The sequence below is a fragment of the Chelonoidis abingdonii genome, chromosome 1 (assembly GCF_003597395.2).
Source record: "Chelonoidis abingdonii isolate Lonesome George chromosome 1, CheloAbing_2.0, whole genome shotgun sequence".
NCBI lineage: Eukaryota > Metazoa > Chordata > Testudines > Testudinidae > Chelonoidis > Chelonoidis abingdonii.
Window position 1 is genome coordinate 71,356,354 of NC_133769.1, and position 72,089 is coordinate 71,428,442.

The window sequence follows — 72,089 nt, forward strand, 5'->3', positions numbered from 1 at the left end:
TGACCGAAGTAACAAGATGGTCTGGTATCCCGCCGCCCTGGAGGGGGATGAGCCCCAGCAAACCTCCCTACACCCACACAGCAGGCAGCAATAACAATTGGGATATTTCTTTCACTGAGGTCTAACGTAGTAAGCAAACAATGCCAGTGACCTTTAAAATGTCCAAAGGCACATTCCACCATGATTCTGCACTTGCTCAGCCTATAGTTGTACTGGTCCTTACTGCTGTCCAGGCTGCCTGTGTACAGCTTTATGAGCCATGGTAGCAAGGGGTAGAGTGGGTCTCCCAGGATCACGATTGGCATTTCAACGTCACCAATGGTTATTTTGCAGTCTGGAAAGAAAGTCCCTGCTTGCAGCTTTCTGAACAGACCTGTGTTCCTAAAGATGTGTGTGTCATGCACCTTTCCCAACCAGACCACGTTGATGTCAGTGAAACGGCCCTGTGATCCACCAGCACTTGCAACACCATTGAGAAATACCCCTTTCAGTTTATGTACTCTTTGGCAAGGTGGTCTGGTGCCAAGATAGGAACATGCGTTCTGTCTATTGCCCCACTGCAATGGGAGCTGCAGAGCTGGCACTTGGGGCAGGGGCAGTGTGCACAGCCCTCTGGCTGCCCCTACACATAGGGGACATGCTGCTGCTTCCGGGAGCCGTGCGGAGCTATGCCAGGCAGGGAACCTGCCTTAGCCCTGCTGTGTCACCGACCAGACTTTTAACAGCCTGGTCAGCAGTGCTGACCGGAGCCGCCAGGGTCCCTTTTCAACTGGATGTTCCAGTCAAAAAATGGACACCTGGCAACCCTAACTCCACTCCCGGGAAGAGATGTCCGCTCTGCACATGGCCCAGCCCCAACTGAGCTCCAGGGCTCTCCTTTTGTACTTCCCGTCCTGCCCTCATACTTCCGGCAAGAGGGGCAGGATGGATTTGGCTGTGCCCAACAGGCAGAGTGTAATGGTCCCTTGCTCTCCAGTCCTGAGGGAGGCCACTCCGCCTTGCTACACATTCTGTAAGTTAAAATAAGATAAATCAAGTTTAGGCCACAAAAGAAAGATAGTGACTCCACATTGCCAGCAGAGTTATGGCAGCAGAGTCATGAAAGGGAACACTTGAAAGTTAAGATGCACATGATGGTGCTGTAAAAGGGGAAATGAAAACTTGCACTCACTCACTGATCTTTAATACTGCAAGGAAGATACATAGAAACTAACAGCAATAATAGCACTTGCCACTTAGATCTCAATTTTAATGTTCAAAGTGCTAGAATGTGATTTTACTTCTTTGCTTAAAAAAAGTGTTGAAACGGCGGGTGAGGGACACAAGGAAATAAAGAGGTTCCACAAAAGAGTGCTGTGCTAAATTAATTTAAAAATATTTAAGGACAGAGCATATCTGTATAAAGAGCCCTTCCATAATTTATCAAGTCATGGGTCAAAATGACTCATCTCTGTAATTACTTTTACCTGAAGTTAAACTATGCAAAATTTAGGACTCTTATCTCATTACAGTGATTGCCTATGCTTCCCCTTTATAAAAGGGTCACCAACAACTTGATTTTTAATCTGTCAGGTATTACACCTGGCCCGACTGTTCCTACAAAAGTTTGTGCTTTTATAACTAGAGTTTTCTGTTTAAAAAAAAAAAAACAAAAAACTTTTCCCCTTCTGTTATGCTATGAGAAAAACGTATCCCATACAGAGAAACTGACTGACTACGCAGGAGAAGAATGGAACTGACTATTCAGAAAGTGCTGGCCCTATGCACAAAGTAAACAAACTGAAAAAAACAGAGACAGTATTATTCTCTACTGCCCTCTAGTTCTAGTAATGGTAGGTATTCCTTCTAAAAACAGTAGGCAAAGTATTTTTAGACAGCAATGTGATTTTTTTTTTTTTAATTGATGCTGTCCCTTTGACAGGAAGGTGTAATTGTTCTTAATGGGCCATTCTTAGTCACATCCATGCAGCTCCATTGAAAATGGGTTACTAAGAGCAGAATTTTGCTCAAAATATGACTCATGAAAGAAAAGAAAAAGGCTAACTGGTTCACAAGATTGGTTGATTCCATTTTAGTGGCCCTTCCAGCAGAAGATAAAGTCCTTTTTGAAAAGAGTAGATGATAACCTTAGTGTCCAACCTTCCCTCTCTCAGCATAATATTTTAGAGCCCAAGACTATATGTGAGCTATCAGTGTGCACATAATGGTTGCTTTCATTTGTCCACACACATTGCAGCACCAGTATCTGGTGCATCTCATTGCTTTGTAAAGCACTTTAGAAAATGTGGATTGGAAAAGAGAACACACAAAACTGAATTCAATTATGTTCCAAAACATTGTGAATACTTAATCAATATCTCTACCCACATACTTCAGAACTATGATTGAAAATGGATTTCTAATCTGCCCATTTCCTCCTGGTTTTTAAACCTGCTTTAGGATAGGTCAATTATTGGTTGGGCAGTGTCTTCTAGTAAGCAGATGTAACTATCCATGTTGCCTGTTAATAATGTGGAACACCATACCAATGGTCTATAAAAATTGGTGTATATGTATAGTTAAATATAATATGTCTTCGGGGCGACTACATTGCAAATTGAGTTATGCAAATCCCAACCAAGTACCTTCTTACATAAGGCAATAATTATCTAATTTAAGAGTCACCTTTTAAATACTTTATTTCATGTAATAAATAAGACAGGCCAGAGTGCTGTCCTGAGTAACACCACTGTGGGGCACAACTGGTAATAATTATTAATAATAATACAATAAGAATTGGAGATCATACGAGACATGACAGATGTGTAATCCTGTTCCTTAGTGCACTGCTGGAAAGAGCTCAGATATCACAGTGCTAAGCATGATAGAACTACCTAGATAGACTAGATCTTTGGGTGAGAGGCTATAGAAGGGCAAAGTGCTTTTACAAGCACTGGCCAAGGGAACTTTTTCTAAGAATGTGAGCACATTTTCAAAGTGAAAAACTGAGATGGTTGTCAGGGGAACAGTTTAGGGAGGTTGGGAGTGTTGGAGGAGAAGGGAAAGGCCTTGGTAGCTGAGGAAAAAGTGGTACCTAGCCTGCCCCTTCCTATTCTTAGCTGAGAGCACCCTATACTCACTTGCTTCCCTCTTCCCTCCCCTCACAATAAAACTGGGACACGTTACAATAAATGAATTGCAGAAAACAGTGCTTACCCAGATACTTCCTGTCAGTCGTTTCTGCTAATCCCCTTTACTGTATTTTCTATCCTTCTCCCTCTGTTTCCCTCCATCACACACATGGCTTTCAAATTTCTCTTTCCCCCAGTAGGCCTCTTTTCAGACCCCTGAAGTACAGGATTTGAGATGTCTTTACCATCCTGGGGGTAGCTTGAGAGAAGGAAACCCTGAGCAATGTCTTCAACCCTTGCAGGGGCTTGACCTGTAAATGCTGATGGTTGGGGGTGAGAAACTGTGCTGTGGTAAAAGTTCCTTCTTTTATCAGTTGCTCAGGAAACCCCCTGTCAAATATGGTGGCTGCTAGGAAACCGAGGGAAAGGGCTTCGAGAATCTTAAGCTGGAAAACTTGAAATGCAGCCTTGTGTGTGTCACTGGATGTAGGAGCGATGATACAGAGTGGCAAAGGAGTCAGAACTGCTTATCGTAGAGGGTATAATAAGCCTATAAGAAGTCTGCTCTTCAGCTTGGAGATAAAGAGTTTTCCAATTGTTTTTCCTTCTATAAGGAAAAGCATTTTAAAAATTCTTTACCTGCCAATATTATTTCCTCACTAAAAGCAGTTTCCATCTTCAATTTGTAAATTGTGAACCATTTCTCCCATAAAACGTATTACAAAACCTGAAGAATAAGTCCCAAAGTGTTCCTTGTGGCTCTTAGTTTTGCACGAGTGGTACAAATTGTTCAGAGAAGTCCCTTGGAGATGAATGTCCTGTCTGAACAACTGGTTCTTTTCTGTTCAGGAGCTTATGCAATGCTCATCCCTGTAGTATCTGAGCACCTTTTCTTCTTTTGGGAACAGACTGTATCTTTTAAATCAATCCATATTTGTTGCAAAGAAAATTTCATGTTTTGCTGAATTATAACTTCTTTAAACAATCCAAAGTAGTGATCTCTTGATAAAGTGCCTACTACTTTAATGATCCAAGTCTATTTATCAAAAAAGTAAAACAATGGTATTACCTGTGACTGCCAGAAGTTGGAGAAGTGTTTGTTTACTGTCCCCTCTCCTAAGCTTGACTTTCACCTTGACCAGTACAGATAGATATACTACTTCTGGGGGAATTCTGTGCCAAAACATTAAAAATTCTGCGCACAAGATTTTAAAATTCTGCACATTTTTTGTCAAAATAACACTATATAATCACACCAGTTTCAATTATCTTGAAATGTAACTATGAAAAATGCTGTCAGAGAAATGGAAGATGCTGGGGTATTCCAGAGATCCCATGCAAGTTTACGTATAAAAATAATTATTTGTAAGGCATAGATTCTCTGCATGGTACTGATAAGCATGTATGTGATGATCATCCAGTGAACCTGAAACAGATGCAAAATATTTCCCAGAAAGAAAAGGAAACACTCCCTCCAATCTCTCTCTCTCTCTCTCACACACACACACACATCTTCAAAGATGAAATTGTCAAATGTTCAGCATCTCCAAAATGGCAGCCACTCATATTTTATAAGCACATAATCATGTCAGATGTAACAGTTTCATGTGGTCATCACATGTCATGAAAGATGATGATGCTGTTATGGCTTTGTTCAATCAAAATACACCTTTGAGCCAGCTCCTATCATATGATGCAATATTTAACCTGGCAAAAATCGGCACGTCCCAGCCTATAATAAGAACCTTTACTCTGATTGCAACTCTATCTTCAAGGGTTTTTCAACTTCATAAAAAGAAATGTACCTCTGCCCATCAAGATTTGTGTGAAACTATAAATGAGTTAGAAGATCACACATATTCCACAGATCATCAACAGCAAGGCACTATCTTTCTGAGTTGCCAGGGAGTACTAGGCTCCACTCTGCCCCAGACTCTGCTCCAACTCCACCCCTTTCCCCAAGTCCCACCCCTACCCTGCCTCTTCCTCCAAGCGCACCCCACCCTCGCTCCTCTCCCTCCTGCACGCTGCTGAATAGCTGATCCACAGTGGACAAGAGGTGCTAAAAGGAGGACCAGCTAATTGGGGGGGCTGCCAGCACCATTTTTTTTCTTTGGTGCTCCAGCCCCAGAGCACGCATGGAGTCAGTGCTTATGATCAACAGTACAAGAGCATTCTGGCACCTCTAAAACACATTTCCCAAATCCCCTAAAAGTTACTACACAAGTAATGCTATGACAGCTATAGCCACTAGGATAAGGTACGGAAAAGATGACCTGAAAAGTTTGGAAAGACCACTTGAAGAAATTAAGAAATACAGGATTACTGAAAGAGTTTCACAACCATGATGAGAAGTCCTGTTTAAGATGGAACTAAGACGTCAAACACTTTTTGATAAGGAGCTCAAAGAATGCATGCCAAAAAAAAAAATTGCAAAACTCCAGAGTTGAACAATTTGCAGCCTTCAAAATGGCACCATGTATCAATACCAAACTGTCAGTGCAGAGCAGAGTCCTAAAAAATAGACAATGGAAAAAGAAATGGCAGTGGATTGCAATGTGCTTGCAAGTGTACTAGCTGCAGAAATAACGACCAATCTCATCAATTTTAAAAGGCATGTTATGAAGTAGGAAACTGATTTTAAAAGCCATTTCATGTATGATGAAATCCAGTAACACAAGAACATTCCATTTTCAATCTATTGTACTCCTGGGGAATGTCTAACGCACGTGCATATGCAGAATTGTGGGATAGGAAAAGTCGCAGATGAATAATGTTGAAGTGCTCATAATGAACACTTTTTGGTGTGGTACCAATTAAGGGGGAGGGAGATGACTAGAGGCATTTATGACTGAAACTTTTCTACAAGAGCTTGAAACAATGTCCTTATCTGTTGAAAACATAGCCAAGGCTATGATGATTGGGAGTAATAATGAAAGGTAAAGACCATAAGTGGTGCAAAGAGAATGATGGAATCAATCTATGGCCTTTTTCTTCCTGCAGTGCGCATTCTCTGAATTTGGTTGTCAATGATCTGGCAAGATGCTGTTTTGAGACAAGCAGTTTCTTTGACCTGGTGCAATGTGTTTGTGTGTTTTTTTCTCAGGCTCAGCACACCGTTGGGAAGATTCTGACTTGCCATTGAATCCTCCAACTGGGAAACCACTTAGACAAGAGGGGAAGGTCGCAGCTGGATGCTTTTAAAGCTCTTTGGCTATGAAAATTGGAAACATTTATGAATGCCCTAATTGAAAATTTCTGATGATAGCACGCTTTACTGGATCAATCTGGCAATATGGCATGTTCAGATGCAGGAAGCTCTTGCAAATGGCCTTTCACAAGTTCAAATTTGTTGACTTCACGCCTCATTTGTGGTATAAATATCCTTCAGAATTAACCTCACTATAAAAACAGCTTTAGGAAAAACTTGAACATAAATTCTGCTATTCACAAAATTGCAGCAAACTAAAAATTTTTGGAGGAATGCAGAAGTGATGAGGGTGTCGAAAGAACACTGGTAAGTCTCTCGAGCTTGCGAAGAAATAGACTTTCCAACAGAATTTGAACCGAGCAGTTCACATTCAGCAAGAAAAACAGGAGGTTTTCATATGAAGGACAAGACATAACCATTCAGACCAAAACAAAAGTTCAAAGGTGGAATTTCATACTTGGCATGTCGCTTGATACTGCGTGTTCACCTTGGTCGACAAAAGATTTCAACAGATGCAGCAGAGCAGAGTCAGTAGTTTGGCTTCTATGTGATATCCAACATAGAAAACAGCAAAACGAAAAAGAAGAAGTTTGTATAAACCTGGAGTTGGCATTTGGAAATCATGAAAAGTCAAAAGACATTGATGCTTACAGATTTGTGTAGTGAGTTCAATCTTTTCAAACATTAAGAAGACAGCCAACTCCCGAAGTACTGAAGTGTTGTTTGTGAAATAAACTCTGACAGTATTCAAAAATTTATAGGCTAACACATTTTTAACTTTGGCCAAGTTACCGATAGCTAGTGGGGAAGTAGCTTTCAAGTTATAAATGATACAAAAACATATCCTGTGTTCATACAATGGTGCAAGAGAGACTTGTTAGACTTGCCACAATGTAATGAATAGAGGCAGAAATAGCTGGGGAAACTGGAGCAAAAGAACTAGTGACAAATTTTCAAAACTTGAAAAGCAAGAAAAGTCCATGTTTTAAGAAGCAACATGAGTGTTTTTCTCCGGAGTGTTTTGTAATAACAGGTTAAAATTTCATAAAGAGTTTTGTTATTCTTACTGATTGGATGTGGTGGTAAAGGCAAGTTTAAAGCGAATAGCATAATGGATGATTTGGATTTGTAATAATAAAATTAAATTAACATTTTTAATGCATTTTTATTTGAAATTGGACTTGAAATATCGATCTAGCTGTTGTGTACAAAGCTATTCTGAAAATTTCATGTCTCCTATTTTATCTGATTTCAAGAAACATTGGGATGGACAGACCAGACAAATCGAATAATTAAGCCTCTGTTTTTAAAAAAAAAAAAAAAAAAAGAAAAAAAAGAAGGAAAAAGCTTAAAGGTATTTAAAAGGAAAAGGAGGGCAAAATGTTTCCCAGTTTTAACACAAAAACCTCAGCCTAGATGTGCCTTGGGTTTGGGGAGTGGGGGACGTGATTGCATGGTCGCCCGAGGGCAGACCAGTTGCTGGCAGCTAGTCTAGGCCACCCTAGTTTGTTTTTATGGCAGGGGGTGGGACTTGGGAAGACCTGGCTCCGACCCTGTGCCAGTTCACTGCTAGTCAAGACGGGGCTGGGGAGGATGGGACTCCTTCCCCTGCCGGCATCAAGATTTCGCCCCAGCTCCAGGAAGCTCTGCAAAGCTACCCTCACCCTGCTTCCTGCACCCATTGCTCCTCGCTGCAGGGGAGCAGCTTCCGTAACAGGGATCCTGCTCCACCCCCCAATCCCCATGCTCCAGATCTCTCATATCCAGACCCCGCGCCAATCCTCCCCCTCGAGCACACCCTCTCCGCAGCTGAACTACCTCACGAGTCATTGCACCCAGATTCCCACCCTACTGAGCCCTACTCCCACATCTGGACCTGTCATAGCTTTACTACTCGATCTGAAGAACCTTAAGAGTTCAGAAAGTGAGATGGCTAAGCATGAAACCTCCAGTTAAGTTACCAGCCTTAGATCGTGATAGCGCTGCCACCAGCCAGATTCAGGCCTGGTGTCACTCTGGTCTCACAAAACCTTCCCTGGGGGGTGGGGAGGGGCGCCCTAAGACTCAGCGATAGCCTGAGGTCTCACAACAATGGGAGGAATAACCCCCGTCCCCTTGTGGCCTCGGTTTACTGTTCCCTCCCGGTTCCCCTCCGGTGACCCCAAGACACGCATCACCCATGTTTCAAATTCTTGAACGTCACGAACCAGAGAGATCAGGTTTTCTCTCACCTCATCAGCATAGTCCCTGCAAATGCACAGCTTTGATCTACACAAAGAGATTTTCTTTCCCCCTGTCTCTGCTTCCTCCCACCAATTCCCTGGTGAAGCTGCGACTCAATCCCTGAGCCCCAACTAGGAATAAAATCCAAACGGTCTTAAAGACCATTTTTATATAAAAAGAAGAAAAAGACATAAAAAATGGTCTCTGTTCAAGGTGACAATACATAGGGTATTGGCTTAAAAGAAAAAATGAAATAAACAGCCTTATCCAAAAAGAAAACAATTTAAAACATTCCAGCAAACTACACACATGTAAATACAAAAAACAATATAAGCCTATTGTCTTTCTACCTTTGTACTCACAACTTGGAAATAGAAGATTAGAAGCCTGGAGATAGAGTGATCCCCTCAGAGACTAGAGAGCAACAGAACGAGACAAAGAACACGCACCCAAAACTTTCCTCCTTGAATGTGAAAAATCTTGTTTCCTGATTGGTCCTCTGGTCAGGTGTTTGGTTCCCTTTGTTAACCCTTTACAGGTAAAAGAAACATTAACCCTTAGCTATCTGTTTATGACAGGACCCCACCTTGTGCTCCTCACATCCAGACCCACCCCCTGCTGAGCTCTATCCTCCCCACATCCAGACCTCCCTACCTGAGCCCCAACCACCTTCACCTGGACCCTCCTGCAGAATCCCATTACCGTTGCATCCAGAACCACCCAACAAGCCACTGTGCATCCAGATCCACCCCCCACCCAGATCCCCTACTGAGCCACCTGCAACCAGATTGCCCCAGACAGCACCCTCTCAACCCACACCTGGATCCCCCACACTAAGCCCCCCACACTTGGATCCTGCCTTGCTGAGCCTGCCTGCCCACACCTGATGCACCTGGCACGGGGAGTTGGGGGTTACTCCTGGAGCATGCCCAGTTCTTGCACTGTGTCAGGGTTGGGTGCAGCCTCACCACTGAATCCATGTCTGGGGTCGGGGGAGCTGCACAGTGATCTCCCACCTCTGTGCAGCCAGTGTGGCCTGTGCTCCCAAATGCCATGCTGCAGTCACTACATTTGACTGATAAATAAAATTTGCAGAATTTTAAAATCCTATGCACATAATTTTTTTGGCACATAATTTTTTAAAAATTTTGGCGCAGAATGCCCTCAGGAGTAGACATTAAAGACTCCGGTGTTTGTGCCCAGTTGTCTACGTTTACTGTGCAAGATGTTTATGGTTCCATTTATGTTGCAAAAATGGTACTTGTGACTCCTCTTTGATCCTTTCTGTCAAGATTACGTTACTGCAACATGCTGTCTCAATGGTGGTTAGTTACAAGGAGTGCAGTATTCTTAATAAACCTATTTGGTGCCAGCACTCTGCAACAGAAAACGTGGTGATTCTGAAAGCCCAAGATGAGAGAGAGGCTTAGGGACTATAATTACAAAAACGGATCCTGTAATAGGCTTGTTTGGAAAATACAGGGCTAGATTGTCTTGACTGGTTGTTTTCGTCCATTTGTTTGTTTGTTTGAAACTATGAATACAAAGTGTTGTGTATGACCCAGCTTTATGGGTGGGGGGCTAAAGTTAAAAAATAATAAAACAATAGTTGTGGAATATCACTTTAACGAGTAGTTTTGTACCATAACTAAATCTGTCCACTTTTAATAATGATCTTCTGTTCCAAGTTCAGAGTTTTCTTTCTTTATCACTACAATCCCTATATTTTTGAAGAAGTTGCAGGGGGGCGGGCAGGGGCCTAAAGCCTGGCCAGACCCAGAGTTGTCTCTGCCATGTAAAGTGATCAAGTGCTCAAGAATTCAAAAATGAAGAGAAAAGCAATATTAGTTATCTCTAAAGATATTTGTTAATCATTCAACATCAAAACTCGAAGCACACCAAATTAAACAGACCATTAGTGAAAGACGAATTCTGTCTTTGGAATAAGCTGGCAACAAAATGAGCCAAAAACTTGCCAGATGAGATCAGTGATATTAATAAAATGACTGGAACCTGGAAAATGGCTTTTTGATGAAGTGATTGGTCATTCTACACTTTGCTTCATTTATCACAGATAGTTATATAGAGTTTGGCATGTTGTAGTTACCCATACAAGAATACTGCAGAAGAGAGATATTTTTATAGCTGTTTCAGACAGAAAATTGCTCTCAACAAAACCATTCTTCTGGTTTATTTAACATTGATATTTAGGGATTTGGACAGTACTGTGGTATATTAGATTTCCCATGCAAGATATGTAATTATTACTGACTCCATAAAACAGCAAGAAACAGCAAAAGGAAATGGTAAAATACTGTTGTCTTTTGTAGCAACATAGACTATCAGGCTTGGAAGAGAACTCAGAAAATCATCTAGTCCTACTGCCTGCTCAAAGCAGGACCAATCCCCAGACAGATTTTTGCCCCAGATCCCTAAATGGCCCCCTCAAAGATTGAATTCACAATCCTGAGTTCAGCAGGCCAATCCCTCCCCCTAATTTGATCTGTAATGGGGCACTTGGATTTGAACCAAGACCCACTTGATCTGCAGGTAAACACTCTACCATTGAGCTATATCCCCATGTATCTTCCAACACTGATGCAGGGCAAAGTTTCTTATGAGAATATACAGTTTGCTAAAATAATCCACACAACTATGATATAAACAGTTTTAAATGTAGGTCCACTCAGAACATATGACCCTCTCACAGACGTTATATTACTTCTCTCTCTCCTGTAACTAATAGCTCTATTCCTCAGCACTTGTGCATGGGAAGGGGCATGTGAAACTGGGAGACAATCTCCCTGTTTATAAATATTGTTGCTCCTTGGCCTGAATGATTTAGCCAATAATCAGGGCCTTGCTAGGTTGTTTCTGTTAGGAAGAGACATTGATAATATGAGTCAGGTATGTCTTTGATGAAATCATGTTTATTTACAAAGTCTGTTCCGCTAAACACAGTCGAAACAAACAACAGCAGGCAATTTTCTTGCTGATAATTTCCAAGCCTGCCTTTCCAGCAGCTCAGTCTCTGCTCCCTCTCAGGGACACAGGTGTATCTACTTCTCTGGCTGTCTGCTTGCTTTCCCTGACTTTTCCCCTGACTTTCTGATTGCTTTGGGTGGGATCCACAAAGGGAAGTAGGTGTTGCAACCAGAGGAACCACTTGGGGTCTCATGCTAGGGGTGTGTATGTTTGTGTGTGAAGTCGAAATAATTTATTGAATGTTTCATGAAATTTAACCAATAGCATCAGCTATGTGAGCTAACTGAAACAGCAATTCTGAAGTCTATGAAGAAGCGACAAAACAAGCAAGTAATAACTCTCTGGGACTGAGCCAGCGCTGCCCAACCCTGCATTATTAGGAGATGGTGAGGACCAGTAGTGTGCTGGGGTCATCTTGCTGGTTGTAACCAAAGCTTGTGGAAATCGAAGTGGGGCTGTGAAGCTGTAGACAGGCTGCTGGAGTAAGAGCTGCTGAACCAGGCCAGTCTAAGCACACAGACGCTCAGGGTCTGACCTGCATGCTTCTTGCTGACTGCGAACATTGCAGGATGGGACCTACAGTAGCAAGGTACCCAGGGTTACAGGGTATGTAGTGACACCCCTCATTGGTCCAGACTGCATCCCCAACCCTTCCCAGACTGTCACAGCAGGCCTAGAACATCCCGTCCCTCCCCGTCCAGCTGTTCATCTCTAGGTATTACAATAAATGCATCTGAGAGCTTTGAGCTGGCTACACACTTAGGACCCAATCTTGTAATGTGCTTGCACAAACAGAGCCATGCCCCCAAGGGGGCTCTGTGTGGGCACAGTGGATCTGTCCACAAAAAGCTCATTGCAACAACAGGAAGCCTTATTAGAAGAATAAGGCCCCCTATAGAAAACACCTTTTCATCAATAAAACCACAAATAAAATTATTTGACAAAGATTGCAACCTATCCTAATATATTGGAGCAATGTCTGGGGCCTAATTTTAACAGCTAAGTACCCCATGTCTGGAACAAAACATCAGTGGAAACAGATATACATGTACATTTTATGTATGCTTCAGAACTTGCCTAACAATGGCATTATGACAAAACTGCATACATGGGCAGTGGGTGAACATGGCCTTAGGGGAGGCTAGCCCCCGGACTCTCCCCCTCTACCTGAGGCCCTGCCCCTTCTATCCCTGCTCTCCTGCCGGAGCCCAGAGCATCCCCCCCACAGCCACAGCCCCCCCGCGTATCCCCAACCCCAATGTGCTGGGCAGGCAGTGCAGACGGAGCACCACCAGCCCCAGAGCACCAGGCGGGCAGTGCAGCCAGCAGCATAGTTCCAGTGCCGGGAGGACGGGTGGCACGGTGTAGCTCCAGCCCGGGGGTCTTGGGTGCACCACAGCCCCCAGCCTGCCTGCCCCAGCCTCTCAGCCACAGAAGGGAACAGCAGCAGGATTTTCTTGTTCCAAATCAACCTACAATAAAGGACTTACATACAACTCATTGTAGGATCAGGGGCTCAGTGTCTAAGGAATTCATACAAAAATAATAAACATGGCCCTGATTCCACAAGCACCAATACCCTTAAATTTAATGGGATTGCTCAGGTAAGTAAAATTATGCACATGCTTAAGTATTTGCAAGATCAGGCCCTATGAATGTGGAGGATTTCAAATGGGGATGAGTGAGGGCAAGAGAAAATGGTAGCAAGTTTCTTTTACAGAGTTCCTTAATATTATTCCTCTTTCTCTGATAGAGTATTTATACACTCAGGAACTAAATTACTGCATTGTAAAATCATCCCTTAATTAAAAAATTATCTATACCAGGGGTTCTCAAATTGGGGGTTGGGACCTCTCGGGATTGTGAGGTTATTATGTGAGGGATCGTGAGCTGTCAGCCTCCACCCCAACCCCGCTTTGCCTCCAGCATTTATAATGGTGTGAAATACATAAAACAGTGTTTTTAATTTATAAGGGGGGGTCACACTCAGAAGCTTCCTATGTGAAAGGGGTCACCAGTACAAAGGTTTGAGAATCATTGATCTATACTAACTACTTAGAACTATAGTAGTATAACTACTCTTAGTGATTAGGTCAAAGCAAGGAAAATAATGCTCATGTGTCATGCTTTCAGGGGCAATTCAGACCAGTAAGCAGTTATGTCACTGCCGGCCCTATAACCCTAGCTACCTCAAATGCTTTGCTATTGTAACTTCTTGCCTGGGACAGTCACAGTCAGCAACAAGAAGGCAGGTCACACTCTGAGTGTCCGTGTATAACTGCAGCCCTGATCCAGCAACTCTGACCCCAGCAGCCTGCCAGCAAGTCAGATTCCCTGGTCTCTACCAACTTTGGTTACAACCAGCAAGATGACCCCCAACCATTCCCAGTCCCAAATTTTCCCAAAACTGTGTGCCATGAAGTGTCCAGCACACTCCAGAACAGCTCAGAGAAATAAGGTTCATTGTTCCTGTAAAGAGATAAAAACACATTACTACTTTTCAGCTAAACAGGGATACATACATCCTTCCCCTTAAACACAGCACTGAGTTGGTTTATAGTAAATATAAATAACTGTATTAAAAAAGAGCATAGATTATGTGAGTTCAAGTAAAAGGATTGAAGACAGAATTACAAGTAAAGCAAAACAAAATATGCTTCTAATGGCTAAGACTTAACCAGCTACAAGTTTTGCTTAAGATGGTTTCTCTCATCAGCCATTCTTCTCCCCAGCCATGGCTGACTTTCCTTCAGTCGAACTTTCCACAAAAGTAAAAGCCGCTGGCTTCCCTTGTCTTCTTAGGAGAAAATATTTGCCTAGGCAGGATTCTCACCTATATTCAGCTCGAGACTTCAACCCCCGCTCCCCACACCTTTGGTTGAAGGCCCCACCTTTCTCAGCTTGCAAGAACTCTGGCCTTCTGTGTCTATCTAGCAATGGATGCCAACAATGGTTTTTGTCCTTGCTTAAATTTTCCAAAGTTCAGTGAATTTGTTTCAAGAGGTAAAATGACCTCATTTTATTTGTTCCTTCCTGTGCGCTTTCCATCCTCTGTATGATTTAAATGTAAATAGCACTTCCATTGTTTCTGATTCCACTATGCTTGATTTACATAGGTGACAGGTAGCCATGACATTCCCTCCTGTCTGGGCATACTGCAGAGTCTAATATCAATGAGTATTCATAATTCCTTACATAGTGTTAATACATACATCTCACAATGAGTGTAATCACCACTTTCTCACTAGCTTTCAGAAAAGACCTCACTCTATACAATTTTGTAATACAATATTGTATGCAATCAGTTGCTTTAGCAGCTTATCATTTGAGGTTCAGCCTCCTGTCTTCATAGACCAGTAAACCTTTGAAATGGATCCTTCTGAAGAATAAAACCCAGACCAAGCATCTCTCTCCTGCTGGGTATAGACTCCTTGCTGTCACTTCTCCCACTTGTCAGTGTGACCTTTGCCTCCACCCTTTGCTGGCCTGATGGGGCTGCGTGCTGTTTAGATGTACAGTGAGGGAACACCTGCTTTGCACAGCTGCTCTGCACACACTTTAGCCACACGTCCAGCATGGATTTCTAATCCCCAGTGCCCATCACGGCCCCACACCACTCACAAATATTAACGATCAGAGAGTTATTAGTTAGCTAACGCCACAGGACACGACACCTTCCAGTGCCAGGTTGTAACACCACCGTGGAGGGCACCCGCCCCGCCAGGCCGGCTGAGACTCCCTGCTGGATACCAGGCGGGCTGTGCCTTGCCCTGGGGCTGTCCCTGCTGTCACCCCGACCCCTCCGGACAACGCTTCCCAGCCTGAGCTCCCTGCTACAGGGGAAGGAGCCAGCCCGCCCCGGCCCAGCTGCTGCCCGCTTCTACCGACACGAGGCCGGGCCCCGGCCGGCGCTGACTATCGCCCCAGGGTCGCGGACACAATAGTCTGAGGAGATCACGGACACGGAGGGTCAGACTCCTCCCCTCCCCCTCCGGAATCTCATCTAGCCCCGCCCCTTGGGAAGCTCGCTAGGCCCCGCCCTCCCCCTCACTCCTGGGACTATGGGCGGGGCCTAGGCACCCGCAGCTTCTGCCCCTCCCGTTGGCCGCCAACATGTCGCGTGACCGAGGGGAGCGTGACGTAGGAGGAAGAAGACGCCATTAGAGGGAGCGGGGCCAGCGCCGTGACAAGTGCCCTGGTTCCGTCCCCGGGCTCTCCGCGCGGCTGCCTCCTTCGGTCCCCGCATCCCCAGGCTCTCCACGCGGCGGCTCCCGGCCGGGCTCGGTATCCGGCTGTGCCCTGCGGCCGCTGCGTCGCTGATGTGAAGCCGCGGCCCGGCGAGCGGGCGGGTTCGCTGCGGATGGCGGCGGCGGGTTCCGGCGCGGGGGGAGGCGGCCGGAGTTTCTCCTTCAAGGTGGTGCTCCTCGGGGAGGGCTGCGTGGGGAAAACCTCCCTGGTGCTGCGCTACTGCGAGAACAAGTTCAACGACAAGCACATCACCACCCTGCAGGTGCGGGGGGACGGGCCCCGAGGCCGGGCGGGGGGCGGTGCCGGGGGCCGAGGTGTGTGTCTCTCTATGGATATAGGGAGGACAGTCTGGCTGTTGAGCTGTCTATTCCCAGCATACTAATTATATGCCGCCCCTTTGGTGTCAGTCCACATCTGTGTCTCTGGTCTCGTCTCAGGGCTGAGTCCTGTTCAGATGGCTCTGTCACTTTCTGATACTGTCGTTGCTGCTGTTGTGAGGTCCAGCCTGGTACCATCATCTCTTCCTTGGGTGAAGACTGGCATGCGTGTGTTAATTATTTCTCCCTCTTCCTGCCTTCTTGATTGTTGGTTTTAAGGGGCCAGGCTTGTTCCTTGTTGGCTGCTTCCTGGTTTAAGGGAGTTCTGTAGTTCTGTTTATACCCCAAATGGCCGGGGTTTGGCTTTAAATACTTATCTATCGTCTCTGATTTCCATGACGTGTTCAAGCTCTTAGCTTTCTGCATGTGGGCCTTTGCAGGCCTGGTATGGGGAGACATGATCTGAAAGTGTTAATTCCTGCTCACTAACCAGGCAACATTAGTGGCCTGATGACTAAGTGTTATGTGCAAATTCCAGCTTTAGTTACTGTGGTTAATGTTCTAAGTGGTGAAAGTTAAGCTGCTAAGTATTGAGGAAAGCCAATATCTTCAAAGAAATTGTGAGTGCCTTCTTATTTTGCCTTTAGGTTTTTGAAAAACTCACTGTAAACAAACATCAAGAATTTTGAGTACAACTTCTAGTAAATATGTGCTAAATTCTCCAAACTTTCTAATTTAGCCTTCTTGCAATATGAGGACTAAGCCAGTTTTGGGTAACATCCTAATTATTGAAAGAGCCACTCCATGTAACTGTTCATGACAGCTAAAATGTTTGAGAATAAATCCTGTCTAAATTATTGGCCCCAGATTTGCAACACCAAAATCCTGTAAATCACTGTAAATTTATTTGACCTGTATTGAAGTGCATGTACAAGCTTATATATCACGTATAAACTCTTAGGACCAGTGATTCTCAGACTCTTTGGGTGTGTCTACACAGCAACTAGACTTGGGCTCACAGGGCTTGGGCTGCAGGGTTGGTTGGTGTTGTGAGACATCTAGGCTCTGGCTGGAGCCTGAGTTCTAGTACCCTCCAACTTCACAAGGTCTTACAGCCTGTGCTGGAGCGCAAGCCTGGAAGTCTACACAGTAATGAAACAACCCTGCAAGCCCTGAGTTGGTTGACCTACGCTAGCTGCGAGTGTCTAGTTGCTGTGCAGACATACCCTAAGAGTCTGGAACTGCTTTTTAATTTCTTGTGTCCCACTGCTCTGTGAACCACAGTTCAAGATATGCTATTTTGGAGTGAGAACAAACTATTTAGGGATGACAACATAGAGTGGAACTGCAAGCAAGTTGTGCATTGTGTTTCAAGAAAAACTTAAATTTCTTTCTCAATCAAGTCTGAAGAAAATTTACACCTCTAAATCATAGATTATTAAGGTTGGAAGGGACCTCAGGAGATCATCTAGTCCAACCCCCTGCTCAAAGCAGGACCAATTTCCCAAATGGCCCCCTCAAGGATTGAATTCACAACCCTAGGTTTAGCAGGTCAATGCTCAAACCACTCAGCTATCCCCTCCCCCAAATATTGAGGTGTGTATGATATTACTGTAGTGGAGACCAGAATGGTAACTGTAAAGTATTTAGGTTTTTCCTTCCTTATCATAAGGGCTTGAAGTATTTTAAACCCTTCATAACCATGAAAATAGTCTGATCTTCTTCTATATATATAAATAAAATTTTTTTTTCCTGGAGCACTTCCTGAGAGTCTGAGGTGTGAGCTTGCTCACCTTAATTGAAGGTGCATGGCTTGGGGTTGATTCTTTAATGAACGTTTCTTCCCAAGTTTTTCCGCTCTAGAGAGGTGTTAATGAAGAATTTAAACTGTGACTAAATACTCCTTTACTTGCTGACAGCAGATGTCTGCAATGGAGTCAGTTGTAGTAGAACCATGGTAGCACCACTTCAGATGTAATAAGGACAAAGTGTATGACACTACTTTAGAACTAGCCTAATCCACACCAGGACCGCTGGGGGGCAGGGGGCGCAAGTGGGGCAGTTTGCCCCAGGTTCCGCAGAGGCCCCATGAGTCCTGGCCTGGTGGCTGTCCAGGTCTTCGGTGGCACCGAAATGCTGCCAAAGACCTGGACTGCCGCCAGATGGGTGCGAGTGCCGCAGCTACCTTGCTTTGCCCCAGGGCAACCCTGATCCAGACCTGTGTCCTAGAAAATCTGTGCCTCCCCCCCGCCCCCCCAATCTCCCTGAAATGTAGTTATACCGATCTAATCCCTGGTGTGGACAGTTCTGTCAATGGGAGGACTTCTCTTGTCTGCATAGCTATGAACACTTGGGGAAGTGGATTATCTGTGCCAGTGGGAGAAGCTTTCTCTGCAGCATTGGTAGGGTCTCCCCAAGCACTGCAGCTGCCCCGTGGTAGCACTGCAAGTGTAAACAAGCCCTGTGCCTCTGGTTTTACATTATCGGAACTTAGTTATCTACTAAAGGCTGTGACATTAAGACTATTAATAGCCTTGTCATCTGATGTATCTCGGTTTCAGCCAAGCATGTTAGTGTAATCTGTAGTTGGAAATTGAAATTCAGGCACTTCTTGAGGTTAAAGTGAATTGAATCAATACTCTGTGAATATTGGGGGAAAACAGAGTGAGGGAAGCTACAGGTCCACCACAATTCAATTTTAAAAATAAAACCAAAAGAATGAATTTTTCCTCTGTGGATTTATTGCTTTTAAAGGAAACTTTTTTTACCTCCTGTAAACAAGCTTTTGGAGTAGGGACTTATGGGGGAGAATGCACTTCCTTTTCACATGAAAAGGGATGGCACTCTATCCTTAGTCCTTGTATATAGAAAAATATCTTTATAGGGCTGTACCATCACTAGGCTTAGCTGACTCACTTATGGGTTTTGATATCATCATCTCTTAAACGGATACTTTGTGCCACTTAAGACTAAATTAAGAATTGTCTCTGTCTCTTCTCTTCCCCCCCTGACTCCCCCAGTGGGTTCCAGGACTAGCTGCTCCAAGAAGTAGTCATTAATGGTGTCTAGAAATTGTATCCCTGCATCCGCTGCTGAGGGGTCAGGTCCAGAAATGTACCTCTTATCTTCAGTCAATCCTACTACATATCCTCTCTGCAGTGAGGTTCTTCTCTCTTTCCAACATACTGACCCCTAAGTTCTAAAAACATCAACTGACCTTGCAGCTTAGTGTTGAAACTTACTGTGTGAACAGTTCACATTTCAAAACTACTACTTATTATAGTTGCTTTCCTGTATCCTATTTTAAAGTATTTTACTACCATATATGGTCAGCATGTGGATTAAACTAAGGGGTCGCACACTTCCTGGTTTCTGAAGACTAAACTTGTTGCATATACCAGGGGTTCCTTATGTCCCTCCACTTTCCCCCCAGAAACTCCCTATGTGCCACCCTTGCATCCTCTAGTTCAGGGATGCTCTGCAACACCCTCCATTTTCCTCCTGCCAGGGATTCTGTGCCTCCATTCTGTCTCCTCCCATTCCGGCATTTTCTATTTTCCCACATGGCAGGGGCTCTGTTCCTGTTTCCATGTCTCCCTCCACAGACTAGCATCCCTCAGCTTCTCCTGTGCTCCCATCCCTGTACTGCATGCCTACATGTACCCAGTCCTGCTTCCCCCACTATTATAGGAATGACTGAGTAGGTTGCACGGGGGAAAGTGGTGTAAATGTGAAAAAGCGTAGTCATAGTAAAAGTTTGATTCATAGAATTTTTTATCTTAATTTCTAGGGATACAAATTCCATGTTTGTTCCTTCTACTACATGATTATTCAATCTCACAATCACCATCCAGGTCAGTACAGGCTCAGGGAGATGAGGGAAGCTACAGAATACCCAGTAATTTGGGATTTTAGTAACATAGTTGGGGACATGCCACCTGAGGACAGGATGCAGAGAGAATTTCTTGACACCATTAATAACTGCTTATTGGAGCAGCTATGCCTGAAATCCACAAGGAGACACAATTCTTGATTTTTAGTCCTAAATGCTGCATGGGATTGGATTGAAGAGATTATTATAGCTGAATCACTCAGTAATAGTGACTATAATGTAACTTAAACTTAATGTCCTGGGGGCAGGGGAGAATATCAAAGAAATTCTACTGTGATGGGCTTAACTTCAAAAAGGGAACTGCACAAAGGAGGAGGCTCCTTAAATGGAAATTAAAAGGAACAGTCACAAGAAGGAAATACTTTGAGTCTTTTTTTAAAAGTATATGTATACACCAAAATTAAAAATAGGAAGGGTACCAAAAATCACCACTGTGGCTAAACAGAGTAGAAGATTCCGTTTTTAAAGGATGCCTTTTTGTCTCTAACTGCAAGTCCCATCTTACTGAGGAAAATAGAAAGGAACAAACGCTGGCAAGTCAAATATAAAACATAATTAGGCAGGCAAAATAATTTAAAGTGCAGCTAGCAAAAAGTAGATCAGAAGCTGGAAGCCTGCCAATGTATTTAACTTGCTGGATAATCAAGGTGTACTCAAAGTCAAGGTTGTTGTGGAGAAGCTAAATGAATTATTTGTGTTTGTCTTCACTGCAGAGGATGTGAGGGAGATTCCCACATGAGCCATTATTTTTAGGTAACAAATCTGATGAACTGTATTTGTTCCAAAATCTCTTCTATTAACAAATTAGTAAACTAAACAATTGTAAATCCCCAGGACCAGATGGTATTCACGCAAGAGTTTTTGAAGGAACTCAAATATATTGCACAAATACTTACCAGCTATGGTGGGTATTGTATTGCTTAAATCAGCCTCTGTACCAGATAGGTTTCATATTAGTTAACATCAGTACAGTAGCTCCTCACTTAACTACAATGTTATGTTCCTGAAAAATGCAACTTCAAGCTAATCCAATTTCCCCATAAGAATTAATGTAAATGAGGGGATTAGGTTCCAGGGAAAGTGATGATTGTGAAACTTGGTTGAGGTGGAGGAGTCAGGTTGGGATATGTCTCCTACTACTAAATGATCTAGCAATTGGCTGAGCTCCCAAGGGTTAACTCTCACTCTACAATACAGCAGGAATGGGGGGAGATATGCGCATTTCCCCTTAAGTATACACCCTTTTTAATTAAATCAGCTTGCTGAGACTGCAGCTGCTGCAAGCTCCCTCCATCCTGAGCGCTGGTGTGTCCCCCTGATCTGTGGAAGATGGGGGGGGGGGTGGTAAGCAGGGTGCAGGAGCAGGGAAGAGGGGGACACTGACATTAGCCCCCCTTCTTCCTTCCCTCTCCCCTCCCGCACAGCAAACAGGAGTCTCGGGGAGCAGCTCCACAGCAGAGGGCAGGAGCAGCACATGGCAGTGAGCTGAGGGACAGCTGTTGTACAGGGAGCAGGGGTTGGCGGGGAGGAGGGGGGGTGCTGCTGATCCACCCTGGTTCCAAGCTCCCACCAGCTAGCTGCAATAGGCTGCTCTTCCTGCAAGCAGTAGACAAAGCAGACAGCTCCCAAACAAGTTGGAAGGGAACATATTACACAACTTTAACTGAGCGTGTTCCCTATTTGATCAGCAATGTAACAACAAAATGTTAACTGGGATGACTTTAAGTGAGGAGTTACTGTACCAGGCAAACTGGGTTGCAACTATAATTTAAAAAAACAGAATTATCAGACACATAGACGAGCACAACATGTTGAGGATGAGTCAATCTGGTGAAGCATGATTTTCCTTCACAGAAGCCAATCTATTAGAATTCTTTGAGTGGGGGTCAACAAACATGTGGACAAGTGATTCCAGTGGATATGGTGTATTTGGATCCTCAAAGCCTTTGACAATGTCCCTCACCAAAAGCTCTAAAGCAAAGTAAGGAGTCATGGGATAAGAGGGAAGGTGCTCTCATGGATCAGTAACTGATTAATGGATAGGAATAAATGGCCAGGTGTTTTTTACAGTGGAGAGAGGTAAATAGAAGGGTCCCCCAAGGATCTGTAATAGGACCAGTGCTGTTGAACATTTTCATAAATGATCTGGAAAAGGGGGTAAACAGTGAGGTAGCAAAATTGGCAGACGATACAAAATTATTCAAGATAAGTATGAAGCAGACAGTTACAAAGGGATCTCACAACTGGGTGGAAGACAAAATAGCGACATAATTCAGTGTTAAATGAAAATAATTAATGCACATTGGAAAACAGTATCAGCTATACATAAAAATGATCTAAATTGGCTGTTACCACTCAAGAAGTCTTGGAGTCTTTGTGGATAGTTCTCTGAAAACATCTGCTCAGTGTGCAGTAGCAGTCAAAGTTAACAGTGGTTCCTAGGATTAGGGAAGAGGTAGATAAGACAGAAAATATCATGTCTGTACGTAAATCCATGGTATGTCCACACCTTGATACTGTGCAGTTCTTTTTGACCCCTCTAAAAATACTGATAAATAAAATCAAATCTGTTGGAATTGGAAAAGATACAGAAAAGGGGAACACAAATGATTAGTAGTATAGAACAACTTCCATATGAGGAGAGATTTAAAAAGACTCGGATTCTTCATCTGAGGAAAGAGGCGACAGAGGATATGATGGAAACCTAAAAAATCCTGAATGGTGTGGAGAAGGTGAATAAGGAAGTTGTTGTTTACAGCTTAACATTACACACAAACCAAGGGGCACACAATGAAATTAATAGGCAGCTGGCTTAAAACATAAGGAAGTACTTGACCCAGCACAGTCAACCTGTGGAACTCATTGTGAAGGTCAAAAGTATAACTGGGCTCAAAAAAATTTAGATAAATTCATGAAGGATAGCCATTGATGTGCCTATTAGCCAAGATGGTCTGAGAGGCAGCCTCACAGTCTGGGTGTCTCTAAACCTCTGACTGCTAGAAGCTGAGAGTGGACAACACATTAGAATCCTCAGTAAATTGCCCTGTTCTGTTCACTCTCTCAGAAGCATACGGCACTGGTCACTGTCAGACAGGATACTAAGTTAGCTGGACCATTGTTCTGATCATATTTGTCTGGCAGGGAAGGCTATATCTATACTGCAGAGCCTCTGCCAATATAGGAACAACACCTCCCTGATATTATTTGTGCCAATAGAAACATTCATGTTGGCATAGCTTCATCTGCACCAGATGTCTTATTGGCACAGTTATGTTGGTTTGAGGTGTGGGTTTTTTCAGACCTCTGACATAGGTATGCTGATATAAAATTTAAGTGTAGATGAGTCCTTCGTTTTCAGTGTGTCAGTATGTTAAATGTTGTTGGAAGGATAAGCAAGATGAGATAGGGATATTAATGGGTGCTGTAAAAACAGTTTGTTTTTAAAGACAATTGGAGAAGTGCTTGAAGCTGCGACTGCATGAAATAGATGGCAGGGCTCCATGTGTCTTATTTTTTTCCCACTCTTCGTTTTCTGATCTCTTTTCCGTTCCCACCCCCCCCCAGTAGAGTTCTGGTAACTGATGCCTAGAACATTCTCTGAAACATTATGAATTTTGAATGGTGCATCAGATCAGTTACCACATTAGACAAGGCCTCAAGCTCAGCTGGTTATGACTTGACAGTGAAACTGGCAGTGACTTTAAGAATGTATTCTCATTTATCCTGAAACATATCAAGCAATGAAATGGTGTGGTTTAAATTGTTTATGCAGATTTCTTTGTAAAAAATGTTTGTAGTCTAATTTAATTCAGTAAGGACTCAGTTCTGCATTATGGCTCCAGTCAGCAAGGTACCTAAGCATATGGGTAGTTCCCTCTGAAGTTAATGATGAGCCAGGAAGCATTGTTGCTTTCTTTAAAAGTTACCCTTTGCCATGGGATAAGAGGGGAGAAAGACCATGCAATGTGGCTCTTGCTAAACTCTCTTGAAAAGTTAGAGCTATTCTAGCATGCAGGAGGGTGGTGAGGCATTAGCCTGTCCAGAAATGCCTTCAATGGGGCCAGCTAGCCCTGTTTGCAGAACTGGCTCCCTCCTTAGCATTGGAAGATGAGCTGTGCCCACTCTTTATGGATGGAGACAGGCTTCTTAAATTTTCCTTACCTAGTGCTTCCCAGACAAGGAATAAATCTAGTTCAGCCTTGATAAATTCATCAGTATGAACTAATCACTAAACTAACATTGCAATACTCTTCCTGTAGCTAAAATCCTCAGACCTGTTTGATCTGCTACATTACATGTATCCCGCTCATCCCATCTCAGAGTCCCATAGTCCTTCAGTGCTACTTCATACACAGATTCACTCACTGCAGTGTAGTCTTTCTGTACTAGCAGAATTTAGCAAGATTTTTTGTTTTAAACTGTGAAAGGAATTTTTTTATTGGAAACCACAGGGAGAACTCTGATGGGCAAAACGTCCATTCTAGGTGAAACTTCCCCAGGACTCTGGCATTAGGATGCTGCTAGTACATGGGTATATGCTAATTCAGGCCCGCACAACTTGTAAAGCAGCAAGGGCCATATTACTCCAAAGAAAATAGCTGAGGGCCAATCCTCCCCCCCCAGCGCTACCCAGCCTCCCCAGCACTGCCTGCTCTGCAGAAGCAACCTCTCAAAGTGCCACCACCCCACAGAAACAAACCCTGCTTCCCCAGCACCATCCTGCCGAAACACTCCCTTCCACCCCATCCAGCCCCTCCTCTCATTCCTGATGACCCCCCCCCAGTGGGACCCTTGCCCCCATTCAACACCCCTGTTCCCTGCCCTCTGACCATCCTGACCCCTATCCACCCCCCTGCCCCCTTACCGTGTTCCCTGGAGGTGGCTGGCGGCACTACAGCTGCACCACTTGGCTGGAGCCAGGCCATACCACTGCCCCGCAGTGCCTAGAGCACTGGGTCAGGCCAAGTTCACAGTCCCCCACCTTCCTGCAAATCAGCTGTTCACACAGGAAGCCTGGGAGGGCTGAGAAGCAGGCAGTGGCTTCAGGCTTAGGCCCAGGGAGGTGGAGGCAGAGCAGAGGTGAGCTGGAGCAGGGAGCAGTTTCCCTGTGCGCCCCCCTCACAGGTTACCTGCTGTGGCACAGGCAGCCCTCCTCTCATCCCTCTGCTCCATCTTCATCTCTCTGGGCCTGAGTGCAAAGCTGCCACATTGCTTCTCAGGCTTCCTGCACGAACAGCTGACTCACTGGAAGCAGAGGGGAGGGGGAGAAGTAGGGCAGAGCATTCGGGGAGGAGGCAGAGTGGAGGTGAGCTGGGGCAGCTGCTGGCTTCCCTGCCACTGCCCACCTGCTCACCTCCTCAGCCTCCCTCCCTCACCTGCTGCTTGCCTACTCAGCCAACCGCCACACAGTGAACCCACACAGGCTGCTTGTTGTGCAGGCCTGTACTAATTAGTCATGTCAGCCATATTTGATTTCATGTTGGCTCTTAAATAGTTTAATAATGCATGTCTGTTGCTAAAGTGGTAAGCACTGAAAATCACTGAAGTGGTGGAAGTTGCTAATCTGCCGCCTTGAGCTGAAGTGATAAACAATTGTCTGAAATAGCTTCTCTTTTTCTGGTCTTCAGGAATTTATTTCTCAAATCTAAACTACAGTAAATGCAAAGAGGCATAGCACATAGAGTCTAGATGAAGAAGGGCTAATGCAGCTTTAAGTAAACTTTGCACCCTCCTGATTCTGGGTTCCTCTCAGGGCTAGAGCAGCCCTGATGTAATTTAAGTAGACTTGGGGGGTGGGGGGGGCTTGTCTAAGTTATGACCACGTCCCTAGATTACCACATAGGTTGCAGCACTATCTGGAATTTCCAGTGTTGCACACAGTGACACCCTGCACCCAACATGCCCCTGGCATTCCCCCTGCATCAGGGCTTGAGAGAATCCTCTCCTAACTGGATCTGGGGATTTTAGAGCCTCTTTTATGCTGCTTAGACTCTTATCCAGCATAAAGGGGCTGGAGCAGGGATGAGGCTCTTGCTCTTTAAGGGAATAATATTTAACACTTCAGTGTGCCCATAGATGGAAGACCATTTCTTAACAAGGGAGATTAATGAGTTAAGCATAACTGAACTTAATGTAAATTGTAGGTTGAAGCGTTCACTGGAGATCAAAGGCTCTTAATGCATAAAGGACTGAAAAGTCAAAGATATCACAAGACTCAATATAACAGTAGTAGTTGCAGTTTATTTCAGAGATGCTTGAGATTATTTGGCAATAACTTCTGCTCATCTGATGTTTTGGAAACCACACCCAAAGAATTGCCATAGAAATAAAAAGTTGAAAGGGATGACTGGAAATTAACTGATGACTTTCAGATTTAAACTAGCCTTAGTCCACTAAAGTTTTATATTCAGTAAAGCTACAAAAGGACTGAAATGAATAAGGATCTATTCAAGTTACATTGCAGAATTCTCATAACTGCCACTCTTAATGTTAAATGAAACAGAAGTGAAGCGACTTCTTGCAACTGGAAACCTAACAGGTTACAGTTGAGCTTTTTTCTTGAGAATCCAAGACTAAAATGCACTGGTGTGTACATTCTAAGAATATACCCTTACACTGAATATACTAGCATATTTATAGTCACAAACGCTAGAAATCCTAAGTGACTAGGGGACATTGCTTGAGAAATTTACTTAAACACTGTTAACCCAATAATGAAGCCTACCAACCAAGGGAGTTACGTCTGCTGCCTAACTCCTTATGCTACATGGGTAAAGCAGCTGTGCATTGCATCGTAACTCTAGCATATTGTCTAATACATCATAAAAATATAACTTGAAGCCTGCTTTCACTTAGCTTCAGACTGGGGGAAAATCTTCTAATTACTTGTTACTGAGTAGCTAAGACTTTACATTTGATCAAAAATTGGGACAGGCATATTTTCTTTGGTTTAGTCATAAGTAAATTATATGAAATATTTGCTCCTGTGACTGTTAACATTGCTGCTTGTCTTTTTTTTTTTTTTTTTGGAATGTTTCAGGCTTTAACTTTAGCTTAGTTTTTGTCCCTAGCTTTAATGCAAACTTTAAATGCCATTTCTACCAGTCTGAGATACAACTAGAACCACGACTAATAAATTACTTCAAATTCAAAAGAATCTGAAGAATGTCAATCTGGTCTGAAATCTAAATGTTGGGTACCTTTATCTCCTCATAGTAGCTAAAGTGATCTGGTAGATTCACAATATGTATGGTTTCCAGATTTTTACTTGGCTGCAGTCTGGAGTTGTAGTATTTTAACTATGTGAATTGGTTGCTGTAGTATGAATCTGGATTCTGTAGCTTTTCTATGAAAGAAGCTGCCACTGATGGGAGTTTCCTGTTTTCTTGCCCACAAACGTCTTTCTTCAAAGAGAAGGACCAGTCTGTTTTATGTGGAGAAAGTTGCAACATAGTATTTCTTTTTGCCAAACCTCAAAAACCGGTTCTCAAGCTGGGGGTCAGGACCCTTCAGGGGCTCATGAGGTTATTATGTGGGGGGTTGCAAGCTATCAGCCTCCACCCCAAACTCTGCTTTGCCTCCAGCACTTATAACGGTGTTAAATTAAACACTTTTTTTATATTTATATGCGCACAGTCAACCTGTGGAACTGCTTGCCTAAGGAGTTTGTGAAGGCTAGGACTATAACAGGAATTTATCTAGTTCTCTTTAAAACATGGTGGTTAAGTCCATTAATGGCTATTAGCTAGGATGGGTAAGGAATGGTGTCCCTACCCTCTGTTAGTGTGTGGAGGTGGATGGCAAGAAAGAGATCACTCGATCATTGCCTGTTAGGTTCACTCCTTCTGGGGCACCTGTCATTGGCCACTGCTGGCAGACAGGATGCTGGGCTGGATGGACCCAGTATAGCAGTTCTTATGTAAGGCAGGGAGTCGTACTCAGGCATGCTATGTGAAAGGGGTCACCAGAACAAAAGTTTGAGAACCACTGATCAAAAAGTTCCCCTCAAAGGAAGATTTCAGTCACTATGGTAGTTAAGGCCACTGTGCCACAAAACTTGTCATGCCTTGAGCTCTTAACTCTTTAAGTTGACCTACATCTGTCCCAGGCTCAGTTACCCAGGTATGTTCCAAATGGGAGGTGGTATATTGTGTGGGGGGGAGGGGGCAGGGAAGAGTCCTGTGGAACCTTTATAGACTGACAGACATATTCGAGCATAAGCTTTCATGAGTGAGTATTCACTTCATCGGTCAGTTGTGTGTGATTTGAGTTCGGCATGTCTGGTTGCGGTAAGGGTGGTAAAGGTTTGGGGAAGGGGGGTGCCAAGCGCCATCGTAAAGTGCTTTGGGATAACATCCAAGATATTACCAAGCTGGCGATTCGTCGCTTGGCTCGACGCGGGGGAGTAAAGCGTATTTCGGGTTTGATCTATGAAGAGACCCGGGGAGTGCTGAAGGTGTTCTTGGAGAATGTGATCCGCGATGCTGTCACTTACACAGAACATGCCAAGCGAAAGACTGTAACGGCTATGGATGTGGTTTATGCCCTGAAGCGCCAGGGTCATACTCTCTATGGTTTTGGTGGCTAAACGGCTCATTAAAGTCAACAGGATCAGACTGCTAGGATTCAGACCAAGGGGAACAGACTACTCTGAAGCAGGGATGCTCTCATGGAGGATCAGAAGTGGACATGGATGCCAAAGGATAATAGCTAGCTAATAGTCACACTAATTAGGGCTGATTAGTGTGTTTTGATTTAACTTGTTTAATGTTCAAATCTTTGTCCATTGTTTATGGGTTAAGACCTAACTATTTGTTCTCATTAAACTAGATTTTATCATTAAAATCTTACATAATTGGCTTAGGATGCTAGATCATTTGTAACAAATTCAGGAATTTTGCATTATATCTTACCTGCCTTCACTCCAAACTGAATAAATGTCAGTTACTACTTAAATGCTGCCCAATGGTGAGGCAATATTGAGACGTTATAAAATTCTTCTAGACTTGCCTGGAGATACTCTGAAAGGTAAGCTGAAAGTGTGGTTTCTTGGAGCTAGGCTAATTCCCAGCCTTGGACAATATTATGTGTCTTGGTCTATCACCTCCACACACCTTCTGATGGTTACCTTAGCTTGATTAATGGTGGTCTGAACAGATTTTTTGCTTCAGGATTTTTTTCCTTTTTAAAACCCAGGAGTACAAAAGTAATTCAAATATAACCAACTCTTTGGATTAGTCATAAATGTAAAACTTAACTGACTCTTGTCTCAACTGTTTCATACATATTTTAATGTCTGTTCTAGGCATCTTTTCTAACAAAGAAGCTAAACATTGGAGGAAAAAGAGTAAACCTTGCAATATGGGTATGTTTTATATCTGCCTCTTATCTGTTCACTCTCCTTTTTTATAAACTTCAGTTTTTCACTTTTAAAATGGAATTCAAGTCTGCTTAAAATACTAAGCACAAATAAAAAGAATACACATTTTGAGATTCTGGCTGGATTCTTGCCAAGAACTAAGTTTACTTATTTCTAGTAAAAGCAGCAGAGAATCCTGTGGCACCTTATAGACTAACAGACGTTTTGGAGCGTGAGCTTTCGTGGGTGAATACCCACTTCGTCAGACGCCTGCATCTGACGAAGTGGGTATTCACCCACGAAAGCTCACGCTCCAAAACGTCTGTTAGTCTATAAGGTGCCACAGGATTCTCTGCTGCTTTTACAGATCCAGACTAACACGGCTACCCCTCTGATACTTATTTCTAGTGTTACTCTTGTTCAATAGTTAGATTTCCTTGACTGTTAGAGTTTTGCCTTAATGAACACTAACACACATGTCTACCACATGCAGGATACAGCAGGTCAAGAAAGATTCCATGCACTGGGTCCAATTTACTACAGAGATTCTAATGGAGCTATTTTAGTATATGACATAACAGATGAAGACTCTTTTCAAAAGGTACTGTGACAAATTCATCCATCTCCTCAAAGTAAATAGGTTTAAAGCTTCCCTACAGTATGAGTGTGCAACTTGAAAGTTTCTATTTCATCAGTAACTAAATGTACTTTCTAATCTAGATAATTACTGCCTTATTAACTTAGTTTCAAAAACTGCAGTACAGTCAATTTTTATAACTTTTCAATTTGAAAGATCTAAATTTGTTTTTCTTTCTAATAGAAAATCTTCCAACTTTACCAAAATGGAACAGTTTAAGCAACTTTTTTTCTTCCTCCTTCCCCCTTTGCTCCTGGTAAAACAGTCAAGATTAATGCTGTTATGACACTGTCATTAGAGTTTAACTGCTTATTTTCTGAAGTAATTAGGTCAGAACTACTCTACTATATATTTACAAGAACAGTGCTTAATATGGTAGTGATGGAACAATAACATTAGGTACTGTACGTGCCTATTGCGTAGATCTCAATTATTTGAAATGTAACATGCCTTGCTTGTGGAACGCACTACTTTACCATAATTTCCAAGTTACTACACTAAAGAAAATGTTTCCAAGAACAATGTGCCCCTTGATTACTAATATCTTGTAACAGTAAGTAGAGGTAAGGTTTTGGAGCCTCTATGTCTATATAGAACTGCTTATATATTCCAGAGTTCAGTCCATAAATCTAAATGACCTACTTATTAGAATATTACTTGGTAAGATTCTGAAGGATTTTCATCAAGTTCTTTTCCATCATGTACTCTATCTAAAGAGAAACATGTGGCTTGTTTTTGTTTGGTTTTATTAGCATGTAAAAGTTTGGGGTTTTTGTATGTTTTCACTTTTGTATCATGGGATCTAATTTTTATTTGACTTTCTTGCAGTTAACTTCCTCCCTTCCTTCACCATAATAAAATAGAAATTCATAAGCATATACGCTCCATTTTAGTCTGTGTGGACAAAGTATTTTCCATTGGTCCATCTCCAACCATACATGCAAAAGTAGTAATCTTTTCTGGTTCTGTTCCTCCCAAAACAGTCCTCCATTATGTTTAAATTGGATTGTAAAATACTCAGAGCAGGCCCCAGTTCTTCTGATAGAACACTATGCATAGTGTTCTATCACTGATCCATCTGTGTAGCAGTCAATACAGAATTCAGATTTGACCTAAAAGACAACCTCATGTGCATTTACATCCCATATGTGATACACAGCTTGCTCTTTGGGACTGAGATAACAGATGCTGGATTACCTTTAGTACAACTCAGAGGTACATAACTTCTCTGGATTCCAGATCACCTGCTCTGACTTCATCCTTTTTAGTTTATAAAGACACTTGCATAGATATCATCTGTCTTAGTCTTAAAGCTATATATTTGGATCCATGACCTTAAAGTGGTGATACATGTATTTCATTTTAAGAAGCACCTAACTCTCATATTTGTATGCAGGTAAAAAACTGGGTCAAGGAATTAAGAAAAATGTTGGGAAACGAAATCTGTTTATGTATAGTTGGTAAGGCTATTTTATTTTTTTAAAACAGTCTGTTTTGAGTGGATGAGACTTGTTTGACTTATTGTAAATGTGTAACTTAAACATTGCCATGATTACTTGATTTTGTGATAATGGAACATAGTCTTACAGTACAGATCAGCTTCCTACCAAATGTGAACTCAACAGATACTATATATTGATACTTAAACTCTTAAGTATATGCAAGATTTGGTGTGGAAAGAGAAACTAACTTTAGCTTCCTCAGTATGTATTAAATGGACTTGGGTGTCACACTGAGCATTGGTGCATAACATTTAGGCACCTAAAAGATTACAGGAACAACACTGCAATTCATAACCTTGAGTTAGGTGCCTAGGTTCCCTATACAACGAATGAGGAGATGGGTGCCTTAGAAAGGAATCCACAAAGCTAGCTCACTAGGTGAGGAGCCACTTCAGCATCTCCCATTGGCTAGCTTAAGAGAGGAGGTTGTTCTAGGCATTGCTCCTCTGTTGGAGATAGCAACCTAAGTTGGGGCCATTGGGAAGTACTTTCCTCTACTTAATGATCGGTAAACCTGAACCTGTCTCTTGGAGTCATGTGGCTTAAGTACGTCAGGTATTTCTTGGGGGAATGAGTTAGGTGCCTGTCTAACCCACAAAGTGTCTGGAGGTGGTGGGGCTGCCTGTCTTAACTTTTTGCCTAGTGGTTAGAGCACTTGCCTAACATGTAGGAGACCCAGGTTAAATTCCCTCCCTCTGCCAGAGGGAGAGAAGATTTGAACAGGGATCTCCCACTTCTGCGTGCTCTAACCACTAAGCTATGGGATTTTCAGATGTGGGGCTCCCCCATCTCTCCTGTTGGAGTGTTCCATTGTGAATAAATGAAAGGTGAGAATGGGGATGAATCTGTAGCCTGGTGGTTAGGATGTTTGCTTGTCTGAGAGGTGGGAGTCCCAGGGTTTAGTTCCCACGCTCCAGTTGCTTTCATTACTTATCCACAGTGGAACATCTTTAACAGACTCCATCCTTGTCTCCCAGTGACTGCTCTCACATGAGTGGCTCACAGCTCACTCTCTCTCTCCTGAGAGGTGGGAGACCCCTCCCCCCCTTCCCTGTTAGTATCTTATTGTCACTAAGCAAAGCTGTGTGTCTCACCTCTCAGGTAAGTGCTATAACTTCTGGCCTGAAAGTCATAAGGTGAGCACCCCCTCCTCTGGTGGTCACACTTTGAATGGATTGTGATCCAGCAGGCAGCTCTGAGCATGTATCCTGGATCAGGCTCTGCATATGAGATGGGCAGGTAAATGTTCTTCCTCAGTTCACGGACACTCTCTCTGGAGCTCAGGCTGGAGATGAGTATCTGGACACATGGAGGAAGGCTAGTGTGTGTGACCAAAGGCAGGAAAATACACTAGAAAAACTGTTTTTTACCCTGAAAACTTAAGTACTTAAACTTATTTGGTGCCTACAGAGTTTAGCAGGAGTTTTGTGTTTAACAGTGGAGCCTAAAATTGGGACTTAAGGGTGCCAGTGTACCTTTTTGGATCCCATCCTAAGTATCTGGGTGAAAGGGGAAAATCTTTAAACACTGCTAACCCTTAACATGTAAAACCTTTTAAGGAACGCCAGCTTGATGTTAGATTATGTTTGAAGGTGGTCTTTGGAAAGTGATAGGAAGAAAGATCCATACTTTCTGGACTTTTTTTCTTTAGTCTGCTCTGCACACACTGCAAAGATCTGAAGACTAGTGTCTCTCTGACAGGTAACAAAATAGACTTGGAAAAAGAGAGGCATGTTTCAGTTCAAGAAGCAGAAACGTAAGTTTTTTTTTTTTTTTTTTTTTTTTTCCTCTCCTTGTTAAACTTTGACTGTAACTTCAAATTAGTTAAATCAATTCTGCTGTAACTAGTGCCTTGATCACACTACTAAAAAAGCAGTCGTGCTTTTAGTGAACAGTTGTACTAATTACTATAGCTTTTGTTTTATCAGCCAGAATTACTGCTATAGCTAACATTCCATCCATGTTGTACTCCACATATGTATTCAAGGATTTACAAAGCTTCAGAATTATACAGAACACTCTCTTAAATTGCAGTATATTCTGTAGTAAACTTAGCTTCTGAAGCATTTTTAAAATAGTAGATGCTCCCTTTATTGCTTTCAGTGATACTTCTGAATCTACAGTATTCATAGAATCATAGGATTGGAAGGGACTTTGAGAGGTCATCTAGTTCAATCCCCTGCATGCATGGCAGGACTAAGTATTATCTCGACTATTCCTGACCAAGTGTTTGTATAATCTGCTTTTAGAATCTCCATCGTGAGGTTATAAAAAAAAAAAAAATCTCCTAGGTAATTTATTCCAGTGCTTAACTACCATCCTGACGACAAGATTTTTCTCATGTCTAATCTAAACCACCCTTCCTGCAACTTAAGTCCACTGCTTCTTATCCTGTCCTCGAAGGTTAAGGATAAGGAGAACAATTTTTTTTCTCCCTCGTAACAACCTTTTAATATAATTGAAAGAACATAAGAATGGCCATACCAAGTCAGACCAAAGATCCCTCTAGCCCGGTGTCCTGTCTTCCATCAATGGCCGACATCAGGTACCTCGGGGAAATGATCAGGATAGGTAATCAAGTCCCCTGTCATCATTCCAAGCTTCTGTTATCTGTTTGCTAAAAGGTGGGCTTGGGTTGATTGCACACAGTATACAGGAGTGGGATCAAATTGAAATAGCAAAGTTTTTTTTAAATGTGGTAAATATACAAATCAAAGTATGGAGGATATTTGTCTTACAGAGAATATTATACACTTCAAAGTATGAAGGCTTGAAAGGATTTTTGACTTAACATTCCATGTGGTCTCATAAGTAAAAGCTTTCTCTGTATTTGCACTATATACAGATATGCAGAATCAGTGGGAGCAAAACACTATCATACTTCAGCCAAACAAAACAAAGGAATTGAAGAACTCTTCCTTGACCTCTGTAAAAGTAGGTATTGCATTTGCTGTGGTGAGCTTACATTGGTACAAGTTGATGGAAAAAGCTCTCATCAGAATAAAGTCCTTTTTAGATGGGTTTCGCAGATATCTAATCTACTGTAGTTTAATTTAGTAATTGATCAGTCTTACAAATGATCGATTATGTGAGCTATCTTTTGATGCCAAACTTTCTGTAGTTAAATGTCTTCAGTCTTTGAGCCAACATTCAAGCTGCTGCAGGTTTGAAAAGACTAAGATTTGGTGCCAAGATAAATCAGGCACACTGCATACACTTGATATGCACATCATTGAATGATTAATACATTATCTTGTGTACTGTACCTGTTGTAATTTTGAGATCTTCAACTGTGAACTCAATCCTCAATTAGTTAATAAAACAGGGGCTCTAGTGTCCAAAGTAAAAATGAAAACCAAGTTTAAGGCTTGTTCAGGCTATTTGGAATATAGTGTTTCAAAGTGTATTTGTTCAAAATTTCATTCTTGTACTGCTGCACTCTGTCCAAGGTCTCCCCTTCACCCTATCTGAGCACTGGCTGGTTGAAAACAGGAAAAAGTACACAAACACACTTTCCTCTTCCATTTTCCCTATGACTATTTTCTCCTTCTGCTGTTTCTGCCTTCTAATCCTCCATTCCCCAGAAACTTGGCTTCTTGATTTGAAGTTCTCTCTATTCATTTGCTATCCAGAGTCAACTTGGAGTTTATTGCACAGATCTTAAACCACATTCCAAATGGTCTGGATTGGAATATAGGTGCCTTACTCCCTGCACCTATGAGTTCTTTGAACACCTGTGTCTCAAACCTTCAAAGGAGACAAATTAGGAAGGAAACAGATCTAGCATCATTCAGCTGTCTGCTGTTGCTTTCCTTTATTTGTAGAATTTTCAGCGGTAACCTTTGTTCCTATGTACTAGTCCTAGTGCAGTAGTTAATATGGTTGAGAGAAGTCATTTATTTAGGCCCAAATAGCCTTACTAACTCAACTGCCAAGCACCCAAATGGTCCTATTGAAGTCCAATTAGAGCTGCTGGGTGTTCTAAATTTCTAGGATCTAAATAGGGATTAGGACTTGAAATGTAGCAACCTGTTTTTAAAATGTTGGTCTGTCGTATCAGCTATGGATCACTTTTATTTAAAGTGGATTTTTTTTGGTATGTTGAAAAATTTCAGTTTGCTTATATTGCTAAATGTAATCATGTTAACAGCGCTGTGTGCATGGAGATTAAATAGCTTGTTGAATTCAGAGCCTCAAAATACTTAAAATTGTAATGGAATGTCATTCTGATTTGAGTTCTTATTTTCCAGGAATGATAGAAACTGCTCAAGTGGATGAAAGAGCAAGAGGCAATGGTTCCAGCCAGTCAGGAACTGGAAGGCGGGGTGTTCAGATTATTGATGATGAACCACAAGCACAGAGCGGTGGAGGGTGCTGTTCTTCTGGATAACTGTATAAAACTGTGGATTATTGCCCCTCAACATGAAGACTGCCATATTTCAAGTCATGCATTCTTTACCAGTGGAGTAATAGAATTAACAGTATTGAAAAATCAATCACTTATAACACTGCAGAGACCTCAAGTGCTAAACTAGTGGAGTCTGAGACCAGAGAATTGGCATTTTCTACAGTGGTTAACAAAGCAATTACCAATGGCCTTTTTACATATTTTTCTTTAATGAGGAATAATATGCATGTAGAAAAGACCTACTTAAAGGCTTCATTTATATTCTTTTAAATCAGATCATTATTTAATAACTTATATACATTGTTGGAATAGTATACATTTTTGCAGCTGTTTGTGTCTTGTGGTAGATTCAACTGTATCACTTCTAAACTGCAAACTTTTTTTTTAAATTAGCAGATAACTGAACTACTATTTTTGCAGGGCTTACAAGTCCATAACTGTCAACTACTTTGATATACTATATATTCATTCTGTATGCCAAGCTGGTAAAATACATTGTAAATTACATATTAAATTTCATCTGCTTTTACAAGTGCAGGTGCAGAAATACATACATCATCCTAGTCAGTGATTGTCAAGTGAATAACAATGGGTGAAAAGATGCAGGTTTTTCATTTGTACTTTGTCAAACTGCTTGTTTCTTCACCTGCTCTTCCTGCAGACTCCTAACAGGTGGCTTTTTGGTGTATTCAGTTACACAGAGCTCTTAAAGTCTCTTCCTGGCAAGTAGCAATATGCTACAGAGCACCTCTAGCAACAGGGCAAGAGTGCTTCCTTAAACTCCAGTTAACCCAGAGGGACTTGAATCTCAGATGAATAGTGGAGCACACTGCCATCTCAAGTCTGCAATTGCTTCATCCTCTCCTAGTCTCCAAGGAAGCTTAATCTTAAATAAATTTAGCCCTTGTCCATCTGGTAGCCACTTAACAATGTTTGTGAAAAGTTGTATTAGTATCCTTGCCTCCAAGACAGCATTTTAAACTTTAATGAGCATTAGTTTTTCATACTACAAAGCTTGAGTGAACAAGTAAATGAAATTTAACTTTCTTGAATTACTTTTGAGTTTGAGTGGTTTGACTATAAATGTAAGATGTAAAAACTTACAAGATGCAGTGTAACTATAGGAACACTAGAAAGGACTAAATTATATTCATGCTTTGCTGCTTTTGTAAAGCTTAGTGAAGCCTACTTTAAGGTTTTGGGCAGACTTTATTTTTGAAAACATTAAAATCTGTTTAAAATCTGCAGCAGGAACACACATGGTGGCAATTAAAACTTAAACTGTTGTGCTCTGACTTTTTTTTTTTTACACAGTTTGTCACGTTTGGAAAAACAGTAAAAGTGTCTGACAAAATAGAATATTCTTTGGCTTTCCTTTTTCTGAAGGGCAGAATCAGGCTTACTTAAGCAATTGCAAATATACTGAAAGCTGTGGGAATATCTATTATACAGTATATGTGGGGGCAAATCCATTTGTACTACAACAAGAATGTGCTGAATATCCTCAGTGTATTCCTTTTTTTCCCCCTGCCCCAAAATGATAGAATTTTAGTTTAAGTACTTCATGGTAAAAAAAAAAAAAGCAGGAACCTACATTTCTACAATCCAATCTTGGCAACCTTGGGCTTAAACCTGACAGACACATCCACTTAAGTAACTTTTCAAACATTGTGTAAATGGCTTATACATCTTAACTAGCAAGAAAACATAGCATGCTATTGCTTGGCCTCTGTAAATGACTGTGGAAAACATTAATGAAAAGTCTGATCACAAGACTCAAATATTCTGTTAAGACCATGTAAACTAGCTGCAATGCAGAACTATTACTGTGTTGAAAGAAATGTACATAATTCTATATCAGCAACTCAAAATACTGAGTTACCTCTTGATACTAGTACATGTGTCTCTCTAGGTCTGTCACTGTTCTTTCCTCAAGTTAGTTGGGAATAAATTTAACAGGTTTATTTATGGATCATTTTAAAAATAGCAACTTTTAAACTCCATCCTGCTTGCTCTTTGTGCATCTTGTTTCAGTTCCATAAATAATCATATACCAGAGAACATAGCTGTGTAATATGACAGCAGCTCAGTTCTGACTGCAGCATCTTTTCCTTTTCTTAGGAAGAAAGGTGGTACTGATTGGCTTCAGCTCTGACTGCTGTCCCCATCAATGACTCAATTGACTCATAGTATACTTCTTTTGGAAGACAAACTTGAAACTCCTCTTCAGTGTCTGTCTGTAATAGCTTTCCAAGTCTTTGACTTGTCTCTCATTACTATCACATTCCAGTGTAGAGGAAACACCTCAAGCCCTGTCTTTGGCCTTGGCTACACTTGCAAGTTGCAGCACTGGTGAGGGGGTTACAGCGCTGCAACTTACTCGGTGTCCATACTTACAAAGCTCAGCCAGCACTGCAACTCCCTGGCTCCAGCGCTGGCTGTACTCCTGGTCTGCTATGGGTGTAGCGAATCCAGCGCTGGTGATGCAGCACTGCTCATCAGGTGTGGACACTCACCAGCACTGTAATTGGCCTCCAGGGTATTAGCAGGTATCCCAGCATACCTTTTCAGCCTCTCTGGTCATCTTTTCGCACTCCACTGCCCTGGGTTCAGGTGACCCACCCTTTAAATGCCCTGGGAATTATTAAAAATCCCCTTCCTGTTTGCTCAGTGAGGTGTAGAGTGCAATCAATCAGTGACCATGCCTCCACGCCCCAAATGAGCCCCAGCATGGAGCACTCCCGAGCTGCAGGATCTCATCAGTGTTTGGGTTAAGGAAGCTGTACAGGCACAGCTGCGCTCCAGCCATAGAAATTATGATACCTATATGGCAGATATCAAAGTCATGCATAGAGGGGCTATGACCGCGGACACGTGGCAGTGCAGGTGCTAAGGTTAAAGGGCTGTGGAAGTGCCTACCTGCCAAAAGCACGTGAGAGGAAACAGCTGACAGGAGTGCTGCCACCAGACCTGGCCGTTTTTACAAGGAGCTGGAATGCGATACTTGGCTTTGTGAACCCACCTGCCAATCAGAGGGATCAAGATGGACAGTTCAGAGCAAGAAGAGGAGGGGGAGGGTGTAGAGTGAACCAAGAGGAGGCTTACTCGAGGTGTTGGAGAACTCTCCAGGGAGTCATCGCAGCCAGGAGCTATTTGTCCAGCCATGGAAAGAAGCTAGCCAGTCGGCAGGCTGGCTTGAACTTGGTGAGTGAGGAACCAGCAGAGGGAGCCTGTTGTCCCAGTAGAAGCTTTTATTGTAAGGATGGAAATGTTTGGGAGAAGGGGGGCTATTGGTGCCTGCAAGCAATGCCTAGATGTAGAATAGCCCATTGATTGGTCTATCCCACGTCGGGTAAATCAGCTCTCTAATCTACTTCAAAAGTTTCAGCCAGTTGTGCAATTGATGCGCTTCCGCAAGTCCCCTTATAAGGGCAGAGACCAGAATTGGGGGGGGGGGTTGTACGCTTGTCCCAGTCAGGCCTAACGCATCTTGCGCCAGTGTGCCATGAGGGGGGTGGTGGTGGGGGACAATTTGCTGCACATCAGGGAAGCTGCAGTAAGGGGGGGCGGAAGCCACTATAGCTGTAGAAGAGCCTCCGCGCTCTTCCCAGGTGTACCACAGAGCAGTGAGATATCGGGGAGGATAAAAATTCTGTGGGAAAATGCAGGGATACTTGTCAAAGTTGCTATTTTGCCTCTACGCTGCTCCTTTGCTTCCCCAATTCACCCAGAAACCACAGTGATGCCTGACTCAAGCCGCGCCCCCCCCGCCCAGGATGAGACACTTGGGCTAGATGGGCTCCCAGTGAGTGACTGCTGTGGCACGATGTGGTGTGTAGGGTTCGAACTGCAGTATCCCCCTAGCTGCTACCTGCTTTCCTCAGCCACAGAAACCACGTCCCTGACTCAAGCAGCGTCCCGACTCCCAGGTGAGCTGCTTTGTGCTATGATGGCCCCAGAGTGACATGCTGTGGCAACTGTGGTTTTAGGGTTCATCAGTATCCCCCTAGCTGTATCCCGCACAGAACCACAGTATCACTGACTCAAGCAGCCCCCCTTCCCAGCGTAGCCACTGTGCAAGATGATCGCAGGATGACTGCAGGTTTGGGCAATGGTTGGGGAAACTCACCATCTCTGCTCTGCTGGGCTCGCAGGTGGGCCTCTCCTGAGGTGCTCATTTTGCTCTCGGCTGATGTAAGATAAGAATCCGATTATTCTAGTATGACATATTTGTTCTTAAATAATATGGCAAGGTATTCTTTTTTCTTTCTCTTGTGTGTTCATTTAATTTGAGATTTTGTTTTGAGATGGTGTATTCTATATCTCTGTTTTTTTTAAGTGATCTTGGTACTGCTCCCATTCAGCGCAGACTTCTGAAAGACTATGGAAAACTTACAGAAAAAAAACCAAGAAGAATAAGGAGGAGCTGGTGATGAAAGCCAGTTTATGAATCTGTGTATTCCACAGATTCATGAAAAAGTTCACAAACTGGAGGGAAAGCGAAAGCATTGAAAAAGGAAACAGGCTGCCAGAGAGGAAAGGAAAAGGCTGGCCAAGAGAAAGGAAATTGGCTACCAAGAGAAGCAACCAGATCGGCTGCTAAAGCATCCTGGAACCACCACACAGACCTCATCACAGTCCATGCTAAGCCATGCAGGCAGAGCCACTACGATGCCCTTCCTCAAAAAAAAAAACCCCAAAAATCCCAAAAAAAAAGGCTTTTTTCGAAACTCCATTGTGCCCCCACTGTTTCCTCAAAAACACCCTTCTCCAGCATCCTGGTTCTTTACCACACCAGCTGCCCCCCAACACCCATAACGTTCACCTAACCAGCCCTCGAGTAACTACGACCCCTTACCCTATCACTCAACCCCACATCACCATGCAGCATATTAATCCTGAAGTGCAGCAGGCCATTGCACAGCACTCAAGGAAAGGACATATTCAAACCTCTGACTTTACTGCTCATCACCCTACCCCCTGCCTGTTTATGTACTGTGTTTTTAATAAAGGATTTCTTGTCTTTAAAACAGTTTTTATTATTACAGAAAGTGTAACATTTACTGTTACCAACAGTGAAAAATAGGCACTGCAAATTCATTGCAACCACTGCACTTTAACTGCTGTGGAAGGCACCCAACATTACTGTTGGCTTTCAGCCTCAAATTGCTCCTTTAAGGCATCCCTAATCCTTGAAGCACTGTGCTGGGCCTCTCTAGTAGCCCTGCTCTCTGGCTGTGCAAATTCAGGCCTCCAGGGCGTTGAAACCTCGGAGGTCCATTCGTCACTGGAAGTTTCACCCCTTCCCTTCACAAATATTATGGAGGGATACAGCACGCGAGTTATAATCGCTGGGATGCTGCTTTCCCCCTACGTCTAGCTTCCCGTAGAGACTTTCTCCATCTCCCCTTTAAACGCCAAAAGCAACACTCCACGTCATTATCTGCACCGGCTCAGCCTGTAGTTGAACCGGTTCCTTGCTCCTGTCAAGCTTCCCCTGTATTAACAGGTTTCATGAAGCAAAGGCATTAATGGGTAAGCAGGGTCTCTCAAGGATCACAATGGGCATTTCGACGTTCCCCCACTGTGATCTTCCGTCTGGGAAAAAAGTCCCTGCCTGCAGCTTCCTGAACATGCCACTGTTCCGAAAGATGCGTGCATCATGCACCTTTCCAGGCCATCCTGTGTAAATGTCAGTGAAACGCCCACGGTGATCCACAAGGTGCCTGGAGAACCATAGAGAAATACCCCTTCCGATTAACTGTACTCGGATGCCAGGTGGAGGTGGTGCCAGAATAGGAATATGCGTCCCATCTATTGCCCTTCACAGTTAGGGAAAACCCATTTGTGCAAAGCCCTATCCAGAATGTCCTGCACATTCCCCAGAGTCACGGTTCTTCTTAGCAGGATTTGCAATTTAAATCGGCCCTAGCAAACTTGCATCACCACTACCAATGGTCGACTTTCCCACTCCAAACTGGTTTTGTTGAACCGATCGGTAGCTGTCTGGAGTTGCCAGCTTCCAAACTGCCAATAGCCACCCGCCTTCTCCCGACAGGGCACTCTCAGTATCCTGTGCGCTGACAGGGTTGGGGTGAGCTCAGCCACACAGTCCATGAAGGGGATTTTTCTCTCCCGAAAGCTTCTGCAGCCCACTGCTCGTTATTTCCAGACTTGCACGGACAACGTGATCCCACCGCTCTTACGGCTGAGAAATTTTGCCAGGTGAGTTAAACCCACTTGACTGTGAGGACTTGACAGATTGTACACATCAGTTGCGAGCTTTTATCTCAGTACGTGAAGGGCTCAGATGAATGAAATAGGATTCGGCTGACGCGCTGACACTAAATTGCTTGTGGCGTAACGGACGTGCTGCAGCACCGTGGAAGACCGGCTTTGGGTGTGGTTCGCGGTCGGATGGGATTAAGTCCGGGACACGCACTATGAGGCTGGTCTACGACGTCTGCCGACCGTGAGTGAATCAAAATTATGCGGTAATATCGTCGACTCGGTGCAGCGACTAGCCGGACTCCAGTGCTTGTTTCGCCGAGCCAAAGCGGTGTTCCACGGTGCTGAGCACGGTCCACTGTACTGCCACAAGCCAATTTAGTGTCAGGCGCGTCAGCCGAATTCTATTTTCAATCATCTGAGCTCTCCTCACTGTCACTTTGGGAGGGCATAAGGAATAGCTCAAACTGTCAGACGTTTATGTGCTGGCAACATTCATCAGCAAAGTCTCAGCAGCTCGGGCTCCATTTCTTACTGAAATCACGGGGCAGACTCACAATGGCACCAAACGCTGAAAAGGGAAGCGATGCCAAGGCACGGATCGTTTGAACAGAGCGGAATGGCCCCGCACCCTTCCGTCCCTTCCCACAACCCACAGCGCCAAAATGGGACGAGGCTGCTCTGTGGGATAGCTTGCCACAATGCCCCTCACAACAGCGCTGCAAATGCTGCGCTACAAAGCGGCTGCTGCAAAGTGTGGACACACTGCAGCGCTGGGCCTACACAGCTGTACACGACCACAGCTGTAACTAACCAGTGCTGCAAAAATGTAGTGTAGCCATGCCTTTGTAAGCAGGAATCTGAAATTACTTTTGTACAGATCCTTTTCAGTTGTCTCTGAACCGAACATTCCTAACCCTGCTTTAATGTGTTAACATACAACTTTAAACACAACTCAAAACTAGAATGAACAAAAGACCTCTACTTCAGTACATTGCTGCTGTACAATTAAGCTCTGCAGTTAGGTACTAGCATTATTGCAATAAGTATAATACCTAATAGCACTTATCCAGTTCTAACGAAACCAGCTGAAAACTGCGCAAGGCCAAATTCAAACATCTAGACAGTAAATGGAAATTACCTTCTGCTGCGATGAAATTCAATTAAAAGTGGAATGTTCTACCTTTGCAATTCAGGAACGAAGTTTTTGAGTTCAGCAGGGTGCAGAAAAGCATTATGTGTTTTGTGGATAACACTTAAACTTGAGATCGGGGATTTTTAAAACCTCCAACGAGTGTGTAAGCCAGCATCTAGTTACAAAGGGTAAACTCAAAACTTACCGTACACTGTACTTATCTCAAACTGCACTACAGTTAAAGTGACTGATGTGTCTCTGTCAAGGACAGGATATACTAGACTAGATGGACCTCTACTAGCCTAGTAATGAAATATCCTGGTATGGTTATCATTACCAGGACCTTTTGCTTTCCTGAGACTCTTTAGCGTTTTTCTCTAGCAAGGGCTAAAGTAGTGTCGGAGGTGCTTGTGTAAGGTTGCTTACAAAGTCCAGATGTTAGTTTCTCTGGAGAGGGTATTAAAGCCCTCCCATTGGTTGCTTGCAAACGTGTAATGGCCCCTTTAACTTCGGCCAGTACACAAGTTCAAATGGTGAAACCCTAAAACTGGGATTGTGGTACAGCCCTGTAAGCAAAAGAGCAACTGCTGCAACACATAGGTCCAGTCATGGATGTGTTCATTCACGAATTTACGGATCATGGCCCCCAAGTTCCATTTAAACCTTCCACCAGGCCATTGGTTGATTGGTAACTGTGGAAAAAAAGTGCAACCCAAGTGAATTCAACACCATGAGTTCCCACAAGATCTTATCATGGTGCCTTACCAGGAAAATAAGATCACTAGAAATACAATAAGTAGAGATATACGGTGAGGGCAACACTCCTAGGCAAAAAATGTGCTTTGTTAGAGAGCCTGGCACACCAGCTAAGCACCTGAAGATAGATGACCCTGGTGTATGCTAACTTACTGCTTCCGGCCATCAGGTAGCAAAGTCCACGGAAGTCGATACGTACGCTTTCCTGCTGGCGTCTTTCTTGGGAAAGGACCCAGATATCCCACAGTATTCACTGAAATGGGACCTCAATTTATGGGGCAGTGGCTGGAGAGGCGTCCTTAACCTGGTCTTGGGGCTTTCCCACTCTTTGACATCTCACAAGACCAGACATACTTCGGCAACGTCTTGCCATCCCCTCCCAGTAAGGACTTCCCCAATCTGTCCTTGGATGGTTCTGTTCACCACAGCATGGCCACTGAATTGATCATGGCTAAGGGCTTAAGAGCTCTCCCCCGGTACTAGTTGGAAACCACCAACTGTTTTTGCGCTGCCATTCTTTCCTGGGTCCACCAGAAAGAATTTCCTTGTATAAAAGTCCTGGTCTATAACAAACCGGGTCGAGTAGAGAGCTGAGAGGCGGTGAGGTGCTCCGTGCCGCCATCCAAGCCTTTCTGAAAGGCTTGTCATCTGCTTCCTGCTCAGTCTGACTGTTCCCTTGAGGTGCGGGATACCAGTTCTTCCTGAGACTGTGGACTTGGGCTTGGCTCCCCTGGAACGATGTAGCATTGATGGGTGTCTGTTTCCGTGCGGTGAACCGCTCTCCGCTGGTGCACCTGGGGTATTCAGGCTCTGGCTGAGCCTCTTCGGTATGGTTGTCCTGTTCCTTCTGCCAGTTAGGGCTCGCTGGCCCCCTCTGGCGATTGAGGTGACGATGTGGTTGCAATGCTGTGCTGCTTGCTGGTTGTTGTTCCAGTCCGGGCCTGGACTTGAGGTGCTGTGGCTTTTCAGTCGTTGCATGGGAATCCGAGTCCACTACCTCGGTCTGGGTCTCTGGCGTAACACAGACGGGGTTCCCTGTGGATGGCGCAGAACAGGAATGGCGTTGGAAGCTGCCTTCGTTGCTGCGTGTAACCATTCCCACTCTCTTGCCCGCTTCACTTGGTTGGCCAAGTCTTTCCCCAGTAGCATGGGGATGGAATAATTGTCACAGACTGCAAAAAGTCCACAGTCCTGACCAGCCTTTTGTACTGGACAGCAGTTCAGCTGTAGGCAAGTCTACAGCTCGTGACATGAGGGGTTACAATGGTCACTTTGGCCTGTGGGTGATGAGTTTGGGATCCATGAAGGATTCGGTGGATACAGCTGACACTTGTGCCCCGCTGTCTCTCCACGCCGTACCTTCTTTTCCGCCACTCTCAAATTTTCCTTCGCTCAAAAGGGATTTGAGAGGTATCTGGCCTGGGATCTTTGGTACTGTGATGGTGTTGGCAATACTTGCACCGGTGCGGGTTCTGTTGGGCGTTGGCCTTTAATGTCCCAGTTCATTACAACTATTATAGCATCTTCCAACGACGGTCACTGGGTCGGTGATACTGGAGCTGGGGAAGTGAAGAATAGGGTGTCTGTAGCTTCCTTGGGTTTGTGGGGGGTTTATTTTGGGGGTCTTTTATTGGGTTCCCTCGGTTGTAGGATTTATTTCGGCCTTGTGCCCCCTGGGCGTATCCTTCCTTGACAGGTAGGTTCTGCTTTCTGCCACTTCCATCCACGTGGCTCCAATCTCCCCGCCTCAGTGAGATTTTTGGTTGCCATCTTGTATGTCACCCGTTTATGTTCCTCAAGAACATCATCCAAGAAAAACTGGTCCATTTGTAATGAGGAGTTTGCAGTTGGTCAGGGAATTGAACATTGGTTCCTGATATCCGTGCCTCATATTCTTTCCAACATAGTAGCGTTGTCTGGAATGACACACTCTGTTTTCCACTTTTGGGTCTGAAACGCTGTGCCATGATCTGGAGGTTATCCCCATTTCTGTATCTGGCCTTGTTTGAAACAGTTTAATCGTTCATTTTTCTTGCATTTCAGCCGCCACCTTGCTAAGGTTCCAGTGAGGTGTGACCTCAGTTCTACCAATGTACTGGGTCAGAAGTGCTGTACCCAATGCAGGCTTTTTCAAAATTTTCTAACGAAGCCTTCAGATGTCATTACCTGCCTTGTAGGCTGGGAAATTTCTTGTGCCAGTTGAGAAAGTATTGCGAGGGTTGTTAGGGTTGGCGGTTTCGGTGCTTAGCCTTTCTCAATTCCTGGACCTGTTTTGTAGGCCTCCCTCTGTTTTTCCATCTCTTGTTGTTTGTTTCTCCCTCTCTCATTGGAGGCTCATCTTGTCTGCTTTTCTTGGTTGGGCTGCCTGTCTGGCGGCTTCCTTGTTTTTGTAGCTTTTCCATCCTCTTTTGTGAGTTGCTCATTCTCTGGGCCAATTTGTGTTCTTAGGATTCTATCTGTTTGTCCATTTGCTTCCAGCTGTACTGCTTCTGTTTTTGTGGACACCTGGTTCCTGTTTTTCTTGTGTTGGGTGCCTGGTGTTTATTGTCTGATACTGCTGCTCTCTGTGGTTCTCCTGGGGTCTGCCCCAGCAACAGTGCTTTTTTTCCCCTAAACCTTCATTGCAAATACCTAGGAAAACCACTTTATTTATCCTGTGGGTGTTTGCTGGGTACTGATTCCCAATCGCGACTTTCATATTGTTAACAAAAAGACCCGTTTGTCAAACCTGTAATGCCTCCATTGCTTTAAAATGCAAGCCACCTAGCAGCAGAAATTTTTTTTTTCTCTTGGCTACTTTTAAAAACCAACCTTTCTCTCTGCTAAAAGCCCCCTAGCAGAGAAAGAAAAATATGATACTCCTACTGGCTTCGGATTCTTAATCTTTCCCAACCGCTGCCACTCATATCATAAGCATCTCCCAAATCTGGCCTTAGCGTCCAGAAATCTGGGTGCCTGCAAGGAAACCTCTAAGCTACATTACCAGCTTAGATCTGATTCACTGCCACCAGACGAGAATTACAGTGCCAGTCTCACTCTGGTCTCCCCAAACTTCCCTGGGAACCCCCAAGCTGCAGATGCCCTGAGCTACAACAAAGGAAATAACCCATTCCCTTCCCCCTCTGTCTCCCAACTCAGATTTCCTCTCTGGGCTAACCTGAGACGTACTGATGCGACCCTCTTACATCACAATACCAAGAAGCATGTCTCCTCTCTTCCACAAAGAGACAACGAAATACCAGGAAACAGAAAAGAATCTATCTCTCTTCCCCCTTTGTCTTCTCCCTCCCACCCAATTCCCTGGTGCTGCCGAGATTCACCCTCCGTAGATCTAACACAAAGAGAATTTCCTCCCTTCGTTACTTAGCCTACCAGAGAGAAAAAAATCTTCAAACAAGTTCTAAAAAAACCTTTTATATAAAAAGAAACGAAAAAGACAAAAATATTCTCTGTATCAAGGCTGACAATAATACAGGTTCAATTGCAAAAGAAATGAATAAACAGCCTTATTCACAAAAGAGATACAATTTTAACATTCCAGCAACTACCACATGTAAATACAAATAAAAATATAAACAGCCTATTTTTTTCTACCTTTGGACTCACAACTTGGAAATGAAGATTAGAGTTTCAAGATAGAAAAGATCCCCTCTCATAGCTGAGAGCAGTACAAAAGACACAGAGCCAAACCATTCCTCCCGAGCTTTGAAAAATCCAGTTTCATGATTGGCTCCTCTGGTCAGGAGTTTGGTTCCCTTGGTGTAACCCTTTACAGGTGAAAGAAACATTAACCCTTAGCTATCTGTTTATGACAGACAAGTCTTGTGTGTCTCCAGAAACCCTTTGTGTAAGTGTATTTCTGAAGCAGTTGATTTCTGTGAGGTAGAGGTGTTTATTCCCTTGCTATTGTACATGTGCTCCTGGTAGTTTGAGAACTAGCATGTGTACAAACAATAGTGTAGCTGTGGTAGCAGGCAGTGGTGCCATAGCTTTAATGGGTGGAGTATAATCCCACTTGAAGCCACTGGGTCTGTACTCAGCATAGCTAAACTGTGTTGCTGTTGCAGCTACACTACTGGATTGGGAGCCCTCCAAATGCTAGCTGCCAGAGGAGGATGGTGACCTTGCAACAAGGATTAGAGTATTTCCCTGGGATGTGGGAGACTCAGGGTTAATTCTTCCCTCTTTATGAGAGAGGGAGAAGATTTAAAATGGGGTCTCTTACTTCTCAGAAAAGTGCTCTAACTAGTGAGCTGTGGGATATTCTCATAGGGGGCTCCCTCAGTTTCTCCTGTTGAATCTGTTCCACTGGATTAATAATGAAAATCATTGGAGGAGGGGAACTGGACCCAGGGTCCCCAATCTTCCAGTTGGGGGACCTAACCGCTGGATTGCAGAATTATTCTCTTGCTTAACGACCATTCCATTGGATAAATATGTAAATAGATATTGGGCCAGAGAGCAAGAGAAACAAACTTAGGTGCCTAAGATGCTTAGTTCCAGGCAGTGGGTTCCTGTCTGCCCCAGCAAAGCCTTCCCAAAAGTGGGGGGTGCTAGGTCCCCAAGGTCCTGTCCCTGGCCAAGCTGGAGCAGGCCAGGAGCCATGGACCCTCCACCAGCCTAGGATGGGGGCAGGGGGTGGGCTGAGAGCAGCCCCTGCCTGTGTCCCTCCCCTGTAGGCCCCCCTGCATGGGACAGGTGGAGGGTTCACAGCTGCCCGTGCATTTCTTACCCCACCCTGGCTCCAGCCAGGGAATGGGGCCTTGGAGCCACAGCCCAGCCAGGGTAAGAGTCTTGTGGCCAGGCAGCTGTGAGGAGCCATGTCCCCTCCACCTGCCCTGGTGAGGGGTTCCAGGGGTGGGGTATACAGGCCAGAGGCTGCTCTTGGCTTCCCCACCTCAGGCAGGTGGAGGGTCTGCAGCATGGCTCCAGTTGCCAGATGGCCAGGGCCTTGGGGGGATGCAGAGGTGGGGATGCCTGTCCCCTGTGGTGAAAAGTGGATGGGCCAGGCTTGCCCACTTTAAAAAATGGAAGGTCCATGGCCCCCTGACCCCCCCTATTCTGGTGCCAATTGTTCCTGTACAGGAACAAGTGTCTCTGCAGCCCAGACTTATGCCTTTATCTCCAAGAGACAGGTAGGGCTTAGCACACACCTTATCAGCATATCCCATCTGCTAACATAAGTGTGGTGCTGCCTAGAGTACTGGCTTTTGTGGATTGCATTGTAGGGTGTCTGTCTCTTCCCATGCGTCTACAGTGCTGAGATGCTGAGCACAGCAATACCTACGTTCCTTTGCGGATCCCACCCTAGGAGAAGACACTTAAAGACTGACTGGAGTTCAGCTACTTCCTGGACTGGAGCTGAACACAGTACAGTTGTCTTGAGAACATCATCCTCCCTCTTCATAGAAGTGTCACAGACTTCAGTTGTTGCTGTCTCTGGTAGGTTTAGGAACAGTATCTTTCTGCTTTGGTTGTCTGAACAGGAGGAAATACGAAGGTCTGGAAAGTTCTACAACAGTCACGTGACAATTTTAGTAAGGCATGCACCCACTCACTCAAAATGGTATCCTCCATGCAGTGTGACTTTGCACATAGCACAAGGCTTACAAAATGGCATCCTCCATGCGGTCTGTCAAGGCTGATTCCCCACTCTGGCACTTCGAGTGCAGAAGGTGGGGGCCTGCAAGGATTCTAAAAATTAATACTGGCCACTCCAGGCTTGTATTAAACTCTCAAGTTTACAACTTTTCTCTCACCTTGGATGGGTAGATGTTGCCATCACCCAAGTGCTAAAAAAACCCCTTTGGATCCAGGAAGGCACACTTGGGAATTCCTTTCTGTGGGGTACCCTCAAGCCCCTTCACTCCCCCTCCAGGGAAGAGCTGAGAAAGAAAACAAAGGAAATCAGCTGTTGCCACCAGCTACTTCACATATGCACAAACTTCTTCGGATACCAAAATTCCAATCCTGTTCTTAAAAAGGACAAATTTTATTAAAAACAAAAAGAAAGGAAATACATCTGGATCTTAGGCTTTTGCTAGATTTAAAAATCCCACTTACAAAAATTAAACATCAAAAATAACCTTCTTGAGGCCCAGCTTCAAGGTTACAAGCAAAACAAAAGTATTTGGGAGTCTACTTGATACCAGACACCTGTGTGTTCTTGGGGAACCAGGGTGCAGTATCCAGCCTGACTCATGAAAGACATCCCTGCCCCCAGCCTCTGCTTAAACCAAAACCCATCAGAGGAAAAAAAGAAAAAAAACCTTGCAGAGTGCAGTGAAGGGCGTTGGGAGACACACCTAGACCCCTCCTGACAAGAGTGACAAGATTAAGATATCTCCATTAGCATACAGAATGGAGAGCAGAGGCAACTCCCCTAGCCTCATCTGCATGAAAGATGGGACAGGAAGACATCTCAATTTGCATACAGAATGGAGAACCAAGAACTACACTGAATTCTGGGACCAGAAAAAGCAGGGAAGCACTGCATCATGGGACTCTCTGCTCCAGATGCTAATGAACCTATGTCTGCACACACGCAGCTCAGCAATTATCAGACCAGTTCTAGTAATGAATCCTTAATTGATACCCAAATAGTGAAGCCGTCTAGTTGCATTGTGAGCTCCCTGGAAGAAAACACCACCCATAGCCAAGAGTGATCAGCTCCTTTTGTCTAGTCTAAAGAAAACCCTTGAGTTATCAGCCATACCTATAAACAAATCTATTGTTCTCCCTTGAACAGTTGTATTTTCTCTACAAAAATCCCTACTCACCCTCCAGTTAGGGTTCTGATGCTCAGATCCAAACTCTGCATCAATTCCACTGGGACTCCATACTCTCCTGACTGATTGTGCTGGGGACTCTGCCTGCTTCCTGCCCTCAGGACCCTTGGCTACCAGCATCATCTGGGAACCCCGACGAATTCAAACTTCAGGGAGCGGTGAGATCCCCCTTCTTTATCTCTTTTCATTTTTCCTTTCTACCTTAGGTATTAACCTTTAATAATATATGTTACGTTCGTTTAGCCCTCCTTGTGTAGTTATCACCAGTATTCAATAAATAACTTGTATGGTTAAGCTGGTTGCTTCTGTCTCTCTTGCTGAACCTTACTCTTTTGTGTTTTTAGCTTCCCCCATTCACTCTGCAGCAACGCTTCTTTTACCTAAGCTAAAGAACCCTGCAGCACCCAGAATACTGTGGGGTTTGCTTATCAAGTAGGTTACTGCCAGTACAATTGTGTTGTAAAGGTGGGGATAGGGACGTGCTGAATCTGGGACACAAGAGGGTAGCAGCTTGAAAGTGCTGCTTGACCTAATCCATGGAGCCCAGGGGCATATAAAGAGAGTCAGCTTGACAGTGCTGCTTCATCCAGCCCAATGAGTCCAGGGACATATAAGGGGTCAGCTTGACAATGCTGATTGACCCGGTCCAATCAGACTTGCTCTGTTAATGTATGTGTGGTGGGTGTGTGCTCATCCAGTTTTGGAGCTGGAGAAACCCAGCCCTCGGGAACCTAGGTCCTGCAGGATAGCTCCATTGGGAGGGGACTTGCAGAAGGGAGAAGTAGAGCTCCATATGAAAACACACATGACACAAGCAGTACATTGATAGAATTATAGAATCCCCTTCCCCAGAAAAGTGACCCGAATAAATGAGCATTCCCCAAAGTAATGGGCAAATCTGGTAACATACTAGCCATAAGAAATAAACAGAAATAAACCTAATCATGTCTTTCTAAACATTCCTGATCTACTCACACATCTAGGGGGTTTCAAATAAGTAGTTCTAGGTATAAGCTGATGGTTTTTCATACCTGGCTTAAAACTTCTCATATCATAACTTCTGCCCTGTTCCCCTCTTCAACAGAGAACAACAACAACAACTGACAAAGGGAATGTTTTTCCCCAATTTTAAAAAGTTCTGCCCTCCCATTGGTTCTTTTGGTCAGGTGCCCACTCCCTTCCTTTACTTGTGGACTTCTTTAACCCTTTACAGGCAAAGCAAGTAGAGAACAGCCGCCAACAGGGATTTCATAGCTAACTGGCTGGCTGGGTGTCCATAAAAAGAAGTTACCTCCCACCCCCTCCATTTATCACAGGATCCAGTCAGAATTGTCCCACGGGCCACCAGTTGGACAGCACACAGCTGACTGAGCATGCAGGGCATGCAATGTGTGCCTTGCATATATAAGCAGCAGGCCACTGCTCTATGGTGATGTCTAGATATGTCTTGGTAAGTGACTGTCAGCACTTGTATGAGTCATCAACATTCATACCCAGGCTCAGTTTGTGACAGGCTGGCCCTTGCAGGCCTACAGCATGGTTGATTTACACATGAGCACCAGGCCCTATGAAATCAAGCATTTCCAGACTCCTTTGACTTCTGTTAGCAAAGTACATTTTTCCCTCTCTCCTGCAAGCGATCAGATGGTTAACAAAGCAGGCTGGGACATACAGTTCTCCTACCTCAGCATGCAGCCCTAGCCATTTAATCAAACGGGACTGTTTGCCACATTTGCAGGGACAACATGCCAAAAGTGATTCCCCACCCTCAGAAACCTGGCTTAGCGTTTAAGAAATACACGGATGAGGAAAAGCTCCAGTCCAGAATTAGACTTTCTGATTAACAGTACTGGGAGGACACCTGCCAAACAGACGAAGGTGAGGAGGAGAATATTTTAAGGGCAACTAGTAATAGAATCGTCTTAGCGTTGCTAATATAGGAATTGCTCACAGAACTAGCTTCAGCTATGTGATATAATGCATTTTTAGTGAAGATTTTTTGAAAGCATTGTAAACAATGCCCGCAAAAGGAATGATTTCCTGTTAATAGAACTAAGATCAAAATAAAACCTTAGAATGCACCTGTATTATATTTACAATGTCATAATACCAGTAGAACACAGTACATGTATGCACTTTTAAAATTACACATTGGCCCAAAGTACATCTTGACACAGATGTAAAAGTTTACATAGTATTTATATATGTAATCCTTCTGCCAAGTGGTGTCAGCAGTAGCAAGGACTTTTCAATATGTAGGGTTTCTCTTAACAATACAAAACAGAACTGGTAAAATACCGCTAATCTGGTAAAATTAAACATCCCAGGGTGTCTCTAAGAGGCAATACTTCCCCACACGCAAGCACTGAGTATGTTTATAGCAAAAGACAATTTTTATTAAAAGGGAGAGGGAACCCGGCATTAATTTGGGAAAACACCACAACCACTTTCAAAAGCATGTAACCACAAGCAAACACCCACCCCATAGTGCATTGGGCAGTGTCCTTTACTTCAGTTTCCCACTTTGCCTTGTGAAAGTTGGATGAACGAATATCCCTTTAACACCCCACTCCCTTTACCATGAGCTGAACCCCACTCACAGCTAGTTGTCCTTGGTCATTGAAGACCCAGAGTTCAAAGGTGCTTTCGCATGGTTTCACCTCCCTTCCCTGAAAAAGGAGAAAAGGGGTATCGAGCAATGCCTCTGTTGCTGCTGTACTCTGTTGCCTTGGACAGCTGCTATTTCCTTTGCCACTGTTGGCTGCTTTCTATGGTTGTTATCTCTGCCACTACCTACTGCTCACTGCCACCTCTACTGCTGCTCAGCTCTGCCTCTGTCATCACTAGGGCCCTACCCAATATTATGCATATTTCACAGGGGAGACCAGTGTTTCTCAAATTGGGAGTCCTGACCCAAAAGAGAGTTGCAGGGGTTCACAAGGTTACTTTGGTGCTGCCTTCAGAACTGGGCGGCTGGAAAGCAGAGGCTGTTGGTCTGTCTTCAGGCCTGGGCTCCCAGCCAGCAGTCACTGCTCTCCAGCTGACTAGCTCTGAAGGCAGCACCACTGTCAACAGCAGCACAGAAGTAAGGGTAGCAGTACCACAACCTGACCTCAGCAATAACTTTGCAACCCCCTCCCCCCCAACCCCACAACTCCTTTTTTGGGTCAGGACCCCTACAATTACAACACCATGACATTTCAATTTTAAGTAGCTGAAATCATGAAATTTATGATTTTTTATATCTTATGACTGAAATTGACTAAAATGGACTGAGAATTTGATAGGGTCCTAGTCATCACTGCTGCTTCTTGCTGATCACTGCTGCTTCTGCAGTGTCATATTCTGAGGTTCTTAGATCATCTCAGTGATCTCACTGGGTAGCTGGAAATCACACTGCTAGTGCTATCTCTGTAGTGTCTTTCACTGCTCCGACACCAACTCCAAGGCTTAGCCCCTAGATTTAATCATCAGTAAGTTTAGCTCCAGTGATCACAGAACAGAAACAAGGATTGTCCTTTGAGTCTGTGTCAACGCTGTGTTTAAACACTGAGGAGAGCATCCAGGATTCTTTAAGCGAAGTCTACACCACTGCATAGAAACATCCATCTTCACCTCATCTTTTTTTCATTAGATTTGGGCATTGCTATCCCTGGGTGACCCCCCCCTCAATCAGGGCAGACGAAGTACACTTCTGCAGCTCTTTATTCATACAATAAGGGTAACAACATTTCATCACCCCTGCATTCAATATTAAAGTGAATTGTCACCCAAAATCTGCCCAAATTGATCACTTTGGCAAGGCAGCTCAGTCTGTTACACACCCAGGCAGAGTAGGTATGTCCATGATAATATGGTCTGTCTGAAGTCTTTTCCCCTAGTTCATTACTAGATGTCATGGAAAAGCTCATTCAGACCCCGCTTACATATACTGAGAATAAAAAAAAATGTAAAGCATTTTTATATTGGTTTCTCTATAAATCATGTGGCATACATAGAATCATAATAGCATTGCATGAAGGTTTTACTGGTGCACATTTGGGATGACCTACATGCTCCCTCTCATTGCTTTATGTGTGAGGAAATCAAATACCACAAACCAAAGTCAATAAAACTTTTATGCTGCACCATGTAATTTATTATCTATCACAAGCTATCTAGAATGTATTAAAATAAAAATCTTTTGGAACTTTTTAAAATGCCATCCACTAGGCTACAAAATATGTTTAGGAGAGGTTTAATAAAAAAAGTGAGAGGCTGATTGTGAGTCAAGAAGATAGAGGAAATCCCTACCCACAAAATTATTTTAGACTTGTAATCCTTAGAGATGAGCTTAAACCAAACTCTGAATGTCTAGGAACATTGGGGATGTTTATTTAAAAGCTAAATTTGTATTTTGCATCTATCTGAAACCCTAGATCCAAACTTGGGGGCATTTGAAATCCAAATCTGAGTTTTGTGGCTTGAGTCCATGTCTGGCGGTAATTAGCTTTTTAAGTTAAACTAGAGCAGTTTGCTCCAGTATTTAGTGAGACAATTAAGCAGTTAGAAGTCTCTTCTGGCTTGCCAGTTTTTCTCAGTGAGTAGTTACTTGCTTCCTATAATATTTAAAAACATTTATTAATTATTTTATTCCAGCACATTTTTCCTGTCACTCTAACTGCTTGACTCATTGTCAGCCAGTCGTCTACCTTCAATCCTCTCTCAAACAGATGTAATCATTTCTACCCTTATCCTCTCCAAGGTTTCAAGTCAGGTGAGGAAAAGGAGTTTTGTAAGACATTAAAAGGTCATGGAAGATTTAACAAGCTGTTATGAATGGAATGGAGTTTCCAGAAGAGATGGGATGGTGCAGTGAAAAGTAACAGGGTTAGTATGACTAGAGTAAGAAAGAGGTAAAGAGGGATGTTTGAGACCAGAAGTAGCATAGTTGTCATTTGCAGCTATGAAGAGGAAAACTAAACAGCAGTGAGATGAAGATAAGTGAGAATGGAAGAAAAGAGAGGTGGAGGTCATGAGAGCAGAAGGAAGAAGTGGAGTGGAAAGAGAAAAGATAAGATAGGCAAGTGAGGGGTCTGGCACTGGGCTATTGAAGCTAGGAAAGCTGGCTCTGCAGCCTCCTGAGCTATTGGGATCTGGTGGAGTTACTAGGATATCATCTAATTAGATTATTCAGGTAGACTCCTGTAAATTGGTGTCCTAGGTTACTCCTCCTCAGTGAGTTACCTATTGTTTTAACAAAGATAGAGACAACCATTAACTGTGTGAACAGAATTCCAGAGACAATACAACACATTTAAAAACTGATTAGCCTAGACTGTGAGATGAATGATACTTTCATTAGTGAAATGTATATAGTTCACTTATTTTGTGGGGCTCGCTCTATCGCTCCTGTTGAAACTGTTCCAGTGTGGATATATAATGAATGCATGACTGGAGCAGGTGGCTGGACCTGGGGTGCCATAACCACATTTAAGCATTTAGCCACACTGGAACAGTCATTGGGCCAAAGAATGAGAATTACTTTGTAGTCTAGTGGTTAGAGCACCCACATGCGAGGTGAGAGAAACCCCCAGATCTAGTCTTCTTGCTCTAATCACTCCTTGGTTAGTTATCCATAGTGAAACAGCTTCAATAGGCAAGACGGAGGGAGCCTCCATCTCAGAATATCCAGTAGTTCAGTGGTTAGAGCATGCCCCTGAGAAGTGTGAAAGCCCTATTCATATCTATTCACCCTTTCTGGCAGAGAGGGAGGAATTGAGGTCTCACACATCTCAGGTGAGTAGTCAAACCATTTGGCTCAAAGTTAGAAGGTTGGCACTACTGCCTTCTCTGGTGAAATTTTGAAAGGGACCCAGTTCAATATGTGGCTTCTGAGCATGCTTCCTGGATCTGGCCTCACATGTGACTTAGGCAGCTGAATGCCTGTCTTCCCCTGGCTTGTGAATTGCTCTGTGGTGTAGACTGGAGGTAAGTGTCTGGATGCCTAGAGGGAGCCAGCAGTGCAAGTGCCCAGAGGCAGAAACATAACTGCTAAGGGAACTTTTGCACTGAAAACAGGCACTGAGTGAGTTTAGGCACTAACTGGGTTTGGCTGAAGTTTTGTGCACCGCAGTGGAGCCAAAACTGGGACGTACGTGCCTTTGTGGATCTGGGCCCTAGCTTCTTCCTCGCAAAGCGTAGGATGACTTCCCTCATTTGTCAGAATGAGAATTCCTAAAAAGCTAATTATTATAATTTATTTGTATTGCTGTAGCGCCATGGAGTCCCAGTCATAGCCCAGGACTTTGTGCTGCACAAACACAGAACACACAGATGGTCCCTGCCCCAAAGAGCTCCCAAATCCTGCTTTCGTTTATATTTTCTGAGTGATGTATCTTCCCACCATTTCCCCATGGGTGACTACACTCATTATCAGGAAGGATTTTTCTCTAATTCAGCCTATTTTCCCCCTTTGACAGGATTAGATTGTGCTTTTAAGACATAGCATTGTGTTGTGAATGCACATTAGAGGGAGGCTCTGTCACTTGTTAAATGGATACAGCATGAACTCCTCACCTGCCTGTACCCAGACCGCTCTGCTGGCTACTGGGAAATGTGGGGTTCTCCTCCTCACTCCCTTTGCAGGGAGCCCAGTGCTTTACCTGCACTCCTGAAACACGCTGTGGCTGATCCCAGAACAGGGATGGTGAAGGGGTATGGAAATAAAGAACCTCTCCTCTCCACTTTGTGCATTCATGCAGGGCCAGCCTCACACTAGACCTTGGTTTCAGCCTGTATCTTCCACCCCTATTATTATGCTAAATAGTCCCTTCTACCCTTGGGCTCACTACACTTAATATCCTTACATGTCCTTGATTTTAGTCATTTGGATTATACACCTGGTTACAGGCTAGAAACAGCACTAGCTGATGATCTCCTCTACCAATAAATGAATATTTTAGATTTGTCAGCAGCTTTTGAGAGGGCTAATCATAATATTTTAGACCTAAGCAGGAGTGGAGAGAATTGAAATAGCAATTATGATTTGCCTTGCCCTGATTGCTCTCTCCTGCGGGTGCCTATAATGTCATCCCTCTTTTGCAATGAAGATATGAGCCCATTGAGAAGATTAGTAGATAGCCATGAGTTGCAATGCATACAGTAGGCTAACTGACATCCAGCTCTATAGTTCCATCATATTTGACCTGGCTGGAGGAGTGAACCAGCGCTTGGTTGAAAATTCAGGCCCTGATTTTTCCATCAGACTATAGACCCTCTGCCAGTACAAGCTGGCCATAAAGCTAGTGCATCTGGAAATTGCACCATGTAGGAGAATCCATGGGTAGTGTACAGAGGGCTCCACACCACTTCCATTCACAGCTGCCAGCGTAAGGAGCATGGCCAAGGAAAAGGTGGTAGTCCCTCTGCTCATACTGTTACTGGTTATTGTAATAGCCCCTTTTGGTTGCTAGCAGCCAGGTGTAAGTCTAAGCAGCCTTGAGGCTGCTTTAACTTATGATAGGGCCAGAACTGGGCCCTAGCCACCGCTATAATTGAGGGACTGCAAGGTGGCATTAAGCTGTCCCCCGCCCCCGCCCCCCACACCACCTTGTGTTCCACAGCTCTGATAATCAGACCCTCATGATTACTACTAAAGATCACCTTTGATGAAATTAGTTTGGGGGGTCTCCTCTGCGTCCTTACAGAATATCTGTCCACATTACTAAATTGCCATACTACCCGTCTTAGAAAAGACTGAGGACTAGACTAGTCAGGGTCTGCAGGTCAAGAATGAACTGATTTAGCAGCAAAGATGTGTGGCAAAACTTGTACAACACTGTCATAAACAGATGGTTAAGGGTTAATGTCTCTTTTACCTATAAAGGGTTACAAACAGTGAACCTGGAACACTTGACCAGAGGACCAATCAGGAGACAAGATACTTTAAAATCTCGGTGGAGGGAAGTATTTGTTTGTGTGTGTGTTTTCTTTGGGTGTTCTCTCTGGAATCTGAGAGTGACCAGACGTACCTACAGGCTCTCTTATATGTTCAGAATAGTGAGTATTAAGTAGAAAGGCGGTTTTAGTCTTTTGATTGTTTTCTGTATTTGCAAATGTGTATTTTGCTGAAGGATTCTAATCTGTATTTGTATACTTAGGCTGGGAGGGTATTGCCAGTGTCTATAAGCTACAAGACCCTGTATATTTCCATCTTGAATTTACAGAGATAATTTTTTACTTTTTTCTTTCTTTTATTAAAAGCTTTTCTTTTTTAAATTGAAACAACACACACACTTAAAAAAAAAGAAAGAAAATGTCCACTGTCTCATGATTCCCTTTGTGCCTCGCACATCCCAATATGTCCCAATTACAAACACTATGCAAACGATTTTATAGTGCTGGGGGTTCTAGTTATTCCCTCCTTAGCGTTGGTTTTATGTGTTGTACTTTTCACTGTCCCTGCTGCCCCTGCCTGTGGCAGCCAGAGCGCAGAGGGCTTAGCGGGGGTTACACCACTAGGCCCTAGTACGCTATGCCTGCCCAGCTCAGGACTCTGCAGTGTATGTCCTTTCTTAGGGATTGCAAGGATTTTTCATCTCCCAGTTCTTGCAGCAGGGAAGGACAAATCAAACAGAGTGAAGGAATCTCCCTAGTCCCAGAGGCTAGTGTCTCTTACGGTCTCACCCCTAATGGCTAGGCAAAGTGGAAGGATTGTTCTTCATTCCTCTCCTCTCCTTGTAAAAGTTAGATCAGCAGCAAAGCCGGCAGGCCATGTTATTTCTCTGCTGATGCTTGCATACCTTTATCGTTCCCTGCTGGCCTGATTCATGCTGGGTTAGGGTCTGGGGAGGGATCTAGGAGTAGGAAGAAATCAACACTTGGTGGCTCAGGCTGGCGTCTTTTTTCCTGAGCCTCTTATTGCATTTGAGCCCAGGGCAACAATCCACCTGCTTCCCACTCACCTGTCCATGAGGCGGCGGTGGGGCAGGGGAGTGGTGGCTCTGAGAGTAGAGAGAGCTCATCTTCTCTGGATCAAGCTCTGTGTTTGATTGGTTGTCAATTTATGGTCTGTTTAGGACACAATCCTGAAACATTTTTGTGCAGGCGAATAATCCTATTGACTACAGTGTTGTCATTCCATGAGATATCATTACATAAATGTTCTAATTAGGAGAGTATCTGTATTTAACCAAACGTGAATCAATTAATTCAGAAAATCATGGAAATACCCAAACATCTTTTTTTTTTTTTTAAAAAAAATATTCACACACCCAAACACATGGAAAGAATAGAAGGCGGAGTGAGAAGCCCACAAAAATTTACATCAGGATTAGTAGACAAATCATACTTTTCCAGGAGCAGTTAATAGGTGGACCGGGGCCAAATCCGGACCACCAGACACTTTTGAACGACCCCAAAATTTCTTATTTACTTATTATCGTTGTTGAGTAACATTTTCTCTAAAGTCTGGCCTTGACATCTACCTTGACCAAGAAATTTGGACCTTGACAAAAATAACTGACTACTCTGCTTACTCTATGTTGAAGTCATATTATCTTCTTTTCTTGCATTCAGGCTAATAGGGCTATTTGCATGAGTAATGTGAGCAGGATTATCCCTAATCTCCAGTTACTTGCCAGCTACTCCAGGTAGCCCTAGCCTACGCTGCTCCCTGTGTGGCTGCATAGAGGAAGTTAATGTTACTGCAAATAGCTTCCTTTTTGTGGGCTTTCTCTGTGTTTTACTGCTCAGGGAATTCAAGAGATGAGGCTTCATATATGTTATTAAATAAAGCCTAACAGATTAGGCGCTAACTATGTTATCAGTTCTTCTATGACAAAGTGAGATTCTCTGTAAAGCCACTTCACTAACTACTTAAGGTCACCTAAACTGCAGCAGTATGCTTCCATAATTAGAGCCTACTCTACAGTCCTCACTCAGGCAGAACAACAGCTTTCATAGGAGTTGGCTGAGTAAGGGTATATGTAATTGTTGTCCTTTGTGACCGAAGATGACACTGATGCTAGTATTATGTCTTGTGAATTGAGTGTGGATAGAAAGGCCATGCACGAGTGACAGTCCTGTCTGCACTGAATGATCATGTAGCTTGATCTACTGAGGAAGAGATTACAGTCTGTGTCTGCCGACCTCTGCGCTGTTATGATCTTAGCCTCTGTGCCTCAGATCCATATGGTGATCAATCTCAACTGAGCAACCCTATCATAGGGCCAGTTAGGGGCTGGCAACCCAGCCTGGGGTGCCAGGCTTTTGGTGGGAGGGTGCCAGACTTGGTGCTGATTTATTGTTAGTGGCAAAAAGGAAAATAAATGTTTGAAGAAAAATGTTTCAGGTATTCTGATGATGTATTCACTCTTTCACTAACTTCTAGAATGTTCTGGACCTTTATAGAATCTCGTGAACCTTCCAGACTTTCTGAGAATACATTTTCCTCAAGTTCCTAGAAAGATGTCAGCCATCTCATGGGTTTAATAAGGGGCTGGGTTATTGCCAGTCCAGACAGTGAGATATAAGGACAAACTGAGAGTGAAGTGAGAGTCTAGCTGCTATTATTGTGAAATCGTGTTTTATTGGTGTAATTGTGAAGTGGCACTTGTGTTTTAAGACTTGAGGACATGTAAGTAGTGACTAATAAAGGCATTATTTAATGACACCAGACGAATCTATCAACCCTATCTGCGCAACAATATAAATGAAATACTGTTACTCTTATGTTTCTTTACCTGTAAAGGGTTAACAGAGGAACCAAACACCTGACCAGAGGACCCAATCAGGAAACGGAATTTTTCAAAGCTCGGGGGAAGTTTTGGGTGTGTCCTTTGTCTCTCTCGCCTGTCTAGTCTCTCTCGGCTCTGAGAGGGATCTTTCTACTTCAAGTTTCTAATCTTCTGTTTCCCATTTGTAAGTACAGGGATAAGACATAAGGTTTTTATATTGTTTTGTTTTCATGTGTGTAGTTGTGGAATGTTTAATTGTATTTCTTTTGAATAAGGCTGTTTGATTCATATTTTTCTTTTAAGCAATTGAAAAAAAAAAAAAAGGTACCACAGTAGGAAGAGTAAATGAAAAAGACGCAATACTTCAAACAACACATTAGCCAAAGTGGTAATGTCAGGTCTTGTAGAAGGATTCCATTTGGAAATTGGAAAGCACAGGAAACTAGAAATGATACCCTCATAAATATAGTACGTCACAAAACCTTCACTTTCCCAATATATCACTGCGGCTAGAATTCTGAAAACCTTTCAGGTCAAATGTTTTATTCAACAACATTTTTAACTGGAGTCGATTCTGTGAAAAACTCCAAGGACTACTAACCTATCAATCAAACAGAAAGGGAAACAAGATTAAAGATCATCTTTAGTATGACTGCTATTCATTCAACGCCAAATACAAGAGGTGAAAAAAATATTCAGAAACCACACTCTTAATACAAGGTAGTGTGGATCAATAGATGGGACACCATTAGTGTACTGAAGATCGATAAAAGAAAATCGAACAGAAGAGTCTAAAGCACCCTGCCTATGACTGAGAAGCATTATCGTACAATATGAAGGATAGCAAGCCACAAAACTCAGTCAGTGATGAACAGTCTGAAATGCAGCCAATCCTGGAATTATTAGAGCAGAGAAAAAGTAGAACTTGGACAAAATAAGATTTGCTGAAAGAGCAACAGACGATCGCTGGTGAGACTGTAACTCTTTTTAATGCACATGTGACAAATATGGGGCCAGACTTTGGGTCCCTCAGAACTGCACTCAGCACAGGACCCGTGCTGGGGCAGACAGTGGCTCTAAAGGGCCAAACCAGCCCTGGCAGAACTCAGAGCAGCTGACGGATTGTTCTAAATTATATCAGTTACTTAAAACAGCCCCCTCAAGACTGTACCACAGGCTGGGCATCCCCAGAGTGCAGCTCAACCTCCCTCACCTGACCATGTTACCCAGAAAAGTCCCCGATGCCTCATGGGGTATGGAAAGAAGCAGGTGGTAGAGAGCCACATATGCCCATTTTACACTACCCTGCTCTGTCAGGGTGGTGTAAAATGGGCATATGTGTACCACTGAAGCGGCACAAAAGGTCTGGAGGAACCAAGGCCCAGGCCTGGATTTTTAAGTCCAGTGATTTCTGTTCAAATCCTGATTAAGTCACTAATGGACATTTGTGAACACTGAGCCATTGAAAGCGTCTGCACAAGAAAACCTAGGAATTGGCTAGGACAGCTGATGTGAGAATAGGAGTGTGCTAGCAGGGCAGTGTGGTGGAAGCTTGGGCTATTTCTGGCACTGTCTGGTCCTTTCATTCTCTCTTGTTAATGAGTGCCACAGTAAAAACATGAAGAGAGTTGTTTGGTCTGTCGGCATGTTAAAAGGATCCTTTGCAAATTTGTTTTACCAACTTCTTCCCACACACGGTCACTATCCCATTTACATTTCTATATTTCAGCAAATGTGTTTTTTTGAATGACATCCTGTAATCATAGTTATGGGTTGGAATCTCACCTAGCAAGAGGCAGCAAAGCATTCAGCACAGCTAATCTTACTTTGTGGGAGATCCTTATCCCAGAAGACAATGTGTTCTGACATTACAGCAGCCACAATACACTGCTGGACCATGAGACCAGCCCCTGTTGGTCAGGGAAGTGGGTGCATTATCCAGGCTTGAAGAAGTTTTAAAGTATATTTAGATTGTAACAGTTCTAGAGCATGGGCCATCTTTTCATTATATATGCACAGTACCTAGCCAAATGGGTCTCTGAACCTTGACTGGACTTTTAGCCACTACCACAATACAAATTATTATTATTAATAACAGGCTGGGTGGCTCAGGGTAGCAGCCTGGCTAGAAAAAAATAGAGAACTCTGAGGTGGATCTGAAGGTGGGCTGGAGGAAGGGTCACTGATGGAAGAGGCAGCAGTTTGTAACATGGCCAATTCATAAGTGGTGCTTTCTGAATGGTAAGTAAGGAGTACAGCAGTGACTATCCCCATCCTACAGTAATTGTCCTGTACATTTTCTGCTTTTTCCAGGAAATATTGCTAATTGCAATAGTGCTGTAGTGCATGTGCACTGGGGATGGGCTTATTTTTATTTGTCTTCTGCTTTTGAATCCTCAGATTTGGCAATATTGCCATTTGCCAGTCAGTGAGCAACACATCAGCCTCTGTTTTGTCACCACTCACAGGATCACTTCCCATCCCTCTAGTCTCTGTGGAGGCTGATGCAACCATGCAACATTCCCTGATTGGCAAATTCAGAGCATGTCACTTTAGTACTCTGGTATTAAAAATCACTTCCCTGTCCCACTCAAATAGAGGCATTATAAATCTATGTGAATAAGCCATTCCAGACATAAAATTCTGTTATGAACTAATGAAGTTGTCTCATCAGCCAGCGCCAGACCATGTAATTCTCTGATGCCTTTTAAACTCCGAGTTCTATTATTAATTCATATTCTTATCCAAAAATGTGTGTTTTTTGGTTAACTTAGCATTATAGTTACGCAAGTGATATTTGAAACAACACACACACTTAAAAAAAAAAGAAAAGAAAATGTCACTGTCTCATGTATTCCCTTTGTGCCTCGCACATCCCAATATGTCCCAATTACAAACACTATGCAAACGATTTTATAGTGCTGGGGGTTCTAGTTATTCCCTCCCTTAAGCTTGGTTTTATGTGTTGTACTTTTCACTGTCCCTGCTGCCCCTGCCTGTGGCAGCAGAGCGCAGAGGGCTTAGCCGGGGGTTTACACCACTAGGCCCTAGTACGCTATGCCTGCCCAGCTCAGGACTCTGCAATGTGTATGTCCTTTCTTAGGGATTGCAAGGATTTTCATCTCCCAGTTCTTGCAGCAAGGGAAGGACAAATCAACCAGAGTGAAGGAATCTCCCTAGTCCCAGAGGCTAGTGTCTCTTACGGTCTCCACCCCTAATGGCTAGGCAAAGGTGGAAGGATTGTTCTTCATTCCTCTCCTCTCCTTGTAAAAGTTAGATCAGCAGCAAAGCCTGGCAGGCATGTTTAATTCTCTGCTGATGCTTGCATACCTTTATCGTTCCCTGCTGGCCTGATTCATGCTGGGGTTAGGGTCTGGGGAGGGATCTAGGGACGTAGGAAGAAATCAACACTTGGTGCTCAGGCTGGCTTCTTTTTTCCTGAGCCTCTTATTGCATTTGAGCCCAGGGCAACAATCCCACCTGCTTCCCAACTCCACCTGTCCATGAGGCGGCGGTGGGGCAGGGGGAGTGGTGGCTCTGAGAGTAGAGAGAGCTCATCTTCTCTTGGGATCAAGCTCTGTGTTTGATTGGTTGTCAATTTATGGTCTGTTTAGGACACAATCCTGAACATTTTTGTGCAGGCGAATAATCCTATTGACTACAGTGTTGTCACTTCCATGAGAATATCATTACATAAATGTTCTAATTAGGAGAGTATCTGTATTTAGACCAAACGTGAATCAATTAATTCAGAAAATCATGGAAATACCCAAACATCTTTTTTTTTTTTAAAAAAAAAATATTCACACACCCCAAACACATGGAAAGATAGAAAGGCGGAGTGAGAAGCCCACAAAAATTTACATCAGGATTAGAGACAAATTCATACTTTACTCCAGGAGCAGTTAATAGGTGGACCGTGGGCCAAATCCGGACCACCAGACACTTTTGAACAGACCCCAAAATCTTCTTATTTACTTATTATCGTTGTTGATTAACATTTTCTCTAAAGTCTGGACCTTGACTCTACCTTGACCAAGAAATTTGGACCTTGACAAAAATAACTGACTACCTCTGCTTTACTCTATGAGTTGAAGTCATATTATCTTACTTTTCTTGCATTCAGGCTAATAGGGCTATTTGCATGAGTAATGTGAGCAGGATTTATCCCCTAATCTTCCAGTTACTTGCCAGCTACTCCAGGTAGCCCTAGCCTACTGCTGCTCCCTGTTGTGGCTGCATAGAGGAAGCTTAATGTTTACTTGCAAATAGCTTTCCTTTTTGTGGGCTTTCCTCTGTGTTTTACTGCTCAGGGAATTCAAGGAGATGAAGGCTTCATATATGTTATTAAATAAAGCCTAACAGATTATGGCTCTAACTATGTTATCAGTTCTTCTATTGACAAAGTGAGATTCTCTGTAAAGCCACTTCACATAACTACTTAAAGGTCACCTAAACTGCAGCAGTATGCTTCCATAATTAGAGCCTACTCTACAGTCCTCACTCAGGCAGAACCAACAGCTTTCATAGGAGTTTGGCTGAGTAAGGTATATGTACATTGTTGTCCTTTGTGACCGAAGATGACACTGATGATAGTATTATGTCTTGTGAATATGAGTGTGGATAGAAAGGCCAATGCACGAGTGACAGTCCTGTCTGCACTGAATGCATATGTAGCTTGATACTGAGGAAGAGATTACAGTCTGTGTCTGCCGAATCTGCGCTGTTTATGACTTAGCCTCTGTGCCTCAAGATCCATATGGTGATCAATCTCAAACTGAGCAACCCTATCATAGGGGCCAGAGTTAGGGGCTGGCAACCCAGCCTGGGGGGTGCCAGGCTTTTGGTGGGAGGGGGTGCCAGACTTGGGTGCTGATTTTATTGTTAGTGGCAAAAAGGAAAATAAAATGTTTGAAGAAAAATGTTTCAGGTATTCTGTATGTGTATTCATTTTTCACTAACTTCTTAGAATGTTCTGGACCTTTATAGAATCTCGTGGAACCTTCCAGACTTTCTGAGAACTACATTTTCCTCAAGCTTCCTAGAAAGATGTCAGCCATCTCATGGGTTTATAAGGGGCTGGGTATTGCCAGTCAGACAGTGAGATATAAGGACAAACTGAAGTGAAGTGAGAGCCTAGCTGCTATATTGTGAATCGTGTTTTATTGTGTAATTGTGAAAGTGCACTTGTGTTTTAAGACTTGAGGACATGTAAGTAGTGACTAATAAAAGGCATATTTAATGACACCAGAGACATCTATCAAACCCCTATCTGGGCTTAACACATAAAGTTTGATGACTTTCTAAGACTGTGGAACATAGACTTTTGTTCTCCCTAATACTGCCTGTTTTCCCCCAGAGAAAATAAAAGATGACCCTGAGGAAGCCTTCAGGAACAAAGTGTAGGAAGCGAAAAGCTCAATTGCAATCTAGTTTGCAACAAGGGGAAAATCTGATGGGGAAATATCTAAAACAGAACAACACAGATCAGGCTTAGGCAGTAGCGATTGTCCTAGTGCAGAAGAAATTGAGGAGTGAAGTGTAAATAATGGAAGTCTTATTACTAAGGAATTAGCAGATTTACCTGAAGATAAGGAATGCAAATGTGAAGAAAGTGATAGAGAATTGTCAGGTTTTCTTGATGGTGTAAAGTAGAGTGATGATAAAAAAGAATGTGACTCACATGAAAAGGGAGAGCAATGACAAATAAAAATCTGGTTTACATGAAAAGGAGATAAATGATAAAGAAGAATCGGCCTTGCATGATGACAGAAACAGCACTGAGAAAAACTGCACACCACAAATCGATACATCAGATCCTGCTTTATGGCCAATGATTCTAAAGTCTGTTGATATTGATCATACAATTTTGAACAGGCCAGATAAAATTGAGTATATGACATTTCCAGTAAATGAGCAGATGTGGCACTTCTCGAAGTGGCACTGCGAAAGAGGCCTCAAGAATGGTGAGAAACTGAATCAGCATTGGCTAGTTTACTCAAAATCAACTGACAAACTGTTCTGTTTTTGTTGTAAAATATTTGACAAGAATTCCAGACCATTGGTTGCCCTACCCGGGTACAATTACTAGCCTAAATGCTGATGCTCTGAAGCAACATAAAAAGTCACCTGGCCATTTTATGGCATACTCCAAATGAATGGAGGTCAAATCCAGGCTAAAGCTGAATAAATGCCTAGATGCAGAAAACCAGTGTATTATTAATGTAGAAACCCAGCACTGGTGAAATGTTTTTGAGCGTCTGATCTCAATTACCCTCTTCCTTGCAAAGAATAATTTGGCTTTCCAGTGCTTGCTGGATAAGTTGTTCACTGAACATAATGGTAATTTCCTCAATTTGATAGAGGTACTTGAGAAATACGATGATGTCATGTGTGGTCACCTACACTGCATAGTTCATAAAGTAGCTATTACAACTACCACAGCAAAATAATTCAAAACGAATTGATTAACCTTATGGCAAGGAAGGTGCTTGATAACATATTGATGAAGTAGGGTTACCAGATAGCAACTGTGAAAAAATGGGGCAGGGAGTGGAGGGTAAGAGGTGCCTATATAAGCAAAAGTCCGCAAAAATGAGACTGTCCCTTTAAAAATGGGACATCTGGTCACTCTATGTTGAAGTAGTAATGGACCCCACTCCATAGGTCCCAATTCCATGAGTGCTCCGGGGCTGGAGCACCCACGGGGAAAAATTGGTGGGTGCTCTGCACCCACCGGCAGCTCTCCAACACCCCCATCCCCAGCTCACCTCTGCCTCCTCCCCTGAATGCGCCGCTGAGTCCTGCTTCTCCCTCCTTTCTCCCAGTACTTGCACCATGAAACAGTTGTTTTGTGCGGCAAGTGGGGGGGTGGGGGAGAGGAGGAGGAATGCAGCGCACTCAGGGAAGAGGTGGGGCCGGAGCTAGGATTTGGGGATGGGTCCAATAGAAGAAGGGAGTTGGAGAGGCCTGGGGAGGTGCGAGCACCCACTGGCGCCAAGGAAAGTTGTCACCTGTGCTACACTCCCGACATTAGTGACAGTGAAATGATGTCATTTACAGTAAGAATTGTTGACGACGAGGATGGCCGTATCTAAGTAAAGGAAAACTTTATCTATTTCCAGTCTGTGCACGACTCTACTGGAAAAGGCCTAACAGAACTGTTTTTGAATGTTTTGAATGAGAATAAAATAAAGCTTCAGGACTGCTGTGGCCAAGGCTACGACAAACAAGGATCCTTGCACTGAATCCAAGAGCTTTCTTCATGCCTTGTGGTTGCCGTTTACTCAGCCTGGCTGTGTCAGATGCATCATCGTCTTCTTTAGATTCTCTGTCTCTCTTCGGAGTACTGCAAAGGACATACATCTTGTTTTCTGAATCAATTATCAGGTGGAAGAGCCTCACGGATAATGTTACAAATCTGACCGTGAAGCTGCTAAACTGGGAGATCCACATTGACAGTGTGAGGCCAGTGAGGTACCAAGTTACTGAGGTTTACAACACCCTGAAGGAACTGGCTGTGAAATTTCTCTCTGGTGTTATCTGGACCTGTGATCTGCTAGGTAACTCCAGTCCTTGATTCTGGGAGCCAGCCTTAGCCTGCTCTGCTGGGAGAAACCCCACTCCTGGGCTGTTCACACACAGCCTCTGGCATGTAAGGTGCTCCCAGCTACTTGCAACCAAATAACACTAGCCAATATCTCCAGTCCCAGATATAACCCTAGGAACCTCTGTCTTGCAGTGTCCAGTTATGCCCACTGGACGCTGCAAGCTTGTATGAGTTTGTCAATTTAACAAAGAAATCGATATGTACTAGGCTTTTAATATGTACAAGACTTTTAATTTTGTTTGAAGTTTAATACCTTGTCACTGCTAGACTCTGCCTGATAGTCTGCCAGATGATAAACTGGTTTTGTTGATGTGACTTATCAGCTCCTTGTCTACAGTAGCATCATTCAACAGTACGCTGCCAATATAGAAGAAGTCTGTAATAGCTTACAGCTGTGTATTGCTGATGGTGACTTTGGTTTTGTATAGGGTTTCCCTGATGCAAATTGAAAGATGACTTCTGTCTCTTTCAGACTGATTGTCAGCCCATACTGTTTTGCATGCACTGAAGATCTGTTTATAATCAAATATACATTTTCTAGAGCAGTGGTTCCCAAACTGGGGTTCTTGAACCCCTGGGGGTTCACAAAATGTTACAGGGGACTCTCGGGGGGGAAAAAATTCCCTAATGGTGGACAGAGCTGTCCCTAGGGATCCTGGGCAGCATGGGGCTAAGCAGATCAAAGCAAGCATATCTATCACACTGAGGAGATTTAAACTTCAAGACTTCTTATAAGAAATGGAAATGGATGTGGATATTTTTTGCTGTTTTTAAAATTAAATAGGCAGCTAGTATTGTTTTTAAAATTATTATGAATAGCAAGTTTAAGCTTTGTTGTAATGTGCGTTGTTTGCCTGGACTGCTCAAGACCCGAATGCTTGGGTTGGAGGAAATCTTTGAGTTGGCTTCTTAAATACCTTTATGCTGTTTCACATCTGATACTCCTTGATGAAACATAGGAGCCTTGTCTTGTAACAGGCTTCTTCAAAGTGATACAAGCTACAAAAGTGAGATCTTGGAACAGTGTTGCTGTTTTCATAATGTAAGAGAAATAGTGTAATGATAAATAATAATAAATAGCTTGTAATAAGCATGTCATAAAAACAAATTTTATATTTCCAAGATCACTGCTTTTTATAATTTATACTCAAGTAAAGGAGAAAATCCCTGGAAATATTCATTTTTAGGAGGACGTTCAAGAAGACTTGTCATTTTGGTGAAAGGGGTTCACAAGTTGTTAAAGTTTGGGAACCACTGTTCTAGAGTATGTGTCTCCATAGCACTGTCATCAGCATACAACAGCTCATGGACAATTGCCTCAAAGACCGTCATGGAAGATTGCAGCCTGTTCAGGTTGAATAATTTTTCAGAGGATGGGAAAGGTACTCTGACACAGGCATTCAGGTCTCTTGTAGAGTTATTGAGTATTGCTGCAGAGGAGAGATTGAACAATATTGGACCAGATACATAGCCTTGCTTAATACCATTAGTATTAGGAAATGGGTCAGACAGAACATCTACACACTTGTCCAAGCATTCCATCATGAAATAGCCTCAAAATGTTGATGAATTTTTCTGGACAACCAAACCTAATAGTTGCCAAAGTCCAATTCTACTGATGGTGTCAAATGCGAGGTCAGTGAAGACAATGTAAAGGTCCTGTTGCTATCCTCTGCTTTTCTCCTGCAACTGATGAGTTACAAATATCATGTCTGCCATTCCTCACGTTGGCCTGAAACAGCACTGCAACTCCAATAGCACATGATTAGTGATGTTGTGTAGCAGACCATCAAAAGTACTTTGGCCAAAATCTTTCCAGTAATGGAGAGTAACCACTATAGCTGTCACAGTAAGACTTTTCACGTTTCTTCTTGGATATGGTGACAGTGGTGTTATCTTCAAAGTTTTGTAGTATATCTTTAGAGAAAGAGTCCATGAAGTTGCCTCAGCAAGGTCTCACTTCCATACGTTAATATTTCTGCAGGAATGCCATCAGATCTGGGGACCCTGCAGTTCTTCATTGCACATGACTTCTGTCAAGGGAAGGAACTGTGTCCACTTTGTTATTACACGTTGGCTGATCCATTATTCTTATTAGTGCCACATCTATGATGTTGGATGGTGTGTTCAGAAGATCACTGAAATGCTGCTGCCACCTCTGAAGGATTTCTTCTTTATCAGTGATCAATGTTAGGCAGTCCTCACACTTCAAAGGCACTGTAATGGTGGGGGTAGGACCATATATGTCTTTCAAAGCAGCATAGAAGTGTTCGGTCTCATGACAGTCAGCATACCTCTGGATTTCATCTGCCAAGGCATTCTACCATTGATCCTGCATGTCTCTAAGCTTAAACTGGAAGTCATGACACAGATTCCTGTATGTTGCTACTGTGCCTACAGAGACATGGGTTGCAAGAATTTAGCAGTGTATCTCATGTTTTTTAGTGAGTAGCTGTTGGATTTCTGGGTCACTCTTGTCGAACCAATCTTGGTGATTTTGTTTTATTATATCCAAGGTGGCGAGAGCAACTTGATAAATAGCATCATGAAAAGTTACCCATTCACTGTGAACATTAGTACTAGAGGTCAAACTAGCATGACCAGACAGAACTACTGCAATATTGTAGTAGAGCTGTGCTCATATAGTTTCATCTTGTAATCACTCTACATTCAATTGATTTAGATGATGACCTGCAATGCATTGGCCATATTAGCAATAACAGTTTGGAGTGGATAATGCAATAATCTAACAGTCTGCCATATGCCTGGCTGCAGTGATTTGTACGTCCTGTTGATCTTGCGGCCTGAGGATGTAGTCAATATGATGCCATTGTTTGATCTTAGGTGCATCCATGACATTTTTTTTTGTCTGGTAGGTGGAAAAAGGTATCCATGATCACTAGTTGTCACTTCACATATTCACTGAGTTGCAGAATCCCATGCTATTCTTTTCCCCCAATCCCA

At 43.4% G+C, this 72,089-nt stretch overlaps 2 protein-coding genes across 2 annotated transcripts; both read left to right on the plus strand.

The window, feature by feature from the left end:
• The first annotated feature begins 15,652 nt into the window (after positions 1-15,652).
• On the plus strand, positions 15,653-37,250 carry RAB21 (RAB21, member RAS oncogene family). The gene is made up of 7 exons (XM_032805244.2): positions 15,653-16,039; positions 29,291-29,350; positions 29,838-29,945; positions 31,378-31,441; positions 33,185-33,239; positions 34,329-34,417; positions 35,734-37,250. Exons 1-7 carry the CDS (start codon positions 15,890-15,892, stop codon positions 35,871-35,873), a joined length of 666 nt encoding a protein of 221 aa, XP_032661135.1. The 5' UTR covers positions 15,653-15,889; the 3' UTR covers positions 35,874-37,250.
• LOC116839366 (histone H4-like) lies at positions 28,244-28,672 on the plus strand. Its single transcript, XM_032805245.2, has one exon. It carries the CDS (start codon positions 28,262-28,264, stop codon positions 28,571-28,573), a length of 312 nt encoding a protein of 103 aa, XP_032661136.1. The 5' UTR covers positions 28,244-28,261; the 3' UTR covers positions 28,574-28,672.
• Positions 37,251-72,089: the final 34,839 nt, after the last annotated feature.

Coding starts and splice junctions, on each gene's coding strand:
- RAB21 (XM_032805244.2), top strand. CDS start 15,890: ATGGCGGCGGCGGGTTCCGGCGCGGGGGGAGGCGGCCGGAGTTTCTCC. Junction 29,351..29,837: donor GAGTAAACCTTGCAATATGG/GTATGTTTTATA, acceptor TACCACATGCAG/GATACAGCAGGTCAAGAAAG. Junction 34,418..35,733: donor CTTCCTTGACCTCTGTAAAA/GTAGGTATTGCA, acceptor CTTATTTTCCAG/GAATGATAGAAACTGCTCAA.
- LOC116839366 (XM_032805245.2), top strand. CDS start 28,262: ATGTCTGGTTGCGGTAAGGGTGGTAAAGGTTTGGGGAAGGGGGGTGCC.